General features: G+C 38.2%; 2 protein-coding genes across 7 annotated transcripts; both read right to left on the bottom strand.

The window, feature by feature from the left end:
- Positions 1–258: 258 nt before the first annotated feature.
- On the bottom strand, positions 259–885 carry FGFBP2 (fibroblast growth factor binding protein 2). The gene has a single exon (XM_009947647.2). It carries the CDS (start codon positions 883–885, stop codon positions 259–261), a length of 627 nt encoding a protein of 208 aa, XP_009945949.1.
- A 4282-nt stretch (positions 886–5167) lies between these two features.
- PROM1 (prominin 1) lies at positions 5168–58552 on the bottom strand. Of its 6 annotated transcripts, none has more exons than XM_086463735.1 (26): positions 58333–58552; positions 44128–44186; positions 41012–41038; positions 39259–39464; positions 32810–32930; positions 29995–30058; positions 27529–27618; positions 25975–26192; positions 25487–25561; positions 24214–24277; positions 23596–23604; positions 22233–22392; positions 20015–20167; positions 19043–19166; positions 18519–18622; positions 18014–18098; positions 16541–16687; positions 16364–16435; positions 13579–13671; positions 12411–12464; positions 10834–10914; positions 10687–10755; positions 10060–10152; positions 8400–8515; positions 7241–7309; positions 5168–5186 (listed from the first exon to the last, which is right to left on the bottom strand). In XM_086463735.1, the coding sequence occupies exons 1-26, from the start codon at positions 58550–58552 to the stop codon at positions 5168–5170; spliced, it is 2592 nt and encodes an 863-aa protein (XP_086319861.1). The 6 variants fall into 6 exon arrangements, with proteins under 6 accessions (XP_086319861.1, XP_086319860.1, XP_086319864.1 ...); XM_086463734.1 differs by lacking the exon at positions 23596–23604 and adding an exon at positions 12817–12834; XM_086463736.1 differs by lacking the exons at positions 5168–5186; positions 7241–7309; positions 23596–23604 and adding exons at positions 7939–7975; positions 12817–12834; positions 26836–26859.
- Between the last annotated feature and the right edge of the window lie 2396 nt (positions 58553–60948).

Genomic DNA, 60948 nt, shown 5'->3' with positions numbered 1-60948 from the left:
CTTGGTACATATTAAAGCCCTCCCAGGAGGCTATTGGGGAGTCCTGAACTAGTAGCCATCACTGGGAATTTAGGCTGTCCAGCCCCTCAGAAGCCACAGTACAGGCTTGGCCACTTTAGATTTTTAGTGCGTGAGCCTAGAACCTCCCTGTCCACACCCGAGGGACCCCCAGGATCAAACTAAAATAAAACTACGACAGCATTACTCTTAAGTATATTCTGCTGTGCTTCAAGGTGGAATTTTACCTGAAGCAAATCCTTAACCTCTAAAGATGCCAATAATGTAGGAGCAGAAACCGTGCAGGGATTCCCAGCAATGTTCCCGTGCCAGTTTCATTGCTTCCGTTTCATTCTCAGACCCTTGACCATGTTGGGTTGGTTTTATAAGAGGTAGTATTGAAGGTTTCCCTATTTTCTTAGCAGAGCTTCTCTCTGCTCCCCTCACAGAAGTGGAAGTTTTCTGGACTGATTTGTCCTGGTTTGCTAGATCTTCTGGCTCCATTCCAGCAGCTATTTGCTTCATGACAGCCTCTGCAGGAGCCTTTTGGCACATGGTGGTCTTCAGCACTTGTGTGGATTCGCAAGCGTGTGGGAGCTTTCTAAGTTCCATGGCGATCTGATTCCAGTACATCTTTGGATTGTTTCTGAAAGCACGACAGGCTGACGGCTTGCCCGTGAATTCACACCAGTAGGACATGCCTTGGCTTCTGCATTCAATTCTAAGTTTCATCTCCTCATCCCCACTCATGCTCATTGTGCAAACATCTTTGGTTTTAGTCCGAAAATTGATTTCTTCACCATTGCTTCTTTTCTTTGGCTTCAGCTTCTGTCCCAATCCTCCCATGCCACAGATTGCTACTAGGAAAAGAAGAGCAAAACTCTTCATGGTGAGAGGAGTTGACTGAGATCCTTGAGCAACAGGATCCAAAAAAACGAGAAGTAACTGGCTGCTCACAATTTAAAGGCTTGGTGCACAAAGAAGCCTCTTTGCAGCCAATGTGGGACGTAAGTTGTGTGTTTTGGTGTTTTTTTTTTTTTTTATAAAAATAATAAATCACATTTCAGTAGGCATGTGCCTATAATTTATAGCCCGAGGGAGTGGCAAATAACCTGTGAACTCCCAAGAAGGAAACAAGACAAATCTTGTAAATGCAGTCAAATACAGAACGATAGTTGTATAACTAAGCAGCACATTCCTATCCAGGATGAACATGTCATATTTGATTTTTAACAGATATTTTCCATTCTCCACCTGTTTCATAGCTATCTTCATGCCAGAGCTTGTAAGACCAAGTTAAAGCAAAAAAAAAAAGACAAGAGTGCCAAAGCAATCTATGCAACTACATCTGGATGATTATAAACGTGTCCTACTAATAAAGGCTGATTTCTGGAATGGGTTTTCTGTGGGTTTGCACAGTAAGGATGCAATTTTAATAATTCATTTTGTCACAACATGACATGCAGTGGGGACACATGGAGGAATCAACTGCACATACTTTCACCCATGAAAGATTTTTTAGACTTGCAATATTTAAGCGAGATAAGGAATAAAGCTTTAGCAAAATAAGGTACTACAGGCTTAAACATAAACAAAAGGCTTGGAAGTTTTATCACTGTTGTCACACTATGGGTTATTTTAAGAGCAAGATAACAGAACTAGCTTATCATGCATCTCAGCAGCAGGGAACAGACCCCAAGCATGCCAGACATGTTTGTGCTTTATCACCTTTCACATGTTTTTTTAAATAGGTATTTTCCTGTTGATAACAAATGAGCTGTAAAAATGCCATAAAACAAAGGCAAGAGAATAGAGATATTTTAGTGGGAGAATCTTGTACTAGCAGTTTCTGCTGCAGTAACTAAAAGCAGAGGTAAGGAAAAATCATGGTAAATCCCTTGGCATTCAGGAGGTCATGAGGAAAAATCCCTCCCATGCTATTCCAAGCCAAAAATATTTTTCTGGCTAATAAGACCCCCTTCTTTCGAAGACATGTATGCTACTGATCTGAACAGCTTCTGGAAGGGGTATTGTATGACTTAGGTATGCTCGAATAACTGTGGGGTGCTAGAAGCCCTGGGTTTAAGAATGGCCATACAAAATAGAATAGAATAGCGTTTTGTATATCTAGAGCCGCTCCATAGGTAGTGCTAAACAAAATACCAAAGCAAAAACATTAACAGACAGTGAAGCAGAACAAAGAAAATAAAACTGCAAAATATATTTCTCTAATACTTGACAATAGAGTCCCCAGCTGCAGTGGCACCCCAGCTAGTCCAAGAGCTGCCTGCTTGAAAATGGAGCCACCTGGAACAGCCATTCTCGGTAGCCTGAACCTTCTTGCTCTTCCAGTAAACACGTCATGAAGTTCCCCGTGACTAAATAACATTTGACTGAGAACAACATTGTTTTCTTTTCATCCCCTCTCTAAGGCTATTTTAATAACATTTTTCGTAAAGGTCTCATTCCTAGCATCTTGTCATTCACTCTTCCTGACTGTCTCTTTCAGAGCACAGTGGTGCGGCTCTCCAGTTAAACCTTACGCAGCAATGGTACAAGCCTACGTTAGATTTACAATTCACTCTTCTGTTGTCTTCCAGAGAGTCTTTTCACCCACCATCCAGCCAGACAGAAGAAACTTGTTGCCCACCTCACACTTCATTTCAAGGATTTCAAATTGCTACTGCAAGCACTCAAAGACCTCCTAATACTTGACAAACAAATGTATTATTTACATTTGGTTATGCAGAACAGCATTGACAGTTGAGTTCAAAACTACTTCAAAGTTACTTTATGCCAATTTCAGATCTCTTGTTCTGAAAGTTTTTAAAGTTTTCATGATTAAACAAACCAGACTGCAAAGATAAGGACAAATACCAAAGCTTGGACTCAAGAGCTCTGGTATTTTTATGTACTACAGTTAATATCTTACTGCCAAGTATTTGTTTCTCTCCCATCTGATATTTGTGTCCTCCATCTGCCTGTGCTTCAGCTGAAACAGCTCCTGGTCTGTTGTATCAGTGGAAAGCAATTGTCCTTTTACAAGTTAAGCTAGGATGCCAGCAGCGAACTATGGGAGCTGAAGAACTGGTAAACGTTTAATTCTGCTGTCAGTGCTACAAAAACAACAGAGGCAGGAGGTAACACCTTGAGCACCTACAGGGTATGTGGATACCCTCAACTCATTCACTCCAATCTTGTCATCTTTGCATAAATCACATCCCTTGTGGAAGGTGGAAGCTCCCTCACCCAGAGTCAATGTTCTTTCAGTCCTTCCTACTCCAGTTCTTGGTCTCTTATCTTGCTTAGGCTAAAGTCATCAATAAAAGTCAAATATAGCAGAAATTTTTAATCAGTGTAAAAAACCCCTCATTTTCATAAGATTTTAACCCAGTGCAACTCTTCTGAGACAGGTCTACACAACAAAACAATTGAGAATCAAACATCAGGTAGTTAAGCAAGTTCTTTTTTATTTAAATGAACTGGGAACATTTTCTCAAATTAAAAATAGAAACTTTTAAAAATCTGCAGTTCTGAACATTACATATACACATATGCTACATACTGTTAATTAGAAATCAATTCCGTTTATGACCTAAAAATGAAAAATTTAACGTTATTCCAGATTAAAGACTCGTATCACTTTTCAGCATTTCTTTAAAATTATATGAATGATTTACAGGATGATCCCTACTTCAAGCCAATGAACCTTGTTGGAAACAAAATTAACAATATTGATATATACGAAGAGACACTATTTTAGATCAATACACCCAATTACTTCACCCGCTGAAATGTTTTACACTAGTAACAGATACTTTTGGCCTTGTTGATGAATTCCGCTGGTAACTAATTCAGCAACGCAACTGTATGCCTAAATTCAAGGCAACAATTCTAGTAGTACAAGCATTAACTCTGTTTGCTAAACACATTTGAATTTCAATACTGGAAATATTTTGAAATTATTTAGCAAAAATAGTGTCACTGCCCCCTGAAAGAGCCACAGCTTAACAATGATACTACTAAGGACATTACAGAAGTGAGTGTGAATGAGGACAAGGATTACAGAGAATGTAAAGCATTCTAGAAATCACCAACATAGGACATCTCTCATGCTCTTTTTGAGTACTACTGAACTCTAGAAAGCTTAGCTTTTTCACTATATTATGCATCACGCACACTCCCAACCCTCCCACCCAAACAGTTCCAAAACAAACTTCTCCAAAAAGTCCCTTTTAGGTCTATACTGCAAAACCCACTACATATTAAATAATTAAAAAAAAAAAAAAAAGAGAGGGAGAAAACAAACTGCAACTGAACTTTTCAGAGACACAAAGAGACACTGTGGATCCCATTACACTTCAAATTTAGTCCAAAGTGGTCATTCAAGAGCACCAAATAGCAACACTGATCATGCTGGTAAATTAATTTGTGAAGAGTATTATACAATATTAAAATCTTAACTAAACACTTAAAAGTTTTAAGAAAAATGTATATACAAAAGTCTCTGTATACAAAATGTATTTTTATGTAAACGTGTTATGTGCTGTATTTAACACAAATCAACAATTTAAGATAAGAACTTGACCAATTGTCAGAGGTTGCTAGGCAAAGGCTGTTGATCTAATTAATTTATATACTGTGGTATAAGGTAGAAAGCCCAGTGTAAAAAAGTAAAAAACAGAAAATTTTAATTCAAGCCTTGAACAGTGGTATTTGAGAGGCAGTGCCCTGATCGCAAAATATTCTGTACAGTAGTTTATGGCATAACATTCAATAGTATGTTTGGGATTTACAGTACGGGTGACATAAAACAAGTGGCTCAGGATTTGGAAGATGAATGCAAATGCCAGTACACTTGGAAGAATAGTGATATATTCCCATAGAAGAATCTTGAGCCTCATATATATAGCCTGGAAATAATCACAAAAATAATTCAGGAAAATGTGATGAAGAGAGAATTATAATGCAATTTAAGCAGAATGAAGGCATAGATGTTCATATGAACATCAATATTATTCAGTAATTTTTAATTTTTTTTTATTTTAAAACCTTACAGCACTTCTTGTTACAGAAAGCAGAGCAGTCTTCTTAGAAAGAATAAAGTAGTAATAGACATAGAACCGACTTTAAAAGCTTATTACTTACCCCTTAATCTTTTCAGTACGTGTTACCACTGTTCCACAGAGCTATACAAGGAAAAACACAAACCAAACCCATCATTTTCTTTTGCCCACAAGTGGAACAGAAATACCATGTCTGTCTAAGGTGAGACAAGCTCAGCTGGCACAAACCGTTCTCAAACTTTTAGTCATTTAATTAAGAATTTTTCAAACAAGAGGAAATAGATTCATGATTTTCTCCACCAACCTTTCTGGTTATGTTTGTTTCATTATCGAAAGAAAAGCTTGGATTATCTAGTCACTCTTTTGAGAGTTTACTCCAGCCTCCAATTTTGGTCTCACAAAAATGGTGGCTGCATTTGAGGTTATTTGTATCTTTGACATGTATATAAAAACAGTTGTGTGATATCTATACAAACATAAGTGTAACTCATATATATCATACTTGTATTTATATATATTTATAAAGAAAGATATTTGCATCTCTTTCCAGCAAAAGAATCCAGTTGATTTAAAAGGACAAAAACACCCCTATGGAACTCTCTACACCTGCAAAAGTACAGGTGTACAGAGATCTATTCAAAGTCATATCTCTCGAAGTATCTCCCAATATAGTTTGTAGGAATTGAGAAAAAGCAGTGACAGCATAAAAGCAAAGAGCTTGCTGAAAGTAAAATTAAAAAAAGAGACTCTATTGCTATGGGAATCCCAGACTGAGAAATTCAAAGCATGTATCTCATAATTAGGAGTTTTCCAAATTACCTCAGTTAGCATATCAAAAGACAGCACTGCTTCAAACTGAATCCTTACATTTTAATATGGAAGCCCATTTTGAGTAACTTAAAATTTAGGAAAAGGAATTCAGGACTAAGCTAGCGGGTCTTTGTTTAAAAGATTATTTTGTTAGTAATTTTTAGGTTATTCAGGCAGACTGTATTAAACTATTCAACAATCACTGAAGTATCACAGAAGACATGCTATGAACCTCAAGAGTATTGACATTCATATTAAAGATTCAAAGATCAGAAAGGAACTTCTAAGGCCTGAGCAATTATTAGTTTCCTCTTACATAAAATACCAAAATTCCTTGGAAACTGAGAGTCCTTAGACATGCCAGTGCAGAGTGCTTTTGAATTCAACACCTTGTAGGTTAATTTAGGGAGTATCCTTAAGTTGCAGAACAGACCATACAACTGTGATCATAAGTATCACTAAAAACATCACTATATATAAACATTTCCTTCAGAAGGAAATGTGGAATCAAGAAGTGGTCAGTAAATAATTATTGTAAAATACAGTTCTAAAATAATAACATACAACTGATGCAGCCATACAATCTGGCAAGACTTCCAAACTTTGAGCGCTCTTGGTATTTACGCATTACTCAAAGAATGGTGATCTCTTACTTCTTTGCCAATGCTCAACCTATACCTTCAGTCACGAAGCTGCAAGTTAAGGCACAGTGAGCTACAGACTTCAATCATAAATTATATCCCTCCTTAAGCAACTTGGACATTCTGCAAACCTATGGAAGTCTCACAACTAGCTAAAGTTTTACAACGCAAAAGCTGCAGAGACAGAAAAAGGACACAAACCTCCTGCTTTTTAAACATAACTTTAATTTCTTGGTTTGTGATGTTACACTAGTTCTACCCACTCAGAAACACCCATTTTTGCTGTTCATGTTTTCTGCATACCCTGGATCACCTGCCTTCTGCACAGGAAAAGCTCTTCTCCTCACCATCTAAAAAATAAACCAACTCAGGAGTAAGAACGCATCTCATCCTATCACTTTTAACTGCTATCAGAGTATTTTAATATGTTTATCAATGTAGGACCACCCACTGCCCTAGATAAATACCTGACTGCCTGGATTTTAAGATCAAATTTAGCCAATTGCTTTGTTAAGTTCCTGGAAATTACTACAACATTTGCTGTCAGGTAAAGAATATTTAGGCAATACAAATCATGTACCATTTGCTATAATGAGCAATCATGCAAAAAACCATAAATAGAGTATTAAGTGAATCACTTTAAAACGTGCAGAAAATTGGATAGGTGATTAATTCAGTAGATTAAGTAAGGACACATGAAGGCATGCAGTTTCAGACTTGGTTTACCTTGTAAAAACAGGATTGTGTATACCATATAAATGCTCTTTATGATAACCATTATTACCATTTTCCGTACTGTAATAAAATAAATACACCAAGAAAGACCACGTTAACTATAAGATGCACTATGTACAGTATGGCTTCTAAGACATGTACATGGATGATGGTATTATATGCAAAGATAAACTGTGTCTGTACAATAGAATATAACTTTTCCTTTGTAACATTCAGGAGTTATGGCATAATTATAATTTTCCATTTTTTACTAATTTTATATTCTCCAAAACTTAATTAATTTTGCTATTCTTGTTGAATTTGATACTCTAATATAATCTATAAAGTCTGATGAAACAGAACATGTTACCTCTTTCGAAGTAACGAGTTACATTAAAAATATAAACCCTCCCACCTGAATAAAATAATTTTAACAAATACCAGCAAAAATGCCTTACGTTTTCATGGGTATAGTTTTGACACTAAAAAAAACACAGAAAAGGAGGAGTAATTAACTAGACACTAATAAGTGAGTAATTTTAGCTGTACATGTCTGCTTCTGCTCTACTGACTTGTGAATGTGTAATGAAAAACAACCAGTGTGAAATTTGAGAAATGCATTGGATAGGCTAATTGAACAATGAGCGAAACAAAGAGTAGGAAAAAACCAGTAAAAACAAAACTGATGGGAAAATATGTAAGAACAGTTATCATAAAGTAAAATGCCAAGTCCCTGAGACAGAGGAACTGCAATTGAAAAAGGAAAGACTGGTTAGGAATAACTAAGACAGTAAGAAAGCAAATAATTAATTCAAGGAGTTTACAAAGCAGGCATAATTCACCTTAACAGACTACTTAAAGCTAATCACTTGCACATTTGGAAGACATTTATACAAATACTGTGCACAAAGCTCTGAAGACCTCATTCTGCAATACATTTCTTAAAGTCAGAGCTGGCATTATCTGCACAGAATCGTGGCAAGTCAAGGCAACCAAAGCCCACTGGCGTGAAGCACTTTGCAGGCACCAACCCAAACCTGCAGGATTTCACGGGAACATGCAGTTCTAATCTGACAGCACAGTTTAAGGATTATAGCGCCTTCATGTGAGACACTAGAAAAAAACATTTCAATCCATTTGCCATGTAGTTTACTTAGGAGTATATACTTACTCATCATATACATCCTCTGTGTCCATTCTACGATAGTATTTGGAGAGTTTTACAGCAAAAATTATGGCAGGAATTAAAAATATTGAAGAGCCTCCCAAACCAAACCAGAAGGTATTCTGAAACAAAGCAAAATCCAGGAAAAAAAAAAAAGGGTCACAGAAAAAATTTATCAGAAAAGTACTGAATCCTTGCTTGATATCCTAAGCACTGTTACTGGAAGATCACAGTAAAAATTAGTGGCACTGGTCTTGTGGACTATCTGAGGCTCCTAATACTAGTGGGGAACAGGGCACATTAAGCATTTTCCCCATCAATGTGAGCTAAAGAAAGGACACCACCACCTTACAAACGTAACCAAACAGGAATATGTCCAAAGTTACTCAAAGCTACACAGCCACAGGGCCATAGGAAATTATTTCAACATAGCCAGCCTTGGGCTAGAAAATAATTTTGTGTCCCAGCATTAATTTACCAGCCACATTATTTGTTTTTCCTTTCTTGATATTTTAAAGTATTTGTCCTTCTTGCAGTTTTTGTCAAAAGAAAAAAAGAGTTTTCAGCGCTTTCTCGAGGTACTTTTTAACTTGCTGCAGCCTGTTTGTGTAACTAATTTCATTATCGTACAGCTGAACTGAGTTATCACCAGATGTTAAAGTGATGATTTTTCAAATTAGACTTGTATTGGCTGGAGGCATTTTGACTTATAAGTGACTCAGCTAAGTTCTATCATCAGGAAAATCATGGCCCATCTCCTACCAGATGGTTAGTGGCTACACAAAGGAAAAGAGTAGCTCTATAACATATGAGATAATCAATGAGCACAACGTGATACTGGCAGGTGAGGAGGTTTTCATGGTTAAGCATTAGCAAGATCAAGTATTTCATAGTTGAGCATTATCCAGGTTAGAGTGCTTTGGCTTTGATTGATTACATGCATTTACCATTGGTATGATTAGAATCTGGCTAAAAGTGCCATAAAGCTAAATAATAGCTGGGAGACATTTCAGGTGGTTTTTTTTTTATTCTATTTTTAATACATGCTGTTCTCTTTCTAAGCTCTTTTGGCAAGATAAAAAGCCAATATTGCCGTTTATATAATGCTAGCAGTCAACCTCAAAGTCTCCACTGTACAGAAATGAATAAAGATCTGTCTGCTACAAATCAAATGACAAAACCAGGAATGATACTTGAGAAAGTTTTTCCTCGGTATTTCTCACTCACTTCTTGCCCCTGCCCCATCCTCTTACGTTAGAAATGGCTACAGCTGAAACTTCAGATCTTTAGGCTTGTCAAGGCGGTTCAGAATCAAGGAATCGAACTGAAACCCACCCTCCACAGATTTTTATTTCGAACCAGTAGTACTGTATTTACTTTGCAGTTCAAGTTGGAAGAAATTTAGTAAGGACAGTAAATTTTACAGAATCTAATAGATTAGATAAGGCTAATAGAGGCCTAAGTTTAAGGGGAATCTAAAACAAGTCCAGCACTGGTTTGGCTTTGGATTTGATCCAGATCAAAACATTTCTTCCTTGCATAAGTTCAGATGTGATACTTTATTATCATACTTCAGAATAGTCTAGCCAGAATAATTAAATGCAGATTTATGTTCAAAGAATTTCCCACTTGATGCCCCAATTTTGAGTAACAGAATATTTCTTACCACAGAATCAGTTATATAGCTGCATAAAAAAATATCTACTGCTGTATCTATCACATTGGCAATAGGCTTGCACGCTGCTACCTCCATGGCAATCTGAAAGACAGATTATAAAAAAAACAGAGTTTGAAGTATCTAACAGAATAAAATAAGAATCTCAAAACTTGCTTACAGTGACAGATAGTGTTTACCAAATTGTTGTCTCTCACCCTATCCAAATTCAAAATAAATTCCAGTGGGATATGCTATTAACTGAACATCTCTGAAACAACAGCTTACTTTCTCAAGGCCTACAGCTCAAGGAAGAAAAACAAAACAAGATGCTAATGACATCAACTTGAACTAAGCAGGGTCAGGCTCAGTGCACAATTAGCACAAATAGTAGATATCAGGCTAGCCCTGGAAAAATGATACTGTGTTAAATTTGCATTTTATTCCAATCAACACAACTCATCATTTCTATTCTACTTCAAACACAACAAAACTATTTATAGAAGACAGGTTTTCCCCTTCATAATAAGTACAAATAGCTTACAAACTGAAACTATGTAAGTAACATTATTATTATTATCTTGTTAAAGTTAATTTTTTTTAAACACAGCTTCTCTCAAAGAAGTAAATGCACCTTACCGACTCCTTGACCCACTCAACGTATTGCTCAAAGTAGCCAACTATGGTATCCATGTACTTTTTTGTCTCCTAAGAACAGACAAAAGTAAATGAACCTCTATCTCCATGACATCATAAATTAATGTACTTTAATCAAATAAAGCTTACCTGGACAATAACCAGAGAAGCATTGTTATTTATGAGAAGCTGGGCAGCATTAACAGCGCTAATGACATTTTTCACCTTAACCTGGAGAGGAAAAGACAGTGTTTAATACAAATAAATCCTTTTCACACTGTTACTATGGCTCTGCAGCCATTGTCAGGAAACTATTCTCCTGATAAACCAGCACCACTGTCCTGTCAAAACCTGCAGTTCCAGCCTGTCTAAGGATTCATGATCATCTGACAAAATTACCTCACTACTAAAAAAGGAGGGTATCCGTGATTACAGTTATCTTTTCCTAGAACCTATGTAACTAATTTATATACTAGATCAGCTTTCTCTTCCATTCTCTTTCCTCTCCTTAAGCATAGAAGTATTTCCATCAATGTATATATATATATATATACACACACTACAGACACACACAGTGCACACAGAAACAGTGGGCCATACACTATCACAACTCTTGATTACTAGAGTATGATTCTATACAGCCAGAATATGCTGCTAATCAACATCCAAAAGGACTGAGACACTTATTCAATATAGGTACAACCCCATAAAGTTTCTCAAAGAACTCACACTAAGGATAATGAATATACAGCCTGAAACTGTAGAGTTGTTTCTTAAATACACTTAAGGGTCAAATGTCATCCTCCTCTATCAACACCTTGTATCATGGCCTCTTACCACCCCATCCAGGTTCAAATTACAGACTCTAAAAGAAATCTAGCTGGTCTTCGGGTGGGTGAAAACCTTAATGGGAAGAACTGAGATAGGTACAGCCCATCAAGCTGTTGTGACTATGACTCTTAAGTACTAGCTAGTGTGGCTGGACTCTTGCTACCAGAGCCAAGGCAGGCTGGTGGCCACAGAAAGCTTTGCTGCCAGAAAAGGAACCATCCTGTTGCTTATTCTCCTGAGTCTGGCAGAGCATAAAAGGCAGCTGGTCTCATTGCGGTGCAGGCACTAGCTGCTACTTGGCGGGGAAACACAGCCTGCCCTGGGGAAGCCTCTATACAGATCCCAGTTCCCACAGCGAGGCTGATGGTACAGAAGCAGGAAGGTAACGAGCACAATGCTAAAGAAACAGGCCCCAGGGGGAGCTGGACATTGGACAAGAGGCGGTTAAGGATGTGAATTACAAAGCTTTCTTTTCTCAGTTGTATTATTGTGTTTTGTTTCTTCGTTGTCCCCCCCAAGTTTTGCATTCAAGGATCCTAGAAAAAACAACTAAATTTTTAGGAACTTGTACAACACTATGTGGAACAGAACTGAAATCTACTTTATCATGTGACAATTAAGTTTACCGTTCATACTTCCAAAAATATCCCAAACATTCTTTTTTCGCCTTTTTTTTTCTCCTCCTCTTTTTCTCCTCTATAAGGAAAAGACAGAGCAGAAAAAGCTGTGCAGATGAGATATCTAAGTCTCCCTTACTACCTCATGCATTACAATCTCTTCCAATAACAGAATAGCTAGAAACAGAAAAACCTGTACTGAAAATATGCACCCTGCATATGCAGCAGATGGATTTAAAACACATAAAAATGTTCCTGTTGCCAGAAAGAAAAACTTACTGTAAGTTCAGATGATGTCCTTTTCAGCAACCGAACGCTCTGATTTAAAGTGCTCTATTAGAAAGGAAGGGGAAGGGAAAAAAAAAAGATTCAGGTCATTACTACAGGTAAGAGCCCACCTGTTTTAACATTATATACATGCTCTGATCTTCTACTGTATCACATTATATATAGTAACAACAGTGGTATTAAAACTAATATATTGTGGTTTTAATTGTTGAATCAGTATTTCACTGACAGCACTAACTAGTTATGAACTGTGTTCTGGAAGACCTGAGATTTAACTAAAGTCAGCAGCAATAAACTGGGTAAGATTTATCTGGAGGGAAGAGAGAACAGTTAAAATCAGAACCAAGCGTTCAGAGAATTCTACATTGTGCAGTTTCAGAAGGGAAAAAGCACTTACCCTAGCTTTAACATATTTCTTGACAGTCAGTTTTGTAAAAGGAAAAAGAGATGAGAATAATTAGGAGTTAATTAGGAAAGAACAGCATAGAATCAGAGGGGAAAAGAAGACCTAATGCTTTTCTACAAGAGGGCTTTGATAGGGGCAGAAATACTGCATCAGATGCTAGGATAGACTAAAAATCTTTGATATTAGGTAGAGGAAAAAGCACCACCTAGCATGTGTGAGATTCACAGTTTGATACTGCACAAATCAGAGCCTTGCAAAATCAGGCAGAAGCCCTTTCACATCTTTTACAGCATCAATAAAAAAGATTTTTATTTGGCTCTAAATGCTACTGTCAGGAGTTTCCAATTCCAATACTGTTAGACAATTGCTAACTCCACGAAATAAAGTCTGAAAGTGATAAGTGATTTTATTACTGAAACCAAACGGTAAGCAAAAAAGAAAATGATTGATTTAGGGTTAGAATTTTGGAAAGTTCTCTCCTGCTTCCTCTTTTATTCATATATAATCACAAATAGACACAGAAAAAAGTGGGGAAGAAAAAGGTCGTGATTTTAGACAGTATTATAAAGTAGTAGTATTACAAGTAGGAAAACTATCATACACACACTTTAACCAGATTATTCCTCGGTGACACAATGTAAATAAGGTCTGTGATTATATAATAGCAGAAGTCCAGCTTTCTAAACTGTATTTAAGAGGTTTAGAGATTCATATTTTCTACAAATACATTTTAATATTGCTTTAATATTTTACCATAGCTTGCTCTAGCGGAACGACTTGCTGGTTATGAATCATTCGAATGTTGTTTGCGTGTCCTTTTAAGGCATTTTCCAGTGCTCCTTTTGGCTGCAAAAAGTGCAATTATGCAGTATTGTTCAGTAGTTTCAAAGCTTTCCAACAAGGCAAAAAACCAATGAAAGTTGCACATTATACTCATCCACTGCAGAACAGCTGATGCTAACAACGGGATATGGCAAATTGAATGTCTCAACACAAGGAGGGGAAAAATCACCATATTAATAATTCAAACCTCAGCAACCAAAACAGATATATTATAGTGCTCTTCTGGCTATAACATTATCAGCACAGATTTAAGTAAAGAGAATTTTCACATGGTGCACTAAGTCACTTTAAGCACAGAAGAGTGAGCACACCCCCCCCTCACCACACACCAGACTACATCACAAGAACCCTGCAGCACGGCACCCCCGCTGCGACGAGCATCCCCCAGTCATGGCTACTCAAGCATCCCCCAGTCATGGCTACTCGCTTTTGTTCCGGGCATTGCGGACATCGCCCTGAGGTGCACTCTGCTTTCCGAGGGGCACAGAAGTTTAAATATTTACAGCCAGTAACTTGGAAAGACGTCTGTGAAGGGTATTCTTCATTTTTGTGGCTCCCGCCTTTCAGTCAAAGATAGGAGTTTGTGCCCTGATTTTCAAGTCCCAATTCCTGTCTGGAGCTCACATTTGTTGCAAAATACTGTAAAATTTGGATTTTACTCTCAGAAGTACATTTGTTTTCCATTTCCTTTTGGTGGCAAAAGCACTTGGCTCCCTGCACACACGCTGAATACACAGGGAACACATACTGCTGACTCCGTTTTGGAAGTGTAACAATGGCAGAGCTCAAGGCTCAGAGATGTGTTTGCGTCCTATGAAGTGTTCATGTAAGCGGTCAGCTGCAGTCATGGAGCTGCTTCAGGATGCTTCATCTCCTGTACTGACGACCTGAATTCATTTACCCAACAACACCTGTGGATGGTATGGCTCCTTCCTCCATACCCTGACCCCTTGGTTTGATGCAAGTTTTATTCCATTTGCCCCTTCCAGTATAAAAACATACGTTCAATTTTGTGTTAGGTGTCAGAGAAAGTAACCTATACACCCAAAGTTAAGTAATTCCAAAAGTTTTTAGTTTATTTTTTTTTAATTGATTGTTCTTGTAAACTTTAAGAGCTACCACTAATAACAAAGTGGAATTATAAAATATCCTTGGAAATCAGTATAAATTTTGAAACAATCTCTTTTGTAATTCATTGTATTGTTGGGTTTTTCAGGGTTTTTTAGACATTTCAGAGAGTACACCAAATAGCATCACAAGGATGATGTACACTGTGACACTGAACACATTTAATAGTGTTTTTCTTTGTGTTTTATATGAAGAAATTACTCTGCCTAATCTATTCTGAATTCTAATACTTCCTTTAGATTCTATTACAAAAAATAATAACAAACCAATCTACAAGCATAATGTATTTTCCTTTATGGAGAATACACTTTTAAAGGGACATCTCAGAGGCAATTCTATGTAAGACATAACATGTTTGAAGAATCTCAGCTTTCACTTAGAACAGAGCCCCAAAACAACAGCAAAAACTCCCCACTTGTATAACTCTCAAAGTGGCACAGAAAAAATGGAAAATGAAAGTGAAGCATGGCCAAAGCTACTGGTATCTGTCCAAGTTAGCAGACAACCTACAGGAGTAAACAGGAAACGTGCCACTCACTGGTGCTTGGAGAGGATAACAACTACAATACAAAAAACCCCATGAGCAGCCTAACCTTTTACGTGCGCACGTGTGGCATAAAAACAAAAAGAAACGCAACAGGTGTCATCAGATTATGCAAAAAGCTGGAGTAAACGCACCAGGAGCCTCTACTGGTGCCGTCCTCTCCCTGGAGGAGGGATGGATATCTGGCAAATTCCAAACAGCACCGTCTCTCTCTGCTGTCTTGTGTCCTTTAACGATCCAAGCGATTGTAGTACGTGGGCAGCATAACTCCCTCTCCTGCATCGCAATGCAGGAATCTGTCTTGGGCCAGTGTTCAATTTAGTGTCCAAACTATGATTCTCATTTTGAAAAATAAATATGAAGTGACCCTGACATGCATACAAACTATTAACTTAGTATTCACTATCTGTTAACACAGCTGTGTCACTCTGCAGATTCATTTGCGGGCAATGTGTAGCTATACCCTCTGACCATTGTCCATGTGTCTGCATTCAAAAAGCCCTTCAGAGCAGACAGGATCTCTTTTGTGTATTCTCCCTCCACAATGGAGCCTCAGTTCTCATTAGAGCCCTTATGAGCTGCCAGAGTATTAATTTTATTGTTAATTGCAAAATCTTCTGCTCACTAACTGAAAGATAATTAATTCAAATCACTTTTTCCATCGTGATCTAACCAGTTTTTCTTCCAACAGGGACCCTAAAATGTATACAGCATAATAGGAAACACTTGAATGGCATATTCCCCTCATTTCTTAAGCAACCAGAATTCAAGAAATTACACTTCCAAAGCACGAATTGTAGAACAGTTAGCATACAAGAATCAATAATTAGCAATATTTAAAATACAGCTCATATGCAACATTGCTCTTGAAAGTGTTTCCTTACATGACAATGCACCACATACGTGTGTCTGAAGTACGAGAACTCTCCCGTAGGAAGCCTAAATACTTGGCTACATATTTATACTTACATAGGATATAAACGATATGTTTTATGTATTACTGTATTAGTGAATTAAACTTACCAGCTGGTCTGCTCTTGCTTCTAAGTCATTAGCAAATGACAGAAGATCAACCTTGGTAACACTTTTATTGATCTGAAACAAGATGAGAACAGTAAGGAAAGAAAAGGAATATGATGTTATTACATATACAGACTGTTTCCACTTAACCACACCACCTTCTGTTTACTAGTGTCTCACCTCTGTCAAATATGCTGCAAAGTTTATCCCTTCTATTCCTGAAGAGCTGAAATTCAGAAGATTCTCCTTCCCAATTTCATCCAGCAGAATGATTTTGCTGAGGTTTATCTGAATATGTTCAATTTTAAGTGCTACATCTTCCGTATACTGAGAGGGAAACAAAATAAAACACAAGAGTAGTTTCCGCCCAGTGCATATTGCTCTATAGCCACCCCCAGCCCCCAAAGTATCTTTTTTTTGCTGATTTGTCACTTCCATGAAGAAGCACAAATTGATTTTTGCTTACATCAGTTAAATTCAATTAACTTTGATGGAATCCACCAGGTAATGTTCTTCCCTTCCCTGTAGCATCCACACAGTCTAGCCATGCCATGTTCTAACTACCTATGCATCTTTCATACCAATTAATTACTTGCCTTCCATTACTTTTTAAGGACTCTCTGAATAGATGTTAGTTAGTCACTACTAAAGGGGACTGAGATAAAACAGAATTCTCCTTCCCGTCCAGGAAATGCTATCCTTAAAAATTTTAAGTTCCATTCTAGCCCTAATCAAGGAAACTTGGAATTCAGTACCTCAGCTACGGCTAGGATAGACACTGTCTGCTCTATTGGCCACAAGACTGGATGAGACTTCTCTAAATGTGTTTAGTGGTGACTAAAGATGATTTGCTTATTGTTACCTGCAGTCTTCCTTCACTGCACCCAAATCTAAAACGTTACCTGTCCTGCACAGGCCGCAAAGGAACAGATGAGGAATCTGGAAACCTGACTTCCTTCCCAGTCTCCATCATTCGTCTGTTGCAGAAACTCAAAATAATCTTTCCTCTTAGTGAATCTTCCCTGTTCATTTTAATTGTATATTATTTGGGGCAGTGACTGTATCTATTAAGTGTGGGTACAGTGCCTGGCAGAACAGAACATGGATCCCCTAGGGATTGATGTAATGAAGATTAGTATTATAGGCAACCCCAAAATTAGTACAGTCATGTAAGGACACTACAGTCATGTATTATCACAGCTTAACTGGAAAGATTTTATTTTATCCCAACCCCTTCCCACTGAAATCAGAACCATTCTTAGGAGATCATCATATCATATCCTGGATCAACGTAAGTCTGACTGGAATCTGAAGAGAACACACTAGAGAAAGGCATAAGCAGCCTTTGGAAGATGCTACACATGAATCTTCTATACAAATTTAGAAATTAAAAACATTATTATCAGCACCCATAAAAAAAAGCACATCAGAAAACTTTCCATGGCCCACTGAGACTGGTAGGGAACAACCTACTTGTAAAACAGATTTCTTTCTTTCAAATTCTGTTGGACAGTTCTTGTCTCCTTGCAGGATGTATTGTATTTAAACTCCAAAATCCCATAAAACCCAGACATGCTATACTGTGTTTAAGAGCAAACACCTCTCCAGCCTTCAAAAATAATCACATACTCAACTCATACTTTCTTTACGTACCATAGTAATATTTAGAAATTCATTGATATTGAACAAGTGTTCTAGGTGAAGGGAAGTATAAATTCCTTTGTTTTCCTTGCAATCACTATAAAAACAAAAATGCATACATCAGCCCAAAAAACCACCTTGAGGACCAAGTGTTAAGAGAATGATTAACAATGTTTTCATATTCTGAGAAAATCAGCCCTTTAAAAAAAAAGTTCTGGCTATATTTTTTTAAGCTCAGTCTATAAGAAAGCAAGTAATTAACAATTTCTGCTGCTCTCAAAGATGCAAAATGTTTTATCAAAGAGCATAACTAGTATCGTTATACAATATTACTCTAAGACTACCTCTAATAACTCATATACAGGAGAAAATTGGTTTTGCTAGTAATTCACTAGAAAAATCATGATGTCTTCTGGAACACATGCAATTTTCACATATGCTTGAAATATGAAGCATAGAAGATACCACAAAAACAGTATGTATAAATTGAATTAAATCTTGACCATAACTTTAATACCTGTACACTTTTTCAAAAGTCAAGTTAATATTTGGATTTTTAAACAGGATGCCAGAAAGATAGTTTTTCCAGTGTTTATTTAGTAAGTAGGGAGTATCCAAAACCTAGAAGACAAAATTCAGTAGTGTTACTATAATTCCAAGTCTTCAATTCATGAATTTTTCATATGTGATCTTTTGACACATACCCACCTCTAAGCTTATCACCCGCTAATGGAAACAGAAGCAAAACAGTGAATTCAAACTTTCTGCTGCAGAAAGTATTAAAGCTCTACATCACCAAGAAATGCTGAATCAAAGAAAAATTTATCTCCAAAGGAAGACAGGCATGCAGTATTTACACTGCAAAGCAAATTAATCCAAGAAAGGATGAATGTCTCTATTCAGTGTGTAAGGGGAAAGTAAAATCAGATCCAAACTCACTTGAAGTGTCCCATAAAAAAAATAATGCCATACATAACTGACAAGACCATCAGGACTCATAAGTATTCTATTCACTGTTTAATAAAACTTGAGTAACTTCACCTTGAATAAAGTTTTATCTTCAAAGGGCTCACAGACCAGTTTTTCTACATTTCCACCTGTGAGAAAAGTGAGCACCACTACAATCATCAGCACCCAGGAGAAAAGAAAACTGAATCCAACACCACTGAAAAAGAAATAAGTTGAGTAAGTTTTTGCTTTTTAAGAACAGAAGTACATATACTCGGGGCAACAGTAAAGCCAACAGTTAGCAGCTGTAACAGGGATATGAAAACTGAGAGATGGCTGAAATACTTCTGTTTTCCAAGTATGTTCTTGCCCTCTGAAACACCTTCTATGTTCCAGCCCTGTGAAGTCTTCAGCTAAAGTGCATCTAAAATACTCATATTTGCATTGGGTGTGCAAAACACAACTCTGAAAAGAGTTAAGAGCCACAAAAGCATACAATTTTCTTTTTTTAAATTCAACACTCTAGCCTTGTGCTCTCAAAAGAGTTTTAGACAGATTTCAGATGCAACCTTCTCTTGCATCCAGCAGAAATGACATTAAACCACTACTGGGAACTTCCAAGAGCAACCCCAAACCTCCTAAAGTGCTCTGAGAAAGTCAAGTGTTTCTCGTCTCTTTGCGTGGCTGCCTTTTTTTTTTTTTCCAAACAAATGCCCAAGTGTACTAAAAAGCTATGAATTCCCTTTATACCCTCAATTATCTGTTCCCAGTTTTTGCCATTTCCAAATGGGCTTACACAGAAATGCATTAGCTACAGTACTCTCCTTAAAACAGTAGATTCAGAGGTTTTATCCTTCAGCTATGATCCTCAATGAAAGAGCAACCTAAAAATCTACAAGTGCTTCAGTGGAAGTACCTACAACCACTATTTATTTTTGTTCTTGTCTTTTTTCAGCACATACACATAGGTAACAAAAATTATTTTCACAAATAAGTCCTTCAAAATCAATAAAAACAACCTCCTACATGTATCTATTTCCTTTTTCACCAGTAAGTGAAACTTACGCCATAAGAAAGTTTCCTCCAGTGTTGGAGATGCAGCCTCTGGTTGTTGGAGAAGCATGTTTATCATAACCACAGGTGCCACACAGCAACCCAAGATAGTAAAAGACCAGAATCAGGACCAATATGCAGCACAGAATGAGACAACCCAGCCACCTAAGGAATAAACGCCAAAGTGCTTGGTTATCAGCATGCAAAGAACACAGTAGAGACCTGCAGAATACATCAGGCAATACTATATTCCTGGCCAGCCCACTCGTGGTCAAGCTTGAGCAACAAATGTTAACAACGAAAAAATGCTTTTCAAACACTAGCCTGTAGTTTGGGCCAGAACACAATCACTGTTGGGTTACAGACAGCTGCTACCAAAGGGCTGGGGAACAAACATCACGGGAACAAGGTGTTCCCAACCCCAGTTACTGCAGGTGGACTGTGCTGAAGTGTCAAAGTGCTCCAAGTGGAGCAAACAACGACTCAGAGGAGTCAAATGCTCAAACAGTAAATTTTTCAAGTAGCAATGGAGAAATTTATGAATGTGGACTGGCCATGGGTCATAAAGTATATAATTGCTTACTGTAAGGCTTACTACTTTTTGCACACAGTGTGTGAGGCTTGTAACTGTAAATAACTGTATTTCAGGCTATTAAAACCTAGGCTTTGTGTGTCTGTGCTGGAATGCTTTCAATGTATGGAGTGGTTAACGGAACTTGATCAGGAGAAAGATCTTCAATAGGAATTGAACTTTCACGTTTATTAATTAAATCTCATAACAGTGCTATCTGCCCACATATGTGGAATACATCCATTTATTCACACATTTCATATATCATTCTAACCTTTTACCCTCTCCCAATTCCCTCTGCTCTTCCTTTTCCCTTTTGTCATCACTTCTCCCAATTTATTTTTCTAAAGTTTCCTTTTCTCCTCCCTGTACCTTTGTAGAGAGAAAGCAGAAACCAGAAAAATCAGAAGAAGGAATATTTTCATTAAAATGCACAGCCAATAGAGAAAGAAAAATATTAATGCTGACAGGCACATTCATAAAAGAATACTTATTAAGAACTACAAATAATGCACCTGTAATTAAGAAAGGGATGGATAGAAAATAATTTGGACAACTACAGGCTTCTTGGTTTAATTTGCACTTGAAGTACCACTAGGTTAGGTTTGACAGGAACAGGTATTTAAGTGCCATGTAGATGAGATAGGTTCAAAAAAAGTGAGGAAATACACACAGAAGATTAACAGAGGCACACTGTAGCAGAATGAAGCAATATATTTATTTGGTTAAATGCAATCTGAGCTTTGAAGAAAATATTGATAAATTTGTCAAATTAAGGCTCACCACAAAACCTGCCAGATAAGGAATAGGCTAAAGGTAAGGATGTAAGTAAGGTTCTTAAAGTTCAGTCTTCTGTTCACTTTTATTTAACATTGCATTAAAGCTATTAGCACACATTCCGTAGCAGTGAAACTGATTATGACACAAAGATAGAAGTAATTATCAATTATAGGATCAACTGAAGTGTCAAAACATAGGGAGAATTTGATGAGCTTGAGGATTGAAATGAATAAATCTGGACAAAGTTAAATATTATGAAATGAGAAGCTTTATGCTCCCAAATATGAGATTATCACTCAATTACAGGAGTCACACAGCTTTCAAATAGGAAGAATATGTTTTTCTCAAGGTACAATCAACCCATGCATTCACAAGGACAACTACTACACCAGTTGGAACAAGTATGGGTGTACAAAGATTTAGAAGGTGTGAAGCAGAATCCCTGCTACTCCTCCTCTGTGGTAGAAAGGGTGCAATAAGAAGGAATTGGCTTCTTATTAGGGGTTAGGCCCCTCTGGTCCTACGCTCTCACAAATTACCTGTGACTCAATAAAAAACAACCCCTAAATAAGAAGCCACCCTGACACTGTGAAACAATCCACTCCTTAATGCATTACATCTTCAAAATCTACCTTTCTTCAAAAGACCTGAAGGCCTCCAGAGCAGAAACTACCTATTGCTCTGTAGTGGAACACCACCCAGTTGTTGACTAGATGCAGTTCTGGCTTTTACCAAAATGCCAGCAACAAACTCCTGCTCATAGCATTTTTGTTTCACTGTATTCGTCATTAACAGTTAATTGCCTTTACAGATACTACATATATTGCAAAGTATTAACAACAGGTAGCACTTCACTCCTGCCTCATTTCCTGTACATACCTGTAGAAATCATACTGCTCTACTACTGGAAAATAATCTTGAACGTATGCTTCACTCTGTGTAAGATATATCATCAAATCTGCTAATACCTGCTGAACCGGGAGCGTTTTTGTGAAGGTAGTAATATTTGAACCAATGGATTCCAGCACGTTTTTGATATCTAAAAGAATAAACATATTGCACTGTTACAGATCCATAGAAGAAATTTACATTCCATGTACGCATTATAAAATGATATTAAGCCATTTGCCACATGGAACAAGCAAGGCATGAAGACAAGCATGAGGAAGAGACAAAAGCAGGCAACAAAAACATTGAGCTTCAAAGTAACACAATGGCATTTTAAAATGCACACTTTATTTTTAGCATTCAGATTAATGATGAAAGACGAGGATGTCGAGCCAGAGTTCTCTTTCCTTTTGTTATAATGAATGTGTCACTTTTTATCTAGCCAGCTTAAATCTTGCTTTTCATGCAATATTGCAAATGGTAACACTGAGCAAGACAATTAGCCACTAAGTTCACGAAGAAGATCAAAATCTATTTAAACTCCATCCCTTGGGAATACAATACTGTGAAAGAAATTAGACTGCCTATATTGAGAATCTATACTAGTTATTTTCAATCTTATTAAAAAAATATTACTTAAATAAATTAATTCCAATTAGTTAGCAACACTCTTGAGATAAGGATCAATTAAGCCTTTTTTTCCCCCTTCAAATTATGAGCAAACATGCTACCCTATACTTACAGTTTAGATACACACTATCTAGATACACAAGGACATGATCAATTCACTTATATATACATCATTAGTTTGCAAAATGCAGTTTCTGTTTACTCTTCCCCTTCTTTCAACTTGGAACATACTTGAAACAGGGTGATGCAGAACTATAGGTTGCTATTTGGTAGTAGGCAACACCTTCCTCTTTCTCAAACAACAGGACAAGTTTTCGGCTGTTTGTTTTGATGTTTACTCTACTAAACTCAACGAGGAACCAAAATGCTCTTTTAAAAGTTTACAAATAATTGCAATTTTTTTTTCTAGTAAATCCATTTTTTTTTATTTCCTTTGTAAAGGAAGCCCAGTTTTTATAAAAACGAACCCCCAACAATTTATAAACAGATAAATTAAGATGGCTTGTCTGTGTTTGTGCGTATCAGCGCATACAAAAAAAAGTGTAAATCTGCACTAGATTTCCTAATGAAAAGCCTAACATCAGTTTTAGAAAACTGGCTCAATTTAGGCTATGCTCGTATACATAACTGCACTTCATTTTGCCCGGGGGGGGTGGGGTGGGGGGTGGGGGGTGGCAGGGTGGAGGGCGGGGGGAAGGGCAAAAAAACCCCAGCACAAACTTACAAGGAACAGCTGTTTAATACGCAGAACAGGTCCACAATGCAAGAACAAAAATTAGAACAGATTAGTATACATACACTATACTACATTTTATTCAAATGTCAAGTGTCCAGGTACCGTCAAAGAGCAACAGGGTAAAGCCCAAGTAACAGAACAATTAAAGACAGACATTTAAATTATCCTTAAGGCACATTTTTACCACCCCTTTGCAGCAGGCAGGTTCAGTTTTTTAAACACCACACTCCTAAACGTGTCATAGACACATCGGTCAAGGAAAATTAGCTCTTCAACCAAATAAAGACAAAGTGTCAGTATGCAGTTGAGATCCCAAGATTTCTCATTACTTGAGCAGTAAAAAGCCTAACAAATAAAACTCCTCCATAAAATAGCATACAGTCTATTTTTAGATTTAATTTTGGGTCCTCATTAAGACACAGTTGCTTTCTATGATTTTTTTTTTTTGTGGCACCAAATTTAAAAAAAAGTTAGGTTTTACATCTCCATTTTTAAGGATCTTTAGCCCAGAAAATGTGTATTCAATAAAGGAAAACAAAAATATCAGTAAGTGATATAGAAACATCAACATCAAGCAATCGAAGTGAAATGATAGTTTGTCCTCACCTGATAAAATGTTCCTGGTTTGATTTACCACTAAGTCTGGAGTATCATTAAATGCCACATAGCCCTAAGAAAGAAGTTGGAAAAATTGTAACAAGTTTCCCATAGCCAAATTACTTACAATTTTTTTCCTTTTATACAAGGAGTAAAAGTATAAATATGCTAAAAAATATACATGGTAATACTATGAAAAATACGTTTTTATACTGCACATTAGAAAAGGTCAAAGCAAAAGAGGAACTCAAGTATATTTCAGATCATGCTCCAGGACATTCCTTGAAAAAAAAGTTTTAAAAAATCTAAATTTAAATATACATGCAGTAGTCACAATCATCTCAAACTTTATACCTCTGTTGCCTGTCAGATCTATCTCATCTAAAACTGACAAATGCACATATGAAGATCCACTAAGTGCAAAGAATTACCATGTACCAAACACCTCCTCTCTGTAAGTCTACGCCTTTACAACATGAAATGCATGTTACAAACAATAAAATCCAACTACCTCTAAAGACACTTCAATGCTTTCTTCAGTGAGAAGGGCAAAGAATGGGTCTAAACCACGGGGAGCAAGCTCAGCAGCTCGTCTGGACAGAAAAAAGCAGCCACTGCAGTGGATGCTTGGAGTCTTACTTCCTGCAGGCCTGATCACTTCCGAAGCGGGCAGGAGTCTAAAGCCCCTACACACAGTCTTTGGTTTCAGAAAGTGCCTTCTATTCCCACCAAACATTTCCAGATTGCTAGATTTTTAAACTGCTCAAACTAAGCCTTTTTTTCCCCCTATGTGAAAATCCTGGTGTTTTGTGTATAGTCTTGCAAAAATACTAATAGTAATTGCATTAGGACCATTGCACCAGATTTAATACCAAATAGGCACATAAAGAATTTGAAATACATATTTCAAAATAGCTAGAATACAATGCAATTAATTAGGAGAGTGTGAGCGTTTTGGGTTGATTTTTTTTTCTTTTTTCTTGCACGAAAAAAATACAGAGCGTGCTAGTAGATCCGTTTTTCTGCCTTTCTGTTTTTTAGGATTGTTCTTTCAAGCAGACAATTAGTAATATATTTTTGATCCGTAGTATCTGGAGATATAAAGCACTACATTCATACTTTCAAATATTAAATCTTGGCCAAACAATGGAATAATAAGGAGAGATATCCACCACGAGGCAGGAACAAGAGAATTCTGCTTGAGAAAGCTGAGGGAAAACAAGTGATACCCAAGTAACCCAGTTTATTAATTAACAGTTTATAAGTCTGTCAAGAAACATACCTTTTGAACCAGACTAGAAAGGTCTATTTTAAGGACATCGTTGACCTTGGCAAGCTGTGAGCTCACTCCTGGCAACTAGGAAGCAAAAAGAATTCTTGAGTCACATCAAAGTAGGAGGTCTTGCTAATTTACTAAATATTTCAAAGATAGGAGAGAGGGTAAAGAAACTAGAAAGATGGTTTGTAGTAGAACCTTTCTAGCACATTCCTGAAACCTTTGCTGTACAAAAACAAAGCTTAACCTCAGCATTTTTGGGAGCGCAGATTATTTCACTGCCCAGAGCAGCACTATAATGCAGCTGCTTGACACACATTTTATCCTCTTCTACACAGAACATAAAAACAGTGACTGGAATTGCCCAGAAACAGAGTAAGGGAAGGTCACTTATCTCACAAGTGACAGCACACACCAAACCATTAAGTTGCAGAGATACTACTGGGCTTATTCAAGGCAATCACACTGTAAGAGTCTGAAAAATATCCTCTTACCCCACTAAAATTGGCATTGATGTTCAATTGATTTAATGAATTCCTGATGATATTGCAAGTTGAGGCAGCCTGAGCTGCAGAGCATGCAGAATCATTGAGGGTGTTGCTTAGATGCATTTTAACATCTGTCAAGTTTGCATGAAGCCTCTCTGTTCCCTCCTGCAAAACCTCTACAGAGACGCTCACATTTTCCAGTGCTTCCTTTGTTTCTCTGATCGCTACAAGGATGTGAAGTTTTTTTAAAAAAAAAAACAAACAAAACTTTAGTTAGAAACCAGTCTATAGATACAGATATGAAGAGAAAGTGCACATGTGTAAATGCTATGATGTTCTTGACAGCACTGATTTAAATAATGTTGCCCCCCTCCCAGAAAAACCCTCTAGCACAGAATCCGTATTTATTGCACATAAAACTACATCACTTATGTTTTCCTACTAACAAATGAATGTGCTCAGGCTACTTTTACAGAGATCCTGTCCTCTTCCCAGACTACTCTTTTCTACCCTTTCCCTACCTCTCCTTACCCAGCAGTTTCAGTAAAGAGCTTTAACATTGGTCATTAGAAATTAAAAGAAAGCCCATATTCACAAAACAGTGTTTTCAATATTTTGTTTATTGTCCAACTCAAACTATGTAGCTGCAAGATGAAAGGGAAAGACATGTTGCACCAGCAAGCATTAATGAGTGTTCAACACTGTCTGGCTTTAGATTTCATCCCAATCACACCAAACAAAAAATAAAAACAACAAAACACTGAACAGGTGTATAATAGACAAAAAGCCACACAGATACAACTAAAAATACACATTACAAAAATAAAGTGCACTTCACACAACACAAGGGTTTATGGCATTTTTTACCTTTGATAGCCCTTTCCACTTTGACTTCAAGACAAATAAGAGAAATAAAGCAAAAAAGGAGAATGATGACGAGTGAATGAGAAAGAATTCAGGGGTAAAGAAACCAAAGTGACTCAAGCTCATAGATGCCTTTCCCTTTGCTCTATAAGCTGTACCTTATTCCTAAAAAAACCCCTTAAATAGAAAAAATAATAAAGGAGTATTTTCTTTAAAGGGAGACAGAATTAAGCATGAGCAACGCTAAACTCAAAGACACAGTGAAGAAACTATGGATAGCACTCTAATAGTCTTGGCAGTGTACACGACAGGGCCATTGTATGTTCATTCCCTGTCCTGACAAAGACTAACCTGCAAAGGCTATGGACAGCTCTTAAAGCACAGTTTTCCTAGTCCCCCTTATATTCAATGGAAAGGGACAACCACTTGGAGCAGGGAATTCAGATTTCATCTCTCTTCAATGACTGCTGAAACTAGGTATCAACAATAGCACAGAAATCTTAATTTTGTTTTTAATATTTTTATAAACCTTAAAATACCTGAAATCTTCAGTTTAAAAAGAAACATCAAGGCATGTAGAAAAATGGTAAGTTGAATCACAGTACTGTATAAAGCCATCCCATGCTGTGCACTAGAAAGATGATGCCTGTCTTACCACGGCAACAGAACATTAATACAACAACGTGTACATCTTACCTCCTGCCATTGTCAGAGCCGCATCAAGCGCGGGACGTACTTCTTTTCCCAGCTGTTCTTGAACTCTGCTTCCAAGCAAAGGTCCAACATCTGTAGTATGGAGATATTAAAAACTCATCACACACTAGTTCAATTTAAACTACCTCTTAGCATAGGTGCTGTCAGACTCTTACTTAACAAAGCATACATATGCTACTAAAATTTCTCTAAGGCCTGAGAACCAGAACTTAGTGACAGAAGATAACGCAGGAACACAGGTCTCCTTTAGCTAGCTATAGGCCTACAAATGAAAGCAGTAAATCAAAATATGGCAGAGATTATTCCCTAGCACCTGATCACACAGGTAAACACACATCACATTTCAACAAATTCCAAAATACTATTTCATTGCATTTCCAGCTTTTTTGGAAACTGATTTTTTCCACCATCTATCCTGAGAGGTCCAACATCTAAACAGGACTTTTGTGGCATACTTTCACTACACACTATGTTTTTGTACTGCAAGAGAAACTAGAAAATGGATTCCTTTCCCTTCTCCTCTTCCTCATGTCTCCAGCAATGTCAAGGTCACCCACAAGCCAGACGAGCCAGCCATCTCCGTTGAAATCCCTTAAGTGTGTTAACCTCATGTCTCCAGTCCCCGCCCCCTCACACAGTGCGTTCAGCACTGATGCTCACAGCACTGGCTTCATGCTGACCCATAGCTATCCCCACCTCCAAACCCTCCTGCCTCACCGCCCACAAACAGAAATGAAGCTTAGTTCAGCAAGGAGACAAGACAAACGCCAAGCACAGTTTGGTGAAACATCTTATTACAACAAATCCTTTAGTATCACTGGGTTCCCTCCATTTTCAGATGACAGTAAATAGCATTTTGAGGTTTTTTTGCTCTTGATGAGATGGGAATACTGCATGGTACAGAAGCATCCATTACTGTCAGTACTGTCATGTCTGGCTTGGGATGAGAATTTTTATCAAGCAGAAAACACTTTTCAGCATTTCCTTAGGGTGGGCAAACTGAACTCATCTACATTTCTCTTGAGGTTTATGCTACTGTTGATTCCCCTAGAATGATATCCTTTTTGTCCCCAGGTGTAACACACTTAATTCTGGTATTTCAAGAAAATAAAAGCTATCTTTATTTATTGATGAGCACTCTAATCACAGATCCAGCTAGGTTCCCGTTAGCTAACATATTAAATTGGCATTGAGAACAAATAAATATTTAATTTGAAATTTCGGTTTGGAGCGCCTGGGAAGCTAAAAGCTAGTACTTGAAAAGCAGATATCAATTTTTTTTTATTATTATTATTATCGTTATTGACTTCAAGGTGACACACATTCTTTTAGACCAGAGTGTTTCTGCCTAGAATTAAGTAGGAAGACTACTACTACTTTCGCAACCACATTCAATGTATGTTAGTAGCCTCATACAGACAAGACACATTGACCTCAGGATATGCCAAGCTGGCTGCACTGAAAACTACTTTTAAAATAAGTTTCAAACCTAGACAGAAGTATAGATCCTGGGCATGATAAGTAAATTTATGGTAAGTGGCACATTGCCACAGTTGCATAGTTTGATCCCAGCAACGATCCTGTTTAAAATCAGTTTTGGTATTTCTGTATTTCACTTCAGTCTGAAAGGCAGATCTACACATTTATTAACACCTGCTAACAATGCATCTTCAATTCTAATCTGCACTGAATATGGTCAGCCCTTTGTATTATCAGTTTTGGAAACTGATGCTTAAATTCCGAAAACAAAAAAAAAAAAAAAAAACAACCCACAAAAAACACCACCAACCAAAACCAAAACAAACAAACAAAAAAAGCCCAAAAAAACCCCACAGTGGTTTGGTTGTTTCTGTTTACTGAGAGCTTTAAAAGGTGATGCCTCATATTGTAACTGTGCTGAAGGGGAAAGTGCAGCAGTTGTACTTCAGGTTTTGTCTCCTACTCTTCAACTGCTCGTTCTGAAACGGCAAATATGTTAAGCAGCTTTAGAAAGAAGATAAGCTTATACCTCGACTTCTAGCTGAGGACAAAGGAGTAAAAAACAAATACAGAGATCTCTCGCTCATTGGAACCATCAAAACAGATAGTAGCTCTGTTCCTTGACATTTGGCTCCACAGTTAAAAACTGAGGAATAACATTCTAAAAAAAGCATTAAGTATTATTTGGTTACTGAACTATAAGTAGGAAAATAAAATATTAGCTTGACTCACTGTAGAAGCCATTTAATAAAAGACATTTCAGGAAATAATATGTGTAATACCAGCTCTGAGACATTTTATGTAAAAAGAATTTTATGTTTTAGTCTCATTTACCACTGAGAACAGCACTTCTGCTTGAAACCCATATTCTCATAAATAAAATTTGACTTTGCATTACGAGCTATTTACATCATCTTACTGAAGTCTTTAAATACACAGCGCTAACCCCCTTTAAATCAGGGTACTTACTATTTAGGTCAGAGAGTGCTTTATCCTTAGTTGTGTTGTACTGGCTCACCAAGTAGTCAATTTGCTGAAAAGAAGATGATAAAAAACCTATTAAAATAATTGGAAAAAAGTAATGCTTTTAAATAATGAGTCAAACTGCTACTTTGAGACAATCAACATATTTGTGCAAACCCCCAAAATCTTGGCTTTCTACTGTTAATTAAGTACTTTAAACCCTTGCTTGGCAGAACTGCTCGCAATAAAAGACGTGTTTAATTGGGCAATCTACTTAATTGGAACATCTCTGGGGTAAATGATTCAGCTTAAAAGTGTTAAGTAGCAGGAACTGCAGCCTTATGAAGGCTTCAAGTCAGGCAGGCCAATAAGGTCTTGCATGTCTTCATCTCTGTTATTCGATTTTCCAGCAGCGTTAGTTCCTCCTTCACGGAGAGACATGTGGCAAGTTGATGGGGTGGTAACTTTGAAGAAATTCACCAACCAGGCTGGCTTGTATCTGGGCAGTCTCTTGGAGCTTCTCTTGAAGAAAGGAGCTGGCTGCTCTGTCTTAATGCAAATGGTTTTCCTTACCCCCAGGTGGATTTGGCCCAGTCACAACCTGAGCTCTACCAAGACACCGTAACAATACAGAACAGCAGTTTAGTTACCACCAGATCCTGGGTTTGGACAACAGGCTAGCAAAGAACCATCCCAAGTGGAAATCTTTCTATACTAATTTCGAAAAGACATTAAATAACCTTCATTGATTTCTGTATGTTTAAAATAATGCATTATGAATCCTACCCCATTTTAATTAAAGTAATGTAAAAGTTACACACTTGAAAAATGGGTTTCCAATGTTAAATATAACTCAGATGTGTACCAAAGTGTATCTGGCTTGCAGTCTCAAACCTTCCATGGAGTCAGAAAAAAAAAAAAAACGGACAAAAACACACCCTCAAACCAGCCTATCAATCATACATCAGTAGATGTAATTCAATGACAAAGTATGAGGCAGACCACCTTTTGCTAAAAAAAAAGAGAAAAAAATTGAGAGTTTCTTACTAAGAAGGCTGTAGGTATATTTTTGTTTGGTTGGTTTGTCTTCCTAGGCTAATGTAAGGACTAAAATTTTGCAGGGCTACAGGTTTTGCATTGTCTCCAGCAATGTCACAGACAAAAGGCGATTCTGTATAACTAATAGTGTTATCGCTTAATACTCATAGTCTGCAAATCTTCTGACATGAACTCTTTAACACGTGACTTCTTTTTACAAATCCTCTTATATGCTGTACACCTCATACTGATGAGTCAAGGACATCAGTTAGGATTTCAGAGCTTTATAGCCAATTAGTTGGATTCTACAACTTTTTCAAGAACCTGAAGTCCTTCTCCTATCCTGAAGAAATTCTTACAAATGTGTGTGTATACATGCTACTCATGTATCTTGTCTGACAAAATGACTTAAAAGATATATCTGATGACTGCATCAGTAAGTGTCATCTAATCTAAAAAAGAAATACGAATAATCCTGCATAGAAACTAAAATCCTACTACCTAAGTGAGACTTTGAGGAACCTGTAGCACAAGTGTTCAAGTCCTGACACCTTTAAATTCAGTAATTCAGGCAGTTTTAGTAATTTTTTAGCTAGCATCTATTTTTTTTCCTCTATTAAGATAGTTACTTCTATGTAACAGACTTTCTACTCCAATGTTTCCTATTGTCGGCACTCGGCGTGCTGTGAAGGGGAGTCTAACGGTTTCTGACGCAACCGGATTACATCTTTATGTACCCTGAGTCAGCTCCAGACTGACGAAAGGCACTCTGTTTCAAGACAGATTGTTGGTGTGACCTCCACTTCCTGCCATATGGCTCCATCACTGGATTGTCACAACACCATGCACAAACGAATAATTGTATAGTGAACAACTCCAGATACAGAAACATTTAATGGCATCCCCCAGATGTCTCCTGTTCTCTTACAGTCCTGTCAGCAGAAAAACAGCCTGGAGTTACTGTGACCAGGATACTACCACACTCGTGGATCCCACATAATTGTGTGAATGCCACCCATTTCTAATTTATGTCATGTGGAAGTAAGACAGATTAATTAAATTTAATTTAATTAAAATTAATGAAAGCCAAGGTAATAGAACTGTCAGACTTTTCTTCCTCTTAATGTATAAAGAATTGAAATTAGTACACGGGAAAGTTTACAAGTCTTCCTTACTAGCATTTCTTTTTTTACTTCCAATGCAAAAAAGATATGCAGAGGAGTGCTTTTGGGACAAACAGGAAAGGTTGAAAGTCAAAAGCAGAGAAACTTTCCTGATCAGTATGGCACAGTATGACAGTAGTTTAAAAAGTCAAAAATACTTCTGAAGATATTGTAACTTGTACATGCTCTGGGACTGAGCAAGTCCAAAATACAAGGAAACAGGAAAAAGCAACAAGGAACCCAAGTTTTCATGTAACATCTTTTTTAATATGTATTCATTTTAAAACCATATTTTTCCAAATGATTCACCTTCTGCTAGTGATCTACACCAGTTCAGTAGGAGGAAAAGGGCCTACAAGCACCATCACAGCATACTCCAGGAGTACAGCTCAAAAGCTGCTCAAAGAATGCTGACCCATCAGAAAACTCCCAAACATTTACTGCTGCATGAAAATGTCCTACCTTGCATCATTTATTCTACTTCATGAGACTGACACACAAAAGAATAAACAAAATACTGCAGGTGTATTTATATCAAACAAACAATTATTTTCTGTAATACTTCTTATTTACACCTCTTCCCTCCCACCCCCATTCCCCATAGAGAAAAAACTCTTTACCGCTGGAGTGTCGTTAAGGAAAATTTTCAGATCTTTAAAATTACTGTTAACCAGTTTCTTTGCTCCTCGGACTTGGTTAGTTAAATGCTGGTTGGCAGCATATGCACAGAGCACTCCAACACTACAAAAAATACAGATAATAGACACTTCTTTATTACCGTAAATGCCCATTCTGACATTAAAAAATAACCAAAAAAAATTACAGCAAAAAAGATTAAACATTATTAAAATAAAGGTCTCCATAAATTTAAACGTTCCTTTTTTCTTACTACAAGTTCTCACATGCACCACGAGGCAGAGTAGAGGAATTAGCCGTAAGGGCCGACATTGTACTACTAATTCAAAAAAAGAAAGGAAAAAGCAATGTTAACCCAAAGTCTTCAGAGGTTATTAATGTACAGGTACTTATCCATTTGCATTGATACTGTCAGAAAGTGCGTAGAGCCTAGGTAGATTGTACCAGACTTATAAATGTCAGGCTTTTTTACAAATATCATTAACCTTGACATGGCTACAAGCAAATGCTCATAGGTTAACTGTGAAAAGGAATACTTTACATTTGAAAACTTCAGCAACATTTACTTATAATGGCCCAATTTATTTAAATAATTGCACAGACCTTTTAAAAGCACATGAATAGTCCCTATTAACACTAAAATAATATCTAGGCATTTCTTGATGCTAAAACAAAAAGTAGAAAGTGAGCTAGACTTTTAGTCAGCACTGCTGCTGATTATTTTCTATTTGATCATTCCCCACTGTAAAATTCTAATTACAGCACAGCAGATCTGCACAAACAGTAAGTAAAAAGGCAATTAAAAGTCTCAAGAGAGGCTTCAAAAGGTCTCTTAGCATACATGATCCTTAGTTTTTTGTTTAGTTTAGGTGTAAGATAGACTTAAACAGAAGGATGACTTTTTGTTTTTAAACATCTCACATTCACAATGGCTAACCTTTCAGACAAGCACAGAAAAATCAAGAGTAACCACCAGAGACGGAAAGGCCTCACAAACAGGCTGACTACAAAAACCCACTGGATGGGTTAAGCACTAACTTCCCACAGATTTAACTGTCAGACAGCACAGATCCACTCAACACAGGCACAATACATCCCCAAAAGGCAAACACGGCCTGAAGGCTGCAGCCAGATGCATTACAGACAATTTCTGGATGGCACATTTGTTCAGTCTCTTACTTTGCACTGTAGTCCAACAGCTCAATATTAGAGCGGCAGTACCCTGAAAGGCCATTATGGACATCCAAACCACAGGAGAAGGGAGTCACTGGCACAAACGGTCCTGTACTCCTCCCTCCCTTCCTCCCACTCAACTTCCTGAGTTGGGGTATCAAGACGCCATAAATACTAATATTTTTAAATAAGACTTAGACAAAACCCATAACAGGCTCCCTATGGGGCAAAATATATATAGTAAGTATAATTCTTGCTCCAAAGACTGTTCAAAGGAAGCCATAAAACAGCCACATAAATAAGAAATTATATGGTGGAGAGCAAATGGGTACCCAAAATAACATAGTTTGCATGCCCTTACAAGACAGGAGCAAACACCTTGATGATGCTCATCTCCTCTTACCAGTGATTCAAAACCAAATCTTCATCTTCACTTTGCTTTTCGTATTTTAGCTCTCTCAGACAACAAAAAGGCTTGTTCTGCTGGTAAAACAGGTCTCAAGTACAAGAATTTTTGCTGCTCTGAAAAATACTTTCAGTAGGAAAAGTCCAATTTCACAGCATGATACAGGGAGAGATGGCACGACTATACGCTACAGGCGATGGTCTATTAGGGTTGCTTCACTAAATTTTTCTCAATATCCAAAAATATTCTATTCAGAACAGGATGACAGTTTGACATAAAGAGGTTGCTTCTCTACCCAAAAGACAGCTATGTCTTCAAAACTGGAACTACCTTCCCAGAAGTCACTAATGAACCAAGGGATACCAGCATTTATCTCACTACTTATTTAACCAACAGCAAAAGGCAGAGTTTTATTCCCACTATGACCAACACTCCAGCAGCCATTATCATCAGCTACCACCCATGGAATGAGAACTCAGAATGCATAAAATGCCAAGAAACTGAGTAACTTTCAAAGTAAACAGAAATAAATGGTTTTATTTTGGACACATGCAATATATTATTTCTTTTCACTCTACAGTGATGGTAATTGTCTTTAAAACTTTTTTTCTTTCTAATCAGAAGACAAGCTATCTCAAGCTACAAGGAAAAGTAAACATTTGTGTATCACTCTGAGCTTCAGAGTTTATAACAACATGCTTGTTCCTTGGACAGCCAGTGGTTTTGTCCCTTCAATGTTATGCTTGCAGAGCAGAAAGGTCAATTGGAAGCTAACAAAACAGAACTTTGTAAGACTCGAGCATGATCATTTCTCTCTTCAGTCTCTTAAATGGAAGGAGTGGGAGGAAACAAGATAGCAGAGATGCTTTAAGTAGACAAAGCACTCTTAACAATAGTTCCATTCAGAATGTAGTTGCAAAACAAACGCGTGAGAGAGGAAAAATCTATTTATTATGTAATTGAGCCTTGAGTCAACATTCAATAAGCAGCTACAAGAGGAAAGTCATAAAGCAGGAATAAAAAGGACATGTCTTTTCTGTAACAGATTAGAGAATTGTTTAAACAGTCTCCTCAAGAGTCAGATATTCCACACTCAATTTCTCATCAGGTTTCACAAACCAATACAAATGTTACTAATTCAGTTGTGAGGGAGGGGACACCAAGATTTTCCTTTAGCTATGCTTGCAAAAAATTTCAAGTCACAGAATAGAAACCCTGAACAGATTTACATATTGGAAGAACATCACCTTCCTCAGTGCTAGCTAACTGAAGAAAAGAATTGGCTAGAGATTTCTTTTCCACCAGTTCTTTCACATAACGTTGATTCCCAGGTTCTGAACAACATGCATTAGGAATCTTACAAAGCCAAGAAGACTTCTATGAAGACTGCACGAGGTATTTGCCAAGGTACCAAGCGTCATTCCCTTCCTCCAGATGTGGCTTGCCCTAGCTTCACACATAATAACATTCACAATGTCATAACACAAGCTCTCTTGGAAGAACAGAAAACTGACTATGTGTTTTTCTATCCGATAGCCAGGCCACTTTACCGCCAATATTACATTTGGTATTGCAACGTATGCTTTCTTAAAAGCAAAATGTCCTTCCTTGCCTTTATAATGTGGAAGAATTTATGAAATTACATTTCTTTCCCAGAAAAAAAAAAAAAGTTTACCTAAGCTTGCAGATTACTAGAAATAAGACATTATAGCAGGTCTCTGTCCCTAAACTCTCAGTTAACCTTTGAAAAAAACCCACAAAATTATTTTAATGATAAATTTGGAAGATCAAACCTACTCAGCTATCTATTTGATAGATTATTTCGACATCCTGTGCTCTTTAGCAATAGAATCCTCCTTTGTAAGACAACATTCATGTATAAAAACTGAATTACTAAAAAAAATTGCATGTATTTTTTATTCAAACTACAAAAGAAATATTTCAAACACAAAGTGCACGTACTAGAAAATGACACACTTAAGGCCAATTTACTTTAAGACAAACAACTATGTATGTAACCCCAAGTCTTCTGACTTGTTTCTTATAACCCTCCTTGAGGAAAGCGTACTTCCCACATACACCCCACCTTCAGAGAGCAGATCTGAATTTTTAAATTTAATTTTTAAATTAAAAAAACCCCAACAAATCTGTCATCTTCTATTTCCTTTACATACCATTCCAGTAAACTTAGTATTAAAACCTCATCCTAATTACCAGAGCATTGTATCAGTGGAAAAGTAAGAAGAAATAATGTTCCTCATTATTAAAAATCTACTAGCCGAAATCTTCTAAAGTCTACATTGTGAACTTACATATCGACACATAGGGAAGCCATCCCCATGTTACGAGAGTTTTCAAGAGAAGTTACCTACATATACAACCTATTGCAAGCTCTGCATTCAGCGTCCTTCCGCAACTAATACTCTCTAACATGCATTTGACCTGTCTTTCCCAGCCAAGGAAACCTATCCTTGGACCTATCCTTCCATACCAAGGACTGAAAAAATAAAAGTTGAATTCCTCTGAAGACAGAGGAAGGTGTAGAACTTACACTTTGGTGTTAATCCTGAAGTCCTTCCCCTAGAAATCCTTCCTGCTCCCTCCAGCAGCTGTCTGCACGGGCGTTCCACTGGAGGGCCATTAAAGCAAAGCTCCACTGGCAGAGGTGTGGGTTCAGGGTACTCTGATGGGTGCCTGCCTTGCTAGATGTATCTTCTGAAGCCGTACAGCAGATGAAGGAGCCCACAGCGTTCCAGTCACCTAGCAGGGGTTTGGGAGACATACTCCCAAAGGAGGCCCCCAATGCCACATGAATTTTAAAACTACACCCGAACAGTGAGAAGACCCACCCTAGTGACTTCATGGCACACCTTGATGTAGCCCTGTATTAGCAGAGATCATTCAAGTTTTTGTTCTTCTGGCTCTGTCATAAGTATTTTACTTGCACAGGACTAAACTCTTGATTACTGTCACAGCTCATGCATTCAGCTGTGGCACAGTCCTTCAGAAGTGTAATTTTGGGAAGAACAACTACAGGTAAATCTTCCACCTAAGCTGAAATTGCCTGGTAAATTGGGGGAAAAGTAGAGAATAAATCCACAAGGCGACTTAGTCTGTACACAGCATAAGAAATGGAGAAACAGTTGTAAATAAGTCTCAGGCTTTCTCCAGTTTTTTTGCTAGGGCAATGGCTACCAACAAGCCATCTTGTTTTTCAGCATAGCAGTAAGCAAGCTGACCTGGCTTAAATAGATCCAGGCACAGCATCTTCTCTTCCCTTGTGAAAGAGGATCCAGGAAGGGCAGCAGAATCCTGCTTTGTATGGAAGCATACTGGAGCCCTGAGCACTCAGTCAGGCTGGGGTCAGTATTATTAGCCTTGTAAAGTCCCATCTTGCCTTGCACAGCACTCACAGCATTAGAGACTTAGCCAGGGAGTCATATGAGATTATCTCCACCTGTGGAAGTCTGCAGACAGAGCTCAGGCCAACCTCTCCCTTAAAAGGATGAGGCAGTTTCCCTAGTCCTGGAAAGCATGTTACTAGGGATCACTACCTGCCAGCCATGACCTGGGAGGAAGCATCTGCCAATGCCAGGTATGCTTAATACCACAAAAATAGCTGGCAGTAAATGCATAAGTTAGAGACCAACAAGGGGACTATCTCCTAACTTCTCTGCTGACAGGCAACACTCCTCAGCCATTACAACCAGAATGTAGCATCCTGCAACACAGCGTTCTGCAACGTGATATAGACAGCTGGCAAGCTCTGTGAGCTACCTTCAGTTTTGGCACACTGAGAGGTAATTTAGTAACTTACACTCTTCGAGGCATGACTGTACTGTGAAGAACTTTTGTCCTATCATCATGGCAGTGATGCACCTATCACCTACAATACCATTCAGCTTTCTAGTCTTCGGAACACTTAAACATGACACTTAGTGATGCCTGGGAGAAAAGAGCATGTTCCCATACCTGGTATCAGCACGGCCTATGTCTGAGCATAGGCAAGGTCTCAATTTGTCATGACAAATAGCAGTAAAAAGAAAAAAAAAAAGCAGATTACAGTGAAGTGACAAACTCTCACCTGACTGAACAGTCACATAGTATAGATCAAGACTTGATTTTTTTTTTAATATAATCACAAAGTAAGGATAGTAGGCAGGTGAAAATATGAAGAAGTTGAAGGAAAATAAAAGGCCTGAAAGCAAGCAATGTATTTTGAAAGCATCTACAGCGAAAAGTCTTATTATAGTCCCTCATCACCCGTTACACAGCCAGCACAGCAGTATGCTCCTAACACCAATAGCGCAAAAACTTCTCCAAACACCAGGATTTTACAGTGAGTGCATGCATGGTTTAAACAACTCAGTGTCCAAAAGAAAACCCAGTATTTTGAACTAATAAGCAAATCTGGAGGACAGCATATACTGAAGGAGGTCACACAACTGCTTTTCTCACCACTACTACGCTACCAAGAACACGGCAGTACGTTGTACCTCATGTTCTCTAGGGTATGGTAACGGAACATAGGACACGGTATCTTATGTTCATAAGTTTAGCATAACATTCTGCAATTGCCATTTTGAGACTGGCAAAAACTTCATTTGCCAAACTGAAGCTTCATTTTTTTTTGTTTCACACCTATGTTCCTCTCAGGTGAGTATGTAACAACCTGTGGATAGCAATGGTAGCAGCATTTTTATAATGCAGTCACATTTTCTTTAATAAGCAATAATTTTAGTCTAATAAAATAATTTCTACACCTGCAGGCTAACACAGTAACATTATTTGTCACATGACACTGCAAAATTAGTGCTATACCAAGCTTGATATTGTTCTCTTTATTACACTTGCCTTATTATTAAAGAAGCAACAAAAAGAAATGTTGCAAAACAGCTCCTCTGACAGTCAGCATTTTTCTTCTGTCTTTGATGCATTTCCCCACCACAGTTGTCACAGCAACGACACATACAGAAGCAAAGTCCCACAAGAGGCAGTAACAAAATAAATAGCAATCCCAAGGCTGCGGAGACTATAAAACCGATTTCATAGTAGATGGCCTGTAATTCAGACAAAAATAGTGGTAATAGCAGATATCACACAGTAACTGCAATCAGTATAGAGCAAATAATTAAAAAAAAGTAAAAAATCAAACTACAGACTAAACCATCTAAGTTACTGAGGTTATGGACCTGATGTATTTTGTCAATAGTTGACAACTTCTCTAACAAAAAGATACATAACATTGTAGACACTGATAGCTAATAATTATTTATCTAGAATATTAGCTAGGTAAACTACAGGAGTGAGTGCTAAGAGAGAAATATGCTCACAAGAAATGAATATGAATAGATGCAATTGAAATAGGTTAAAAATGAACACATTTGATTCCCTGGACCACAAATTCACTGTTTCTCACACCTGTTTTCAAAAAGGCTTCACAAATGTCAGCAAGGCTGACTAGATCAACACTTCATCTGGGAGGGGGGAGGGAGGCTTAGCTTGTTCTCCTTTTTAATCAGTTATGAGTGTAAAGATTTATATGAACCGCAAAGGGAAGTACTTCACTGGATGATCGATTGCAACGGCAGAGGTTTCTCCAAACTGTTGGGAGTAAAAACTGCTTAGGGACTGGAAAACGTGAAGGAGTGGATTTTAAGCTCTCTCAGGTAAAGTCATTTATTCTGCTGCCAAACAGCAAAGCAGCAGCGACTAAAAGGACGCTTTCAAAAGCTGGAAGGAGTGAAAAGGAACGATGCAATGCAATACCCTAACAAGCTTTTATGCTGGAAGCAGTGCAAGTACCCCAGGACCAAGAAGCTGGGCCAGGCAGCCCTGGCACAGCCCCACACGAGGAACGTGGCTTCCATGGGACAAGCTGCAAGCTGGCCACGCTGTTTCCCTCTGCCGCGAACACAAGCCGACACATCCAGAACCGGATCGGGCAGGTGTCTGTGCACAGAGGTAGACAGCACAGCGTGGGCATGCCCCAGTGGCCTTCCTTCCCTGATAAATCCCTTTTCTCTTTTCCTTTCGCAATTTTAGGAGAACTAATTTCACACTAGTACTTCAAGTCCTCTCTGTTTTACTAATCTGCCAGCACAAGGGCAACTTGGCAGTAAAAGGATAAAAATTGAGGCTGTGTATTGTCCTGCAAAATAAGTTACAATTTCTCAAGCTATCAATCATGCTCTAGTTCCAGCTTTGCTGATGCCCTTCCTCACAATTCCTAATTACCAACTGATCCAAATACAGCAGCCACCACCATTAGAGTTGCAAATTTCTGACCTAATTATCAATTCTAGGATGAAACTTTTTTTTAATTAATATTATTTATTAACTGCTGGTTAAAAGCTCTTATCCCTTCTGAAGAATACAAACTAGATGCTTGAAAGAAGAGCTTGGCTAGATTTTGCAAAAGAATTGCCATTTTCTAATTAGCTGAACACTTCAGAAATTATTTGACAACATGAATTTTAAAACAGGTTAGATGGAAAAAACACATTTTAAATAACATTAAAAATAGTTGTGGATGTTTTAATAGAAGCAGCACATACAGACATGGTTAGTTTCTTTTCAAAGCTGTACATCTACCATAAGACATTACCTGAAGTGTCAGGACAACATTTTCTGGCTGTGGAAGTCAAAACAAATGGAGAATGTGTATAATACACAGGCAGCATGCACAAAAACAAATCACGTGAATAATGAATAATTAACCATGACCAAACAATCAACAACACAGAAACAACAATAAAAAGCCACTGAAGTAAAATAATGCATAGAAGCACCATTAAATAATTATGGAAAATTATTTACAATAAAATACATAGCAGATAATTTCTGGTTTCCTTGGTAAGTGAAAGGAATCTAGGATTTGTCCAACAGAATTTCCAGTTATTTCTGCACTGAGCATCTGTTTCATATAATTCCCAACATCTCACAGAAGTCCAGAGATTGTGTTACTTTGTGGTTTAGCGATTTCTTCATGAATTCCACCTGTCATAACTGACCTATGATATTCCTGACTACCTTTTTACTTTCAACGCTTATTATTTTGGCACAAAAGCAGCAGTTTTAGTAGCAGTTTTGGGACATTAACACATTACACACAAAACTCACCCCCACTTTTAACCAATTATGTAGAGGTTTATTTTAAATTATTCAAAAGTAAAAAAGAAAAGGCATTTAAGACAGACTAAAGAAGTCTATTTATCAGGTTCTTAATGGATTTCTTATCTGTAATTTCAGAAAAACACTGAAAACTAGACATTCAATGACAGGATTCAGAAGGACCCATTTCCCCCTTTGTTTCCACAATGGAATTTTTCACACTCATCTCTGTAAGACAAGCTCACAGCTGGTAATGCTTTCCCCTTTCTCATAAGCAGAAGAGAAAAGGGAGGTGGACAAGCTAAAGACAACAAGACCCCTCAACCCAAAGTCTGATGTATGAGAATCAAAAGTGTTCTCAAGTTTTAGGAAATTATTTTCAGCATCACACACCTCTTTATGAAACTTCTACTGCACAATACGCTTGAAACGTTCAAAATCGTATTTGGAACTATACTTTTAACGAGGGGAAAAAAATGCTTACCCTCTTTTAAAAATCTGGTAACAAGTATGATTTTGAACATTTTTAGCAAACACATCTCCCAGTAGAAGTAAAGCAATGGCAGCAGCAGCAGCGAGCTGCCTCTCCCTGAGCAGGCACAGCAGCTGTGCTCAGCTGCCGGGCTGTCCTGGCAGATTGCTGTCTCTGACAGGGGACAGGGAGATGTGGATGGTGAGAGTCCAACTGGGAACACAGGGACAGGCAGCACAGAAGTGAGAAGCGCCTCCTGGGTCACTAACACATTCTACAAACAGATTTAAAAAAAAAAAAAAAAAGATACAGAGGAACAACAGTAGAAATTTAACAGGATGAATACCAGAATCAGACTTCCCTGTTCTGGCTACGGAAGGGCTGTTCCCAACACTCGGTGAACTAGTGAGTCTTCTTACATGGATGTACGCATGGCCCATTTCTGCCCCTTTGCTTCTGTGATAGCACCATCTTTTGCACTTCTTCTACCTGGTGTTTCCTCTCCAAATATATTTATGAAGAGCAATCACCCCTTGTACCAATTGTTTTGCTAAGCTAAGCAAACTCTTCCAGTCTCCTCTGAAGACCTGTGTGTTTCCCAGAACATCCTAATACACACTTCCTGAACCCATCCTACTCTGAGTTCATTCTCCCTGAATTTGAGAGATCAAAACCACAGGCAACGTTTCTAACTAACTACTTACCCACACCCTTTAGTGACATTCACACTTCCCTATTCCCACTGGAAATTCCTCCTGGGCACATCTACAGGCATGCTGGCCTCTTCATAGCTCCTCTCACTGATGCTTCTATCTTCTGAGGGACCCTCTACTTGCCTTGATAGATTTTTCCTATTCCAAATTTGTTTTGAAGTTTTGCATTGCATTCAGGTCAAAATTAGGACCTATAAATGGCCTATATCCAGTTTACTTCCTAAGCACAGGTAATATTGTATTTGCCACTATCATCACACAGTATCTTAACAAGTATCTCCACTACACAGGACTACAGCTGTCATTAGTCTCTAATTTCTCCTGACTTACACAGTAGTTACAAAATACGATACACACACTCACATATACCACCTATGGTCTAGAGGTTTTGTCTAAAGACTCTGCCAGCCAAGTCTACCCTACGGTTCTTCCTGGGTGTGCAGGTACAACCTGCGATGCACTGCTCTCAGAGCCCCACCAAACTAGCATACGGGATTGGCAAGAGGCATTTGCTGCAGCATTACAACAATACCCACACACTTGGATGTCATACAGAAGTTATCAAGCTACTGGAGTGATAGGCTCATGGTCAGGAAGACATGGAAGCACAAGGCTTTTCCCCCCTCAAACCTCAAGATTATTCAGGTCATCCTGATTCAAGGCAATAGCTCAGTGCAGGCCAACTTCCATAGTCATCTTCCTGACAGGTACACCATACTGCAGGGCCTATAAGCAGGTAGCTCATACAAAGTAACGTGTCCATTGCATGGACCTGGTTAAGGTTCCTGCTGCAGGAATTCAGACAGTGACGTTGCTTCAACGACAAGGTACTCTCCTTGAGAACAGCCTAAAGTCAGATGCACATTATATTCTATCTTCTCTTGCTACCAAGTACCCTACAAAGTTCCACTGTTACAGGATAATCACAAACCTAAAGAAAGAATGGAATATATCCTTAATGTGATTAGCACACTACATAAACTAAAATATAAAATACAAGTAGGCTATGGAAACTTCATTTTACAAAGGCATCAGAACCAGCATATAAATTCAGCTTTTTGAGGACAATAGATGAAGCTAACATGAGAGCTGAGCAGTAATGATTCTCTCTAAGCAATTTTAAATAAAAGCAGTATTTTTCAATCTTTGTGCAGCAGACACTACAATCACATTACAGCTGGAATTTCTAAGTAAGCCTTAACTACACATAGTTTCTTTACAGTTTTTCATGAAATTTTCTTTGTAATATTTTTGAAAGGTTTTAGTCCCAAATTTTGTACAAAGCCATCATACTCAGCATTCACAAATTTCATTCTTGCATCCTGTTGTTATACCTTTAACATACTATTTCCTATTTCAGAAACAAATCTGAATTTCAAAGTCATTGTTTTAATTATTTTATGAAGATACATATAGACAATTTACCTTTTGATAATCACCCTGTGTATTTCCAAACTTCTGCTGTGCTAGTTTTCTGATGAGATCTGAAAATAAGCAAGAATATTCCAGAGTTTTAAATGACAAATAATAAAAGCAGAGGAAAGGATGGTATGAATTCTATTGTTAGGCAGGCAAGACGAAATTAAGAAATCAACAGGATGGGCAAGCACCTAAGTGCTTCTATGAACCCGTCTAGTAACAACATTTTTAATCAGCTGTATATTTTATGAGAAGATAACCAGGTTATCTATCGATTAATCAATTACTGCTGAAATACAGTGAAGATTTTTCTGAGGTCATCCTCTGTACCATAGCATCATTATTAAAAGATAATCACAAACTTATCAATTATTTGGATAAAGTTCTGAGTATCAGTTTTGCTTCATGTCTATGACAAGTACATACATGCATACATACACAGAATTAGATACATAATGTGAAAAACAAGCATGTTAATGACAACTTCTTGACTGAATGGTACAAGGAAAAAGGACCTTATCTTGCTAACTTTATCCCAAATTTTTTTTTTTCTGTCTTTTCTTTTTTATGGCTTTCTGGCCCAACAGCCTTTGCATGATAGAATGCAACACTGGCAAAAAAAAAAATCAGAAAGCCTAACAAATGCCAGCTTACCGTGTGTGCAGCCCCATCTAACACACCCATTTCTAACTTACTCACTATATGGACAAAATAGAGCGACCACCAAAAAACGGAAGCAGAAACTTAACACAAATAGTGCCACTTAACATAAATATCATTTCACCTCACCAGCTTCTTTCAGTAAAACCCAGCAGCTGCCAACAAACGGATCAGCTTTTTGAGACAGCACCAGCCTATCCTTACCGAGGTTTTGCCAACCCTACAGGAACTACGCTGGCAATTCTGACTCCTCGTCATTTCTCTGACACCTTGCACCTGAAGAAGGAAACCCCCAGCTCTGCAGACCCTCTGCCTCAGAGGGGCATCAGTGGCTCTGGGTGTGCTCCATACTAGGCTGTGTACAAGCAACGTGGTTTGGATGTTTGGGAGACACGACTGACTGAACTTCTGGTCTCCTCTGACCGAGAGGAAACTCATTATGAAGGAGCACACTACACCTCAAGGAGAACCACTCTGCCCCGACATTCATACAGAGCTGCACTTCATAGTACTACTGCCCCATTGTTAGTCTCCCCACACGCAACTCAACATACTTGAGAAAAACCTCCCCTAAGTTACCTATCCTGGGGATCAACAAAGGACTCGCAAGTTCAAAACTGACTGTTCATCTCCCCAAAAATCCAAGCCCTCTCAGAATTTCCTGTAGCACTCATGAAATATCTCCAGGGAGTTCACAGGGACTGTGATCTCATACCTCTCTAATCCTGCATGTGGCTCAGGAAAACAAACCCCTAAGCAAACAGCACCCATAGTCGTCCCTCCCCAACACCCTGCAGAGGGAACACGGACTCAAGTGATCTGCAAGTTGAAGAGGTCCTGAAGAGTTCCTTGCAGAAAACTCTCTCCAAGAAAAGAAAACACACTACAGTGAGGCAACAACTCCTATGTCAAGGAAGCTGCAGTCAGCCAGTCTGCCAAACAAAATAATAAAAATCTGTGAACATATCACAGGAGTCTCAAGCCACAAATCATCCACCGACAGGAAGCATATTCTGAAATGCAGAAAGAGTGCTACCAGTAGATGATCAAGGACTCCCTAAGGTGAGGCAACCTCATTTTGGAAAGACCATACATATGCTAGAAGATAAGGCTGAATCCCATAGTAACAGAAGCAAACCCAAAAGACATATAAAGTAAGCACCTGGGAAGAACAAATCAGTTACATCCCTGAAAATCCTTTCAGGCTCTGCACCTTGAGAGTCAGGAGACTGACTGGAGCCGAGGAAAGGGCACACACCATTGCATGAGTAACACAGCTGATCCACCACTGCACACTGGGACCACCAGAGTCCTCCCTGTATCAAGACCATCCCAGGCACCATCCATGTTTCTCTGGGAGTGTCAGCAACAAGGAGGTATACAGCCAAGTGAAGCAGAACTGCAGAAACCCCAAAACTGCAGTTCACACTGGCCTGTCAGACAATTTTTTTTCTTCAGCAGCGGCAACATTTCTTTCTTCTTGTTTACATATATATACCTACCAAATAAGTAAATTTAAGAGGCATTGGTGCATAAAACACATAACACAAAGAATTTTCTCTACAGCTAAATACCTTTTATGAAGCAGGAGAAGAAAAGTGATAAAATAACCCTCTTGGCTACATATTTACTCAACCATTTCGCATTGTGAGACAACACACCACAGAACAGCCGCTAAAGAGAAAATTCTACCAACTGTTATCAGAATGCAATGGGAAGGAAGAAAAAGGAATAGCTTCTGTGATCCTCAGTGGCACGAAGCAGTACAGACTGTCTGCGTGTGCGCAAACATGGGAGCCAACTACCCAGGCCCCTGTGGCATCACCCTCCTTGCTACTACTCTGAAGTCAAGCAGGAGACTCGCCAGCAACCTGCCCTCACTTCCAGGCTGTTCTTAACTCAGATGTTCAGCCTGCTTTGGAAAAGGGTTAGACACGATGACCTCCAGAGGTCCCTTCTGATCTGAATTATTTCAAAGTTACCCTACAATCCTGCTGACTTTTCATTATAAATTATTTAATGGATGAGTGAAAGCACTGCCAGGAAGCATGTAAGAAAGCTAAATTTTACTATTGACAAGAGCATCCTTTGATATGTTTCCTACTGTTGGGAATTGGTACAAGATAAAATTTTAAAAGCATTAGCCTTTCCTGTTAAATAAAAGTTGACAAGTTTTTGCTCATTCTTCTAGTTGAGTGCTTGTCCCAGTCAAAATTAAACAAAAAAAAAATTTACATCATGGTTTACATACATCTATACACACATACGTATTTATGGACATCTATATGTAAAACTATGCAAGAGAAACAGAGGATGGTTGAGGCTGGAAGAGACCCCCAACATTGCCCAGTCCAACGCCCCAGCTCAGTGCAGAGTTACCCACTGCAGGCTACCCAGGGCCATGTCCACTCAGGTTTTGGAGTATCTCCAAGCAGAACATCCAATACTTAAAAACCAAAACAACAACAAAAAAAACCCTGCTCTGATTATTTGTGATATGCTTAAATTGCTCACAATGTTCCTGATTAAAAGTTTTTATATATACTGTTTCTACAATTTATAGCCTGCCAGTCAAAAAAAACCCAAAAGACAGAAATCCACCTGAATGCACTATGACAAACTGATGCAGAAAACAGCATTTTCAATGTGTTTGAGATTTAGAGGCTCTAAAGGCTGTTCATCAGAAACTAACACACCTTTAGGTTTATAATAAACAAGAAAGCCTGAAAATAGGTAGAAAAAGTTCCCACATGGATTGAACAAGTTAAATAGTGAAAACAACCCAGGTTTTATACATAGCACAATGGCCACTATTACATAGCCCATTTTTCCCCTTAATTTTCCAGAACGTGAGATTTCCCTGCTGAATAAAGGTTTGCTACTTATATTACGTTGTAATGATTTTTCAGAAGTAACATGATGCTTCAGGGTGTTTTTCTCCTCAGGCAGCACACAGTGATTGACCAGTCTTTGCCATGAATTTACTATTTCAATAGCCTTCAGTATCAACTGGATTAGACGTATTCCCAGTTAATTCATTTCAAATGAAATGTGGAAGTCATATATATTCGCATAAAAAATTATTTTGGTTATAACCGAATGTGAGATTACCTGCAGCTACTCACACACACCTCTGGAAGCACAAACACGCCTTAGTGGTTTCGCAGGTTCAAGAATCTCCCTGCTCATTGCAGCGGGGGTCGGACTAGATGATCTTTAAAGGTTCCTTCCAACCCAAACTCTTGTATGATTCTATCAGGTTTTACGCACGTTGATAGTAATCATGGTTACTACTGCAGCTCTTAAAGGTTAAGCGGAGGAACATCCTGTGCCAGGCACTGTGTAAACACAAGCATCATGTTTTCACCTATGGCTACACTGCTCACTGCAGCACAATGAAGAGACACCTCAGCTCACATTTAATTCAGCCTGTGATTTTGGTTTGCTTTGATGAAGCACCTTTCCTCCCTAGCTAGAACATCACATCTCTAGCATTCAAGTAAGTTTTTATTTAAAAATCGAACTCAGGTAACTCCACATGACCCTCTTCTGCATTACTGGTAGCGTACCATGTTGAGGCTGATTTCTGTTTCAAATATTAAAGTACTAGGAAGGTGTGATCGAAAGCAGTGCCCTCTATTTTCAAATTAACAGGATTACTTCTGAAATCTTGGCTTGACCAGCTGCACACATTGTTTCACAGGACCAGTAATCCAAGGCTTTAGCACAAAACACATTTTATCACTGGGGTTAAAGAGATTTACCTTGCGAGGCTCATTTACACAGCTAATTACATTACTGCTCTGCTCCATCTCCTTCCTGCTCTCATCACACACAGAAATGCCATCTGCCCTAGTAAATCTAACTAGCCAGATGAACTGTTAATTTACCAATGCAATTTGTGATGAAATATTAAGCACCTTTGAGGAGCCCTGGTTAAGAAAACACAATCACCAACTCCTGCACTGCACACATATTGTGTACATACACTCAATATCTCATTATCCAGTCAAGAAAATTAGGTTAGCACTAGGCTTGCTTCTTAAAACTGCTCTACAGAAAGGGATAGCAAAAGTAATAGCGATTTAAACATAAGCTGTCTGGCTATTATGTACCAACATAAATTAGTTACAAATTCTTCTGCCAAGAAAGCTTTTCAAATCTAGGTGACAGGAAAACAGTTGGAGTAAAACCTTTGGGGACGCTATGCTTCATCTTCACTCAAACAATTCCATTGAGCCCACTCAGTTACAGTGCAGCTCCAGCATTAATCAAATTATGCCAGAAATTAATTTATCTTTTTATGCCTAACAATCTATTAGACTTTTATTCTGAAAAGGACTTCAAGCAAACCAATAAAAACCATGACTGAAGCATTCATGTCGCACTGCATGGAGATTTTTCTGAACAACAGGGGAGAATTACATAGATAATATACATGTTAAATTAATAACTGCTTTAATGCTATCTCATTCTAATGCATATCACAGTACTTCATCCCATTCCCCTTCATCTATAACAGATAGAGTCAATGGACTACACACAGACTGAACAGTTCAGCATCTCTCTGAATACAGGTCAGTTTGATCACATTTAGTGTCATATATAGGTAGCAATAATTAGTCTGAAATTAATAATTAAAATTACTTCAAGCTTTTTTTCCCCCTCTCAAATTATGACTTAAACTTACGAATAACTCTTGAAAGACCAAGAAAACCAGGAACACTACATTAGCCTTTCAGGCTTACTATTAGTGACAAAATCCTTCTGTTATCTAACAGCAAGGTTTACTGCAAGTTCAGTTTACTGACATTTAAAAACACTTGCTTTGACTTGAGTGGGGTTTTGGTTGCTTCCCAAAGTTAGAAAGCCTCTAGCCATTAGCTTTTACTATGGTCAGACACAGCTCCCATTGAAAAGATCTCCTTCAGGGGGTAACCTGGGCCCTCCCCTTACTGCCACATAACTACCCAACAGCTCCACTCACTCCTGCTGTCCCTAATCACAGTGATCACTGGGCTCTGGTTCCACTGCAGAGCGACATGGGAGCTCAGTAATTTTGATAGCCAAAGAATGCACCATGCACCTTGGTGCAGAGACAGCACAGAGGGTCCTGTCACATTGCTCGCCCCGTGTTGTCTGCCCTCTTTCTGCAGAGCAAGAAGAAAACTCACTCTGTAGGCCAAGTGGGAAGTCTCAGAGGTGAAGAGATCTTTCCACTTCCCAATAAGAGATCACTTCAGTCCACAGATGAGGAGTCTAATCCGTGCATTCACTTGTATAGTCTAGACCGTTCCCTTCCAACTCGAGTCAAAAGGTTCACTCACCTCTTCACGTCTCCCTCAGACTTGGGCCACAACCCTTGTCCCCAAACAAAGAAAAAAAAGCAGCCTTCTCAGATAAATTCTCCCCATAATTTTTAGGCAAGCTATCTCTCCATACAATTTGCAGTTTTTTTCTTGAGTTACTGGAAACATCAGGCTGGTTTGGCTTCCACCCTCCTGCTCCTCACAAGAGACCATTCTGGCGTTCTTCCCCTCAAGAACAACTCCCAAGTAACACCCACCTTCCCTTGCTTTGGAAGCCCCCACACAAGACCACCTACTTACACTACAGAGATGGTGAAAGGAGATTCCTTGTTCAACCACCTGTTCATTCACCTGCATTAAAGAAATAATGTGCAAACACTATAATCTTAAACCATCAGCCATGCCTTCGGACAAGAAAAAAAAAAAAGGCAAGTAAGAAAGGAACCTTGCTGCTGTACCTCACCACTGACATGCAAAACAAAGCTTAGAACCTGTTACTTTACAATGGATGGAAAAACTTGTTTGAGTGAGGTAGAAAACAATACATTCTAAATTGCTTAAGTATTTTAACTTCTCATCTCATCTGCTATAGCAAACTGTCTTTTCACTCTCTTCTGCCTTCAGTATGCAGTTTCCTCTCATCAACACGCTCATAGCCCATTCCTGTTCTCTGACTCCACATTCTTTAATTAGATGCTAACTAAAAGCAAGAGACATACACTTATCCTACAGTACTCTGGCTCAGTCTCAAAATCCAGCAACACACAATATGACACAAGCAAAAACATAGTAAATGCATTTTTAAGGTCTTGGCAGACTTGTAAAGCACAAACTGCTTTATTCATAATTGAAAGAACAAGCCACTAGACCACCTAGAAATGGGTGAGCTTATACTGGATGCAGTGGGGGGCAATGTGAGAGGGAGTAGAGCTGCAATACGAAGTAGGCAATGTAGGGATGAACAGCTATGAGCTGGACTGAAACTGTAAGAGTCATCTAAACAGGGTGAGCTTTAACCAGAGAGCAGGTAAGACTAAGCAGGGTGCAACTGCTGAAGATGAGGAATTGCAGAGCAGCAACAGCTGCTGAACAAGCAGGCTGCAGTAACCAGAACATGAAATTAAGGAGACCCCTTTTGTATCCTTCCTGACAGAAAATACCATTGATCCACTGAAGAAATGATACAGCAGTGGATCAGATAATAGTAACAGCCAAATAATTTCATTCATGCACACAAAAAGTTCCCCCAATTTCCTAAAAATATGGATGAAACAACGGAAGTTTCATAAATGTAGGTTCCTCAAGGTTGTTATTAGTTAGGAAGACTGAACAGGTAATTTAAGTCTTCCACAGAGAATCCTTACACCTTACAGCTGCCGCCAACTTGAGTTTTATTCCTATAGTCATATTTTCTGTTTAGCACATTCTGCTTTCCACCAACATGCACAGCCAACATTAAAGAGCCTGGGTAGGAAAAGATTTAAAGAAAAAAAGAAATTGCCACAATATTGGCTGTTACAGGACACCTAGAATGAAACTATTTCGCCTTTGAAAATAACCTTTGCAGGGACTTTCTAGTTGTTCTTTGCTACAAAGAAAGTTCTGTTCTTGCTGAAGTTTTGGAAAAAGAACAAAAAGAGTTCTCTCTTTCAGAAAAACCTTCGCTTAGGAGGCTGCAATAAATTTGCATATATCATACAGACACAAAGTCAAGTAGAAAGCTTTGAAGAAGTATTCCACACAAAAACTGCATTCTTTCATTTTCTGAAGGCGACAAAACTTCTGTAGCACATTGTTTGTGCCACAGCAGCTATTTTTTGCCACTTATTTTGTCTGCAGTAGCTACCTAAAGTTCTCTCTAGGCCACCATCTGGTAAGGATTTACAACAGATTACAGGCAAAGATTGAACTTGGTGCACTGTATGTGCTTGTCTGTTTTAGCACTCTGCAGAGACTGCACAAGTTCTTGATGGTGTGGGTTGTGAGACATATTGGACTCGTAACTTTGATCAAAGTAGTAAATATTTAGACTGTATGAACAGCATTTTTTCTACTCCTTTCTCTCCTCACAAGTTGCTGTTAAACTGAGAAAAGCACAGAAACCTCTCCCAGAAAATGCTCAACCCACTCACCAAGAAACAATCCCAACAGACAGAAAGGACATAGCCATCTAATTTGGAAGGGGTGGAAGGCAGTCTAGATTTGGGAAATATGAGCTAAGTCTCAATAGCACACAACTGCAGGCCCACTTTATATCTAGCCTCCAAGAAGCACTATTGCTTGAGGTGCCCTCCATCCTATCACCACAGCCATCTGTGGTAATGCCACTCCTGAACACCCCCCTCCCCCCCCCCCCCCCCCCTCCCAGCAGAAAGTAAGCCGACTCACTCAAACGCCGCTTAAAGTTCATTTTCATTAGTTTTTCCCTTCTGTCCTAATAGTGTTGAAATCGTGAAGCTGGATTCTCATTTTCCAATTGCTCTCAAGGCATGTTTTTTCTCCTAGGCACAGCTGGCAGGCAGTATTAAACCAGATCAGGACAAGCATTGAGGATACTGTAGAGAAAGGATTCCAGATGTGTGTATAGTGCAAGGTTTTCAGATGATCAGCTATGCTACACTGATTGAAAAAAAGACTTGCATATTTTCCACATAATGCCTGCCTGCAAAAGAGATTCCCTTGTTTACACAGTCCAAAAGAAGTGAGCAGGAAGACATCAGAGAAGTGTTAATGTCTGCAACTATAGTTTTCTGCCGTAGCCTCTAGTAGATAATCTGTATAAGCCTCCCCTCCCTAAAACCTCTGTCTCTGCCGTGTCCATAAAAAAAAATCCTTTTGACAAGCAGTCTGTTAGTCTGCAGTTTGGAATAGCTCAGGGAAAGAGGAATTACTCTTCTGACACCTAAGAAAATAAAAAAGCAAGCCTTAAATCTGCTTCAGAAACATTCTGAACGTTCCTTGCTTACATTGGTATGTTACCAAGTAAAGAACCTCTTAACTTCCCAGCATGAAATTAGCAATGATTTTTTTTAAACACTATTTCTTTAAATGTTTATGAGTCAGCAGAGAAAAGAGGCTAACTTATCTTGTTTCTTCCTGCTGTTCCATCTTCACTAATATTTCCAATGTTAGACACAAGACATTTCTTTCACTGTATACACCATATTACCAAATAAAGGTGCACTGTAAGTCTCCCTTCTTAACCCAGGTCTAGCCAAATGACACCACCACTACTTGCTATATGGAACCTCTGTCACTGAAATCTGCATTTTTTGATATGTACACTTCAGTTACTACTCTAATCCATGTCACAGCTCTAGCCACAGTCCTGGGGAAAAAACCAAAACAGTTACAGAGATGTGGAGAAGGCACTGACTCTACAGCTTACTGAAATTGTCATTTCACAATACATCTTAGCCAATCTAACAGCTAGCTTACTGAAGGGCAGGTCTTGCTCTTCTTCCCTTCACAGTTCCTGCGCCAGCAATTGCATCTGTGCACCCAACCCAGTTCTAAGCGTTAAGAAAACCAACCCACACGCACAGGGGTGCAGCTGTCAAACACCAGCTCAAAAAAGCAGTCTATCACATCAGTGCAGTTTCATGCCCAAACTAAAACTAAGACTTCACACAATTGGAAAAAAGATATTGTAATTTAAGCTTTTATAAAAGGTCATAATGGCTCTGGGTACCTCAGCAGTATCTTATGTTGCTGGATTGCACATAAGTCAGAGCTCAAGTCAGTGCCAGAGCACAGTCCTTTCACCGCATGTTGCTGCAGATGTGCCCAATGTTCCTGGGAAAGTCTTAGGTTTAAAAACAAAAGGGCATTACCAGGGACGTGTAGCTGAGTTTAGCTCCAATGCTGCAACATCCAGACACGTGCATTTCCTTTTGTAGGTGAGCTGTGGAAGATTTATTACCAACAGGAAGCAAAACTAAAGTAGAAATGGGCAACCAAGAACTACATACTTGCAAAAGGCAAAGTTAGTTTTACACACTCACCAAAAAAAAAAAAAAAATCTGAGTTACTGAGTTTAACTGAGGGGGTGATAAAGTGTTTTGATTATTTGCTTTAGAACTTTACATTCAACACAGCTAATGTATTCAAAAAAATCAATATCCTAGGAGCTCACCAAACCTTCTACAACAACAGCATTTTGCATATGTGTTTTCTATTACAGCAATACTAGCTACGGATACACTGTTTATTTTCACATCAAGTTATGTGATTTTTTTTTTTTTTAAAGTTAAAATGTTTTAATTGCTGAATACACTCATGCAAGATATTCACTGCAGATTGGGAACACAAGACTAACTTGCTGAACTCCACAATTCGCAGCTGCTTTAAAGGCTGACCAGGTGAGGAGAAGACCAACAGAGGTCAGAGCCAGGACTTTGCCTTAAAATAGTTCAGAGTTTGGATCCTCAGTCTTATGCTCAAGCTGTTCAAGAAGTGAGACTCCACAAACAGAAAGAACTGAGAGGGGTACTCCAGCTCTCAAAAACCAGCTAGTTCTTGCTCCCCACAGGCAAATAGTACAGTTAACTATTCGCACTATGTTTTGCCCAGGAAGTACCTGCATTCAATAGTTGATTTTTACATTAAAGTTTTATTCCTGCTTCAGTGGAAACAGGTTATCCAGAATAAAAAGCAGAAGTTGGAACAAAGCAGCTGCAACTTAATAGAAGTGGCACAGTTGTCCTGCAATACGTTCACGTACAGTAAACAGGCCTGTAAGTTTTTGTCTTATTTTATCTAAAAATAGGAGCAGGAGCTTTATTCACAGCTTATTTCCTTCATGAACTCTTCACATTTTTGTTACAAGACACAATCTGTGAAGCCAAAGATTTGTTGTGAACATCCTGCTGGCAAATGGAATCTCAGATTAATATCATCTTACTGCAACTAACAACTGGTTTCCATGAGAACAAAGACTAAACACACAATAAAGATAGCCAGATGATCATACTAACCATGCCCTGTCTACACCAAGTTCACATCTGAAGGTCTCCAACACAAAACAGGTGACATGCACCACGTCACAACCATGAACTAACTTAACTTTATTAATAAATTAATGCTTCAGTTTTTGACAAATTCCAAGTAAGAGAAAAACTGACAATTTGTTTTGCTAGATGTCCTCTTAGCTGAGTCGTAGAAGCAACTTGTAATTTTCCTATTAACATCTACTTACTGAAAGCAGTGCTGTTAACAGGAAAGAATAATGACGCTCTATGCTACACAGTCCTCAATAAAAGGAGTAGTAGCACCATCATCTCCATTTGTAAAATGAAGAAACCAAGGCACAGCAAGATTAAAGTGACCTACTGAGCCTCAGGTAGCAAACCAGTGACCAGTCTTTTCCACTCCAGTGTATCATTAACTCAAAGTGGAATCTGCTTCCCTGCATAACAATCTACGCCTGGGAGTAAATTCACTCCCATTTACACTGGTACATCATCTCATTAGGACAAAAGTATTTGGCTGTTGGAGCTGAAAGCAGAATCTATTTGAACTCACTGAAGCATTACAATCAGATATCCTAGTTCACTTTTTTAAAGTAGTTTCTTGCCATATCCAAAGAGCACAGTGCTGGTCTCAAAGATCTAGCAATTTAAAAAAAACTCAAGGAGTTACAGTTCCTTGCCCTGGTTCTGTTATAGTGCTTTATGTGACCACTGTATTTAATCCCATTAATAACTTACCTATTAAATCTAAACTTAATCTAATTTGTATGCCCAAAAACCGGATGGCATGAACAAATTTAGAAGTGAGTAAATAATTACTCACTCAGATTTAACTCAAAAAAAAAAAAACTTACAAAATATTTCTTGACTGATTTTGAGGACTGAAGGAGTATGAATATTGTATTATAACATATTCAGCTCCATCAGAGCACAACTGCAAGCACAAAGATCATTTGCAAAGGCAGGAATATCTATATGCAATTAGACAATCCTGTCACTTTTCTTCCTCCCAGCTAAGAGTACTAACAGTTGGAAAACCAAATTTTTCAAGTACTTCCAAGTATTAGGGAAAAAGTATAAGACTACTAAGATCAAACGTTTAATGACAAGTCCTGCACACGAGTCACACTTCCGCTCCATGTTATGGCTATATGCAATACATGAGGGCATCAACTTGGAGCTAACTCTTCTGAAGCATCAGCCCAATCGGAATGCCAAAGTTTTGAGTTAGAAAACCTCAAAAGGCTTGTTTTCTGTGCCCATTTGTGATTCGAGTTAATTGTGATTCAGAGATGGAAACAAACATATTTCAAGTTGGCAGTTTAAAAAAAAAAGCATTTCAAATATGTAACTATGCTATTAATACATTGAATGTGAAAATAGAACAGCATATGGCAAAAGAGATTATGGGGATTAACCAATTAAATGGTATGACTCAAACCGACATGATCCGTCAAATCTGTATTTTGCAGTGAGGTATGCGAGAGCATGGGAAAAGGACTTCGTCTAATGCAAATAACGAAAGCCAAACTTCTAAGAGTAACTGATTTGGCAAAAAGTATCTGCAAGGAAGCAAAGAGCAGTATAAGATGTTCAAAGCTTACAACCTAAGAACAAGTGATTTACTTCTAGACGTCTTCTCTTCAATGCTGGATCTCACAACACCTACCCGACGCAGAATTTACCACAAGCAGTCTCACTGGACTATAATCTTGCTAATAAATTCTATACTCATTAATTATTTACATGCTTAGGACACATAATGTTAAATTTGACATACAAGGTTACAGACCAAATTCCTGTTAAGATAAAGACACAGCAAACATCTCACCAAAATCAGGTTTCCACAGTTGTAAGAGAAAAAAATATTCCAGCAGGGCTCTAGCCAGAACAAAGGCCTGTTTCTAGGAGTTAAATGCAGACGACAATCCTAACTATCAGGTCTCACAGAGAGGCAAACAGTTCATCTGCATATTTAATGGAAAGAGAGGCCCCAAAAGCAAAAGTAACTGGAAATGGTTCCTGCAAAAGGTGACATTATCGTCAGCTTCATGCTATTGCCCTCATTGCACCTTGTGTAAGATCTGCTCAGAAGACAGATCCTGCAGGGAACGGGCCAGGATTTTACTCTCCTGGTGAACACCTTGTCTAAATAGAATTCATTCATTCAGGTTCATTTGAGCTCATTCTTCTACAGCTATTGAAAAATGTCAAAAATAGAAGGAAACAATAGTTCACAGATATCATAAAGGTATGTGATCAAAGAATTTATTTAACACTTTAAATTACTAAAGGTTTTAATACATAAATTGAAATGTGTACTACAAAATAATAAATACCTTTTATACACCGTTACAGCTAAACCACCAAAAGGAAGCAATAACAAGCGAAAGCCGTTCTTAATTTTATGAAAGCTTCACCTCAATATAATTTTAAACGCCAATATTATATAAGCACATTAGCATTTTCTTTTAAGAGCTAAATGAAACAAGAAGCACGTTGGAAAGTTAAGTTGATACAACTACCACATCCACAAACAGAGTTCCCAAAAGCACCTTTTAATCAAATGCAACCTCAACAAGCACATGCTTCTCTGATATCTTAACTTTTCCTTTAGAAGAAGGGACAACTTAGTAGGAAAGGAATGGGAAAAAAAAACCTCAATAAAACAAATGTAGTTTTAAGTCTTAACTTGTAGCTTACAAAGGAACACGAAGTTAAATGCAGCTGTGTAATGGTGCCCTTATATAAAACTTGACTGTGGATGCACAGATGTGGAAATAAATGAAACTTATTTCAAGATGCTAAGTTTCCATTTCCTACGCTAAATCTCATAATATTATAACCACCTGACTGTTTATCATAATATGCAAATCTCAGAGAGCTGTCTCATGGATTTAATACTAAATACAAAGCAGTTTATGCTTTACTATCTCATGCTTCCGAGCATACATAAGAAAAAAGTTTCAGTTAAGAAAAAGCCTCAAATGTATCAGTGGCAGCTTTGAAATAGTAAGCAAAGTTCTGTGAAATTTCATCAGCATTTCATTTTCATTAACAACTTCCCCCCCACTATGCTTAGCATAAAAGTGTTATTTCATATGGAACTGTACGTGTTTCCAGGCCTTAACACGTGCTACTAACAAAGTCCTTCATATCATTTACTTCCAAATTATGATCTTGCTATCTACAATAGGATGAATGCATCACTAACAAATCTTTTCTTTTTTAAAAAAAAAAAAAAAAAAAAAGAAAAGAGTTTATCTGCTTACCTTGAGGAAAAGAATTTGGCTGCACCAAGTACAGGAATGCATGTACTATTTTAAACAGAATCCCTATTGGCCCAGGTTCATGGTATGCACCTGTATCATAGGTCTTGGCTGGCACAAATCCAAAATCCAAAGTCCCAGGAGGTGGTTTGTATATAGGCTGCACCTCTGAAATAGTACTTCCACAAAACAGCAGCAGCAGCAAACAGAGTTCCACAGCCATAGCTAGCAGTATTCATAAAACTGGAGGTAGAGATATTTGTCCCACCAACTCTAGAAATCTTCAATACATTCACTCGCGGGTTAGCTTTCTAGCCAGAAAAACGCTGGTGTACCCTCACACCTTTTATGCTTCAACGTATTCTGGCTTCGGAGTGGTACAGAAGCCTCTCGTGGAGATGACTCAGCGCACCATCTCTGGCAAAAAACAAGAAAGAGTTCATTAAGTTGTGTGCAAGGAGATAGGAAAGTGCAAGATAACCCGCAGTCTTCTGTGAAAAATGAACATACCAACAGTTAGGATAGGATAGAAAAGAAATAAAAAGAGGGAGGTTTGTGAATAATATGGTCTACTACATAAACTGAACTTGAAAGGGGCGGGGGAAACAACAATTACGCATAGTTCCAGGTCAGTGAGTTTTCAAAACAAAGCAGGCAGAGCATTGGGACAGCTCCAAGGGAAACAAAACTAAAGGAACAATGTAGAATTGCGCTTCTAAGTACAATATGTCACGTCACAACAGTTACACAGTGCATCTGATCAGCTACCTAACGTTACCATAGTTGATGGCATATCCTATAGCTTCTTTAATCTCAACCTTTCAGTAAAACCTTGCAGATACCAGCTACTCCTAACTGTCCTCCAAGACTGAGGAAAGAAATTATTCATCACTGAAAAGTTAACAAAAACAAAACAGCAAAACTTCACCCTCCTGACAGGTGACAATGGGTGTCACTATCTTCCATTAACTCAAACTTTCTCACGGCTCTCCTTAGGAACTGGAGAGGCCAACAATTTTTATTCATAGCTTGCTAAAGCTGAGTGTCATTAAGATGACTTTGGACACTTACACACATTTAAAAATGTTCTGAATCTACAAAATCACAGCAGTTTAATGAACCATCACTGAAGAAATGTAAAACAGAACCCCCCCCAGGTTTCCGTACTGACCACATCTGCATCTATCTCGGGCTAGGTAAAACTCCTTCACTTCAGCGTGGGCCACAGTGGCCTTCAAGGAAACAGACCAAACAAAAGGCAACAGAAAAACTTCTGTCCCTTTCTGACTTCGGAAGAGTGTTACATGATGAGTGTGCCAGCGATCACTGCACTGACTTTCTCCATCAGACTGGCTTATCTTTGAAATGTCTTTGGTGACCTACTGGTGGGGATACCTGGAAACACACTGCCTTCGACAAGCTGCCCACTTCAAACTGAGAAGCACCCAGCAGAAACTGCCTTTGCTTAGCACAGCTTTGCCTCTGCTGCCTTTTTCAGCAGCACTACCCAACAGAAATGTTTTTAATCTTCACCATGGTGTTCAGACTGTTCACTTGCAAGAATGACAGCAAAATAACAACAAACACCTCATGGCCTCTGTCAGCCCAATCCTACACCAACACCTTGACTACCAAGGTGCTTCCAGGTCAAAGAGACACTACAGACAAGAGACTTAAAAATGGATAGTAAGATGAGACTTCAGTCTCTCCCATGCTTTACAGTCTCTGGTAAAACACAGGCTACCTCTCTGAAAACTGATATTGACTTGCAAGAAACTGTGTTGCAGGCTTGTTTAGTACTCTGAGCCACATTCAAAGGATAGTGCAAGATCAAGAAAAACATGGAACAAGGGAATACAAGATCAGATCAAAGAACTAGAGACAGTTTTGTTTCCCTGAAGTCCAGTTGAGCCAAGAAGAAAAACTCAAATCTATCTTTCCCCCTCCTGGCTAGTGAAAACCAAGAAGAATGATGCTATGAATAGCAGAACTGTCCAAGTCTTATTCAAAAAGGCAATGTTAGCAACCACTCTGAAATACAATGCTCAACACAGGAACATAAAAACTTAGGACACATCAAACTATGAGTACTTTCTTATCTGGAAAAAAATGTTTCTCCTCCTTTAATTGTTTCTTGAGACTAGTTTTCTTCAGCCTAAAAGATATTTTTCAGTAGAATTTTCTTTTATGCACCTATTGCTCTAGGGCTGAATGTAGAAAAGGTCAGAAACTGAAAATTGCTTAGGCTGCAGTTCATTATCAAATCTACAGAAACTATACTGGACAAAATATCATAAGACCAGAACTACGTAAAAAAACCCTTATTTTGTGTTAATGACAGAACAGTGAAGACTGTGAAAGTTTGATACAGTACAGTTCAACTTGGCTTTCTTCAAAAAAGTTTGAACACTTTTTCCGAGCAAAGTTCAGTTTTCTGCACATTTCTCAAGTATGGCTGCAACATTTCAGAAGAAAAAGATCACACATGGTGACTGAGCCTTGATTCCAAGAGTCACGGAAACAGGAAGAAAACCATACAATACAGGGAAATTTTAGGTGTGTTTGTGAAAAATGAAGCTGAGAGGAAGATGGCCTCCCTAACCAGTGTCTTAAGGCAAG

Source organism: Leptosomus discolor, chromosome 4, assembly GCF_034619465.1.
Source record: "Leptosomus discolor isolate bLepDis1 chromosome 4, bLepDis1.hap2, whole genome shotgun sequence".
Taxonomy (NCBI): domain Eukaryota; kingdom Metazoa; phylum Chordata; class Aves; order Leptosomiformes; family Leptosomidae; genus Leptosomus; species Leptosomus discolor.
This window is presented reverse-complemented; position numbering and strand designations above follow the sequence as displayed.

Coding starts and splice junctions, on each gene's coding strand:
- FGFBP2 (XM_009947647.2), bottom strand. CDS start 885: ATGAAGAGTTTTGCTCTTCTTTTCCTAGTAGCAATCTGTGGCATGGGA.
- PROM1 (XM_086463734.1), bottom strand. CDS start 58,552: ATGGCTGTGGAACTCTGTTTGCTGCTGCTGCTGTTTTGTGGAAGTACT. Junction 27,619..29,994: donor AGCACTCTCTGACCTAAATA/GTAAGTACCCTG, acceptor TCCATACTACAG/ATGTTGGACCTTTGCTTGGA. Junction 7,310..8,399: donor ACAGAGGATGTATATGATGA/GTAAGTATATAC, acceptor ATTTTATTACAG/TACGGAAAATGGTAATAATG.